Source organism: Rhinolophus hipposideros, assembly GCF_964194185.1.
Source record: "Rhinolophus hipposideros genome assembly, chromosome: 7".
Classification (NCBI taxonomy): domain Eukaryota; kingdom Metazoa; phylum Chordata; class Mammalia; order Chiroptera; family Rhinolophidae; genus Rhinolophus; species Rhinolophus hipposideros.
Window position 1 is genome coordinate 97,189,260 of NC_138053.1, and position 72,089 is coordinate 97,261,348.

The window sequence follows — 72,089 nt, forward strand, 5'->3', positions numbered from 1 at the left end:
TGTGATGTTTACTACAAAGGAAAACTTCAGATACCTAAGTTATATTTCTGTTTGCTCTTCTACCCTCACATTGATGGTTTCAGAAGGATTTTAGAATGTTAATGCATAAAACGCGTTTTTCATCTGAGTCAGACACCCTGGTGTGAAATTTAAAGTGATGAACCCAGACATAAAACATGTCAACGAAAATGTCCATCCGCATTGCCCTTGCCTTCCCCCGCCTCCTCCCTTTCACCTGGGTTGTTAGGGTCGTTCAGAGGGGCTCCCTTCCAGCCCACTCATTCTCCTAGCTTCTGCCAGATCCAGGACCTCAAAGCACCTATCTGACCACATGCGGGCCCGCCCCCAGGATGGGGATAGTGGCCTAATTCACAGTGGTTCTTCCCCAAACCCTTAGCTCAGAACTCCAGTCCTCATGCTCCCACCCATCCGACCTCTACACCCTCCCCCAGGGACTCAGCACTTCCTCCCATCTGGGAGTGTCCTCAGGCCCCTGGGAACCTGGGCCGGCACCTGGACGCTCACCTACCTCCTCCCCACCTCAATCCTGCTGTTTCCTGGAGAGGCACTGAGAAGGCCCAATGCCTTCTTCCATCCGCCTGCAGTGATGACAGTATGTGCCACCTGCCAGCTCCTTCTCCAGGGGACCCCATGGCTGTGCTGCTGGCTTCACTCAGCTTCTTCCCATCTGTCTATATCCTTTATATCTGTACCTACATCCTCCGTGTCTGTGTCACCTCTCGCTCCAGCTGTTTCATCTGTATCGATCTGCGTACATATGTGTGTATATATATATAAATATGTATTTTAAAGTTATTAAGCACAAAGTTCTGGACATTACACAGAGTGACCATATGCTATAAACTGAATTGTGTCCTCCCTAAATTTATGTATTGAAATCCTAACCTCCCCACTTCACATGTCAACGTATTTGCGGGTTGGGCTTTTAAGAGGTAATTAAGTTTAAATGAAGTCATAGGGTGGGGTCCTACTCCAATAGGACTGGTGGCCTTACAAGAAGAGGAAGAGAAAGCATTCTCTCTCTCTGTCTCTCTCTGTCTCTGTCTCTCTCTGTCTCTGTCTCTCTGTCTCTGTCTCTCTCTGTCTCTCCATGCATACAGCAAGGAAAGGCCATGTGAGGACATAGCAAGGAGGCAGCCATCTCCAAGCCAACAGCCCCCACCACACTCTTCCCTGCTGGCCCCCTAATCTTGGACTTTCCAGTCTCTGGAATTGTGAGAAATAAACGTCTGTGCTTTCAGACACCCAGTCAGTGGTATTTGTTGTGGCTGCCTGGGCTGACTGGTACACCATACATAGTAAAATCAGCTGACATTCATTCAATAAATAAGGACGCTATGTACTTGCAGACAAGTCATTTATTCCCATAATTCGATTGGAAAGGCAACAAAAACGCAGAGGTGCAGTTTCTGAATTTTCTGTTTTTCTTTACTACAGATTAGTTTGACCTTTACCCCTCACAGGCTCACAAATTGCTGCAAACCACAAGGTCTATGATGAAGCGGTGACAATAATTCAAAGGACTTATTTTTCTACCCCTGGCTCTATCTATCTGATTACATTGTAACCAATATTTGCTGTCATGCTTTTGATGACAAAAATTGTTCATAAACGAAAAGAGATTGCACAATTTTGGAAGAAATCAACTTGTTAAATGGGCCATGTTTCCCCCTAAGCAACGGAAAACTTGTAAAACACTTTGTTGTGCTTAAAAAAAGAGGAAAGAAAGGAAAAAAAAAAACAAACAAGGAAGAAGAAAGGAGAGGAACTTCCAGACACAGAAGAAACACTGTTGGAAATTCTAAGTGCTCAGATAATGTGACGTTTTCTTTGGCAGAGGGCTCATTTTAATATGGTGTGTGATGGTGTAATGCTCTTTCTCCCACTTGGGACACTTTTCAAAGATGCGTTAATTAATAAAAACAGCTCTGTCCGCAAAGGCACGCCCATGGGTCAGCTGGAATTGATCTATTCTGAAGGCAGGAAACTTGCCAATCACCACACATCCATCATCCCGGTGAGCGTTGTTCTCTGGCTGTGTTGCTTCCCCCGGGGCTTGAGCTGCGTCTCTCCACTGAAGACACAGACAGGTGCGCTGGCTCAGGTTGTCTTCCTGTGAAAGCGGAATGCAAAGTACTCTGGAATTTTTAAAGAAGAAATTGAATTGCCCTGCAACCGTGATCACCCAGCAAGGAGTAGGCCACCCCTGGGTCTCCACCAAGCACGTCCCCAGCCGCAGTTGTGCGGCCAGCTGAGACACCCTGTCACCTGGCGTGCTTCTGGGTCCTGTAAGGGAGTGGCACTTGTATATTAATTTCCAAGCCTGTCACGCGTCAGTGTTCCTCAGCCCTTGTCCACCTGTCCTGCTCTCACTCACTCTGAGAAGTTCTGTCTTGGATTAATGCCATCATCTGTCACACGTGGCCCATGGGCTTTGGGCGACTAAAGGAAGACACATACCAGGCTAGAAAATTTTACTTTTGTTTATTGGGACTCCATAGGAGCTGGGAAGTTGTCATCTCTGGTTTGACTCTAAAAAGAACCTCCTGAATAAAGAAAGAGAGCACACCCTTAAAATGCTGCAACACCCGCACCTCTGCTGCCCCCTCCCCGCTTCCCCCCCTCTGCTGCCCACCCCCCACCTCTGCTGCCCACCCCCCGCCTCTGCTGCCCACCCCCACCTCTGCTGCCCACCCCCCACCTCTGCTGCCCATCCCCACCTCTGCTGCCCACCCCCCATCACTGCTGCCCACCCCCCATCACTGCTGCCCACCCTCCCTCTGCTGCCCACCCCCCTCTGCTGCCCACCCCACCTCTGCTGCCTACCCCCCACCTCTGCTTCCCACCCCCCACCTCTGCTGCCCACCCCCACCTCTGCTGCCCACCCCCCACCTCTGCTGCCCACCCCCACCTCTGCTGCCCACCCCCCACCTCTGCTGCCCACCCCCCGCCTCTGCTGCCCACCCCCACCTCTGCTGCCCACCCCCCGCCTCTGCTGCCCACCCCCACCTCTGCTGCCCACCCCCCGCCTCTGCTGCCCACCCCCACCTCTGCTGCCCACCCCCCACCTCTGCTGCCCATCCCCACCTCTGCTGCCCACCCCCCATCACTGCTGCCCACCCTCCCTCTGCTGCCCACCCCCCTCTGCTGCCCACCCCCCTCTGCTGCCCACCCCCCACCTCTGCTGCCCACCCCCCACCTCTGCTTCCCACCCCCCACCTCTGCTGCCCACCCCCACCTCTGCTGCCCACCCCCACCTCTGCTGCCCACCCCCCACCTCTGCTGCCCATCCCCACCTCTGCTGCCCACCCCCCATCACTGCTGCCCACCCTCCCTCTGCTGCCCACCCCCCTCTGTTGCCCACCCCACCTCTGCTGCCCACCCCCCACCTTTGCTTCCCACCCCCCACCTCTGCTGCCCACCCCCACCTCTGCTGCCCACCCCCCACCTCTGCTGCCTACCCGCATTTCTACTTCCCACCCCCCACTTCTACTTCCTCCCAATGACATAACAGCCTACATCTGGTCACACTGGATCCAGGAAACACAGGGAGAGATGGGGGAGACCAGCTTGTACCTGGGAACTTCCCTCTTAACCATGAGGTGTGGGCTGGTGTGTCTTGGCATTTGTGGTTCTCTGCCCATGTGACCTGAGCATTCCTGACGTAACCAGGTATTTCCACAGTGACGCCATTGCTCGGTGCCCATCTCATGTCTACCAACAATGGCCAGGAAAATAGCATTGCTTAGATAATAAAAAACACTTAGGGGTAAAAGTGAAGCTAAGATATTCCTGACAAAAGTGAGTGCAGCTTATGCGTTAGATAGAAAAGGAAATATGAGTCTTGGAGGAAATAAGAAACAGGGACAACTTTAATACACACACACACACACACACACACACACACACACACACATCTTGGAGTCTGGAACAGTCGTACAATGTAAACGGAGGCATGGTTACCAAGACCTGCCTCCCCACTCCTGCGTCTGGGTGATCATGGGCCCTGGGCTGTGCTGAGGTAAGGAGGGCGAAGTGTGAAGGAGCCTGGAAGGTCCTCCCCAGACTACCTCTTGCTCCTAATGTCTCTTGGCCTGTGGGTGGAGAGCTTTGGGGAGCAAGGTTCATTTTTCTGTGCTCCCGTGGTTCTTCTCTCTTTTGAATCAGGTTTATTCCTGAGCTCCTAACAAGGCTGACAGACCACTGCTCTCTTGGGGGACCTTGGGAACTCTGGTGCAGAATGAGCTGCTGAGCTGGGTGAAGGGTGGGGACACAGGTCCTCAGACGGCATCTGTCACTCCCTCCCTCACGACATTAGAATTAAGAACTGCTCACAATCCCTCTGACCAACTAAATACGACTTGGAGCTCTTTGTGGCAAAAATACAAAACAATTAAAATGGCTTTTGAATTTACACAGGGCTTTCATTTCCTCTGAAGTTATTTCTTTTAGGCAGAAAATTATTTTGTTAGCATCTTGGGAGAAAGTACAGATGGAAGTGGCTAGATTAAAGCCCCCTCTATGAAAGCAAAAGAATTTATAGCAATATTGAAGTTGCTTTATTCTTTCTAAGAATGTGGGAGGAATAATCATGAGATTGTAAATATAGAACAATAATAGTATAGCTATGACTTCACCGCAGCAAACTGTCATTTATTGGGCTTGTGGAGACATGTAGCTTAGGACCTGGGGGAGGTGAGGGAAACGTAGCCCTCGGCAGTCCTTTGAGGGTTGTGGGGTTTTATGCTCAGGTCACAGAATGGATTCTCTAAGCTCCCAGGGAAAACTCCACATATAAATGTAAAAGTGCTAGTCTTGCATTTCCCCAAGTTTCACCATGAGTTGCTGTATATGGGTCACAATTGGAAGGGAAAAAGAATTCAAGGGCGCCAGGCTGGAGTTCTACACGCCTGTCAGGTGGCTCTCCACATAACAGACACTTTTTAATTTAAGACAGTGCCTGCCTAGGTCGCGGAGGTCTGGGTGAGCCCGTAACTGGGATTTCTGCGGGCTCCATCACACAGACGGTGCTAAGCCATTTCTCAGGCCATTTTATCAAACATAATCCCTTCCTGAGGGTTCAGAGGGCATTCGTTCTCATCAGCCAAAGTACTCTGCGTGGTTTCTTTATTTCAAATTGAACCGTCCACTCACCTCTCTGTTTCTTCATAAAATGTTCTCTTTATTTTTAACTGCATAGCAGCTCAGAGTTTTGAAGATCGCAGGCGAAGGGCTGGGCAATGGAAAGGAAAGGCGGGGGAGTAGCTGCCTGTCAGGGGCAGCCTTGCTGGGAATGTGAGTTGAGAGCACAGGGTGTGAAGATTTGGTTCACTCTCCTTGTCGCTGCTGCAGTAGGGACAAATTATGAAGGAATCAATTAGAGGGAAGTGTGGACTAAGAGGCGGTCCCACTGTGCCCATGGGGCCAGGGGTCTGTTTCTGGGTGGATGGAGGCAGCGGCAGCCAGCCTTCTTAAGGGAAGGTCTTTAGGTACCCTTTTACCCATCCTGAGGGGGACAAAGAGGTGGGGGGCAGATGTGATGTCACCTGTAGCAGCTGCAGGCTGTCTGTCTCAGGCTCAGACGATCTGCTGTCCCACCAGCCCTTGTCAAGTAGAATAAAACCCATGTCTTCCTGAACCCCGCTCTTCATTCGTGTTGGACATGAACATCCACCCTCAGACCTCAGACCTTGGTGCAGTTGTCTGTGAAATTCCCTCCCTTTCTCCCTGTAACTCTCCTACCATTAGCCTGGACTCTGGGGCTCCTTGCCTCAGGAATGGAGGGTGCAGATTTACGTCATTTATCTGTATTTCCATCCTTTGCCGAGCTTGGCGTTGCGCTCCAAAATGGTCTTGAGAGCTCTAGTTTTAGATCACAAGAGATCGTGAGGAGAGGGAAATATCTCATGTACTCACTCATTATGGCATTTTGGGTTTTAAATTGCAAATCTTAGTCTTTAGTATTAGGGGCACAGTCCAGAAGATTTATCATACTGGCTACACTGTAACTACATTGGGGCCGGCATGTGGAGGGTGCAAGAGCAGTTCCCACTCAAGGAGGGAGCAGAAGCCCCCCAGGGCTGAGGGGAGATTGGAGGGGACTAGGAAAAGGGAGTTGGGCTTGAATGAGGGCACCATGCTCTCACTTCCTCAAGGGGGTATCCCAGATGGAGAGGGGGCACAAGGAGCCCACAGAGAGCTGGAGGGGTCCCTCATCGATGGGGGGCAACCACCACTGAGCAGGCGGGTCTAAGCAGAGACAGATGATGTCACACCTTCCTCTGAACCCGGCTCTCAAGACCTCAGACAGGGCACAGAGGAGCATCTGCAAGTTCCCCCCGAGCATCCCCATCCCGGAGAGATGGAGGTGCTGATGGAGAGCGGTCCGTCAGGTGTGTGGGTCTCCCAACCAGAGGCTGTGGGGATGCTGAAGAGGGAGGACCAGTGGTCCTGGAAACAGCACGGGACACTCCTGCCACTGTTGCAGAAGGCACACGTGGGATCAGAACTCCACCACAGACCCCAGCACGACACAAAGGAGCCAAGTCGTCCCTTTTCCTTGATGCCATGATGTTATTACATCAGTTTCCCTGAGCCCAGGTGTCACTCACATGGGAAGGAAGATGTGGGTGGAAAGGGATGGAGAGAATGGGCTACATAAGTGGACTGGAAAAATGTAAATTCAAGTCCATCTTAGAGCTCGAACCATCCATTTGTGAGCTTCTAAGTTTGTGACCACACATTTTTAAACTTACCATGTTGCTAATTGTCACAACTATCTTATTTGCCATTGGACAAGATTTTCAATAAATCAGAGAGTCTTCCAACTGAGTATTGCAGAGCAATTCTTAACTAGCTGTGATTTATGACATATTGTGCATCAAGAGTACTTAATATGAACATTGATGGGGCTTGGCTTAAGGGAAAAAAAAACACATGTAGGGGAAAGTAACCCAAAACAGATTTCACCTTTTATCCAGTCCTCAATGGTTGTACAACATATCCAAACTGTATGCTACAGAAATGCACTGTACCTGGTATTACAGCCCGAAGTCTCGGGTACCGAAGGCGGAGGGGCTTTGGAAGTGGGGAGCGGGGACGTCCATGAGTCTTCTGGAAGCAGCCTGGCAGGGCTTGGCAGATGCCCACGTTGTCTTCAGGGCCCTGCTAACCATAGGGCCACATCCTTCTCTGTTTCTTTTTTTGAGAGGGTACATCCTTCTTGATTGAAGACAATGCCTTGCTTTCTGTCAGCCTTCCCGTCTCCTGGGGCCACTCTACCTGCTTCCCCCAGACTCCGTGGGCCCCTTCCCGTGGCCAGGCATATCGTCCAAGCCTCCCTTGTGGCTGCTGGCTGGGCTGGCAGGACCTCTGTGTCGGGGAGTTCCTCTGGCTCTCCTGCTCTTCATAATTGACTCAGTTCTTCTCTTCCCCTTTTCTGGCTTGCACGGCCCTGTCTGGTGTCAGAGACCTGCATCTGCTTTGCAGCCTGAACCCTGGTTCTGAGAATAATTCTGGCTCTGGGCCTGGAAAAAAGTCACCTAGTCAGAACAGCAAATTACAACTCAGAAGGCTGCTTAGTGAGCATAAAATTGGAGCAAGGAGAGCTGGATATTCTTAAGGGATGTTTCCAATGTGCTGTGGTAGCAAGATACAGTGTCCTTTTCAACTCTGGGGCTATTTCCAGAAAAAGACCTGGGAGGGGACATCTGAAATTGGGGCATCCATCCTCCCCGATGGGGCTGGAAGGGCATGAATGCACGCCTCCCTCTCCTCCTTCTTTAAAAATATTCCTGTCATTCACCAAAGGCTGCTGCCATTACAGCACCATGCATTACAGGTTTTAAGATTGCATCTCATCTTTTAATAGTTCCATTTGCATCACTTGCTTCCTGATGAGATTTGGAGGGGGTGCCTTAATCTCACCAGAGATGCCTTTACAGATCTTATCACCTGACAGATTGCATCTGGGAAGATTTTTGCTGATGAGTGAATCTGACCCCCTGAATTTCCCAATGGCAAGTGACACCTGCTGACCCCATTTCACAGCCTGGATGGGGTGAAGTCATCTGTTGTCTCTGGGGTCACAGGCCCCCCCTCCCCCGGCCCCTCTGCCTGTTAGCTGCCCAGGGAAGTGGAGCTTCCTCAGGGAGGTAGTCTCTGAGTCTTCTGACCTGGAAAGTCTCTCTGGTGTTGTCGCCCACGCATCAGAGAGGTCATTTTATCCATATTTGGGGTTTTATTTGATTAATGTGTATATTAATTTCCCAGGGCTGTCATAACAAAGTATCACCGGTGGCTACAGAAATGTATTGTCTCCTGGTTATGGAGGCCAGAAGTGTGAAATCAAGGTCTCAGCAGGGCTGCCCTCCCTCTGAAGGCACTAGGGGAGGATCTGTTCCAGGCCTCTCTCTTAGCTTCTAGAAGCTTCAGGTGTTCTGTGGGACTTGTAGATCTGTCACGCCACCCGCTGTCTTCACATGGCACTGCCTGTGTCTTCACATGGACTTCTTTGTATGCTTGTCTGTCTCTTGGTCCAATTTCCCCCTTTTTATAAAGACGCCAGTCATATTGAGTTAGGGCCTAAATCCAATGGATTTATTTTAACTTCATTACCACATTCTGAGGTACTGGGGGTTAGGATGTCAGCATATAAACTTTTAGAGGACACAAGTCCACTGATAGTGTGTCACCTCCATGAAGGCAGAGAACTTGTTTATTGTCACTTTTAGGGTAACCATCAAGCCTAGCGTGCTGCCTGTTCCAGAGGGATGGCCTAATGACTATTGTTGAATGAATGAATGAAAGTTGAGTATCTAAGATTAGTTTACCTTCTCATGCACATGTGACAACCTTTACAATGTTCTCAGTTTACCCTGTTCTCATGCACATGTGACAGCCTTTACAATAACAGCTGCTCACAGGTATATTGAGATGGCCCCAACCACACAAGAATCAAGCAGATCACCAGTCTGTCCTGCTTTTATTTTCTACTTCCAATGTTTGAGAATTCAAGTTTGTGGAAAAATGTAGTGAATTTGCTATTATCTTCCCTCCTCTCTGCCAGATTAATGAATAGTAGAGATAGGTGAGACAATAGAAAGAGCTTGGTCTTAGTAAACAGTAGGTTTGCAGATTTAGCAAATGAAAATACAGAAAGCCTAGCTAAATGTGAAGTTCCCAAATACCTCACGGGACATACTTACAACTATATATATATATATATATATATATATATATATATATATATATATATATATATATATATATATATATATGTATATACACACACACACATATATATATAGTTTATCTATATATATAAACTATTTATAATTTATATATATGAAACACAAACTTAACTGAGACTCTGTATTTTTTGTCTGGCAACCTGACTCTGGTGCACTAGATTACTGAAAGTTGCAGGCACATTTCTCTGGAGATTGACGAGCAGGGGACTCTGAGGAGAGGCGAGACCAGCTCCCGGTAGGGGTGCTGCAGCTATTTTCTGTCTTTCACTCTGCTCCTCTTACTTAGGTTCAGACAGATCCACTTGCCCCTATCCCTCTCCTTTTATACCATTTCCTCTCTTTCTGCCTCTCCTTTGCTTCCTGTAAGGCAGTAGTCTTCCTTAGACAGTAATTAGTGCATACGTACACAGTGCTTACACTAAATGCTGCCTTAAAAGTTGCAGCGTTTTCTGCTCCAACCTTTTTCTGCAGGTAACTGGCTTCACGTCCGAGGCCAGCTGTGACTCCCAAGGCATGTTTCCACTGTGACTGACCTCTCATTGTTTGTGGAAGACTGCAAATTCTCCAGACTCAAGGCCAATCAGGGTTTGAATGTCCTCTGTCTCTAGCTGGGTGACTAAGCCTATTGTAATTCTTACCTACAAAACGGCACTAGCAATAGGTGAACTTCATACATTGTAAGGATTAAATTTAATAAATTAACCAAGGTGCCATGAATACAGTATACAGTAGGCATTCAAATATGTTAGTGTAATTATCACATCTTCATCACCACCACCACCATCAATGGCATTGCCATCGTCACAGTCGTCACCGTTGTCTCCCGTCTCCACCATCATCATGATGGTCTCCATCACTATCATTGTCTTCACCATAACCATCATTATCACCAACGTCTCCATCATTTTATCGTCATTGTCAAAATCACCACCACCACCTTCATCATCTTTATCACCGTCATCATGACCATCATCATGTCCTCCCCTCCTCATCATCACCTTCACCTCCACGATCACTTTCACCGTCACCATTATCGTCATCATCACCATTGTTTCCATCATCATCACCAACATCTCCATCATTATCATCGCCATTGTCACAATCATGACGACCATCCTGACCATCACCATCATTTTGCCGAATATATCTGCTGGACTGTCTTGGCCCCTTAAAACCTGGATTGAGTTATTTACATCCTTATTTCACCCTTGTGGAAGTACAGTGCTTTCGCCAAAACTTTGATAAATTGTCTAGTGGTGTACATCTTCAGGGTTGCCTTTGGACCAGTAAGAACCTGCTTCTACTGACTTAGGTGAGCGTAGCAATTGTCTTACAAGTCAGTATGTGTGATCCTTAATCTGCATGGCTTTGACCCTGACATGGAATTTATCATTTATCCAAGCATTTAAATATGTAGAAGACTTTATGGGAACCTTTAGGGACATGATAGAGTTAATATTGTATCAATGCAAACTTAATTTTAGATAATGCTCGTCACAAAGACTCCCCTCCAGTTCTTCAACTCATTCGCCATCTTTCTACCATGTTGTCTCCAATCTTCACTTTTTCTTCTTTCTTCCCGTCATCCTCTTGCTCTGAGCCCCAACTTCCTGCTTATGTCTGCTGTATCCCCTAATGCCTTTTGTCCTCAAAGTCTTACATTTCTTCCAAGTACCTTATCAACATGTTTTCCTAAACACACTTTCATTTTTAAAAGAGTCTGGTGCAAGCTATTCAAATTATAAAATTTTTATTCAACTACAATTAATTCGAAAGGTACAGGGGGCAGGCTGACCTACTTTCCTTTAGAGCACCTGCTACTTTTTAGCATGAAATATCAAATCTATTCAACTTTTGCTTTCAATGTGTGGCATCAGGTGACTTTCATCTCAGAACGGCAGCGACCTCTTAAAAGAAGACTCCAAAAACATCTTTCCCTAATAGGCTCAGTTCGATTACCAACACTGTATCATCACTAATTATTAATTATTGCCATATATTTTTATTTACCCTTAATCAATAAAGAGTAACCATAGAAAAAAATTCTATATTAAAAAATCCTTTTTAAGATACAGTTGGGAAAATCAAAAGATTTTCGAAAGACATGTGTGCCTGGTGAGAAGCCAGACTGAAGCCAACCTCTGAGGATGGCCTGCCCTGCATAGAAACAGCAGCTGGAAATGCTGCCTGGAAGCTTTCCTGTGATTCAGTCCTGAGGCTTGGATGTCAGCGTTATTGTTGGAGATCGGGTTTGCTTCTAAGGGAGCAGTGAGGATTTGGGACCCTGGCGCTGAGCCTCATCGATCTGTTTGGATGATTTCAGCTTCCTGAAGCACAAGCTCCCTGAGCCATGTTCTTGAGGCTCCAACACTAAAATCGTTTATTTTAACACCTTGGAACCATCCCGCATTTTGCAGAAGTATGTCCAGGAAAAGGAATTGCATTTATGATGATGAGAGAATACACCTTTGGGTCAACAGAGGTTTCCAAACTTCATTATTTAATATTTTGACCTTGAAGAATAGGATTCTAACATTGTTCTTGGAGATAAGGCCAAAGGAATCCAGAAAAGTCAACAAAAGGCCCTTATGGGGTAAAATGCTTTAATTAGGGAAGTTGCGTCATTCCCCAACTTGGCTGCACAGTAGATAGAGTTATAGTGAAATTTTGCTCAGAGTGAAATCAACTCTGGCCCTGCATTTTCAGTAAATGCTGTTCAGCCTGTGTGACAGACACAGGTGAGACACAGGAAAGGTGAACCGCGCTGCCCAGGAAGCAAGATATGTCCTGCCTCCATGCTCTATTCTCTCTCGCTGGCTTCAGCTCTCCTCCTCTGCCCCAGTTGGATGAGTTTGGGGCAAATTTAGGGCCTGGGAGCTGTCTTTGGGAGAACAGTATTCAAGGAGGGTTCCAGAGGCTAAATTAAGAAATGGAAGAATTGGCTGGAATGTTCATGTGGAACTCGGCCCAGGAGAAGAGGGAAGCTGTCGGGGCTGGGGCTGAGGTCAGGGCTGGGATGACCCGCTTGAGCTGCACTGGAGGAGGGGTCTGAGAGCAGAATCAAGGCCAGGTAGAGTGGCTAGTGGTGAAGGGCCAGTGAGGATGTGCTGGAGGTCAGTGTAGACATGCAGAGCAGGCAGTGAATGGCATGTCCCTGTCTCTACTTCCAAGGGTCTTCATGGCCAGCTCTTGTTTGCCTTCACTTAAAGCACTGGTGTTTCTCAGGTGCAGTGAGTTAAATGTCGTCCCCCACCAAAAAAAAAAATCATGGCCAAATGGAACCTCAGAATGTGACTTTATTTGGCATAAAGGTCTTTGACAATGTCATTAAAATAAGAGTCTCATAATGAGATCATGTGAATTAGAATGGACCCTGACACGAATGACAGCATCCTCCTAAGAGAGAAGAGCCAGAGACACAGAGAGGGGATGAAGTCCACGTGAAGGTGGGTGCAGAGAATAAAGTGACAGACCCACAATGATTGCCACCGGAAGCTGGGAGGGAGGCCTGGGACTGATTCTCCCTGAGCAGGTCGGGGGCAGCTGTGTCCTCTCCACCCTAGATGCTTGAGAGTGAGCGGTGCCTTGATGGGGGACACGGAGCGTTTTAGCTGGGCTGGTGGTCTGAGCAGGTGCGTGTTCGCAGGGATGATATGCATCGTCTGAGCTGGATGGATGGAGGAGGGGGAAGCTGAGGGGCGGGGTGCACACACCTCGCGGGCCCCTGGCTCCCTCTTGTGCCCACCACCCATTCCTCCCTCCCAGGTTTTGCACCAGCTTGGGGCTGACCACCCAGTGACCAGCGCTGGGTGAAGAACACACCCATCTCTCCCCAAAGTATTATGGCGGAACGCCATGCAAAATTGCTTCTTCATTCACACATCGAGTGAACGAAATATCGAGAAGTGACTGAACAGCTGAACTCTCAGTGATACCTGCTGACTAAATCCAGACCCTTCTCAACTTATAAGCAAAGTCATATCCAAGCACACATTCACACACAGACATCGGAAGACTTGCAGGAAATAAGTTTCTTGAGGTGACCCACACCGAGGGGGCAGGGCTTCCAGATGGCAAGGTCATGGGTGGCATTCTCAGAGGGGTAGTTGAGAACTGACTCTCCTTCCCTGAGGCTTCTCCCTCTGGCTGCTCCTCCAGGGATTGGCATTTCCGTTCAAGAACCCAAGGGGAGCAGGAGAGCAGGAGAAATGCCACGCGTTATCAACAGGACACCCTTCACACTGAGTGCAACCCGAAAGCTCACAGCCCTTATTGGGATCTGACTCAGGGCAAACTGGGTGGAGGTTTGCCCCTCTCTCGTCCCCTCTCTAGGATGTCCCTTTCTTCTCCCTTCTTTCCATGAAGTGCCCGAGACCCCAGGACTCTTCTTACCCTGGCTGCTCTTCACATCCTCAGGAAAACTTGATGGTCCCATGCACATTCAGTAAAACATTATGTGTTTAGAATTATTGTTTGGGTTCCATTGTTAAGGTGTTGCTGGAAAAAAAAAAGACTTATTCTTCTTTGTAAAAAGAAGTCACTCATACTCAGAGTACGGCTGAGTGCCCACCGCATTCCTGTACATCATTTCATACCCCTCTTAGCATGCTGGAGGGTGGAACGATTTCTTTCCTGCTTTAGCATCTGCAGACCAGTGGGTATGTGTGTGGCTAAGACCCCCACTGAGGGGCTGGACCAGGATTTGCGCCCAGGTCGACAGAGACTGAATCCAGGGTAGTTGCCTTCTCCCTTCACATGGAGCAGTTAGTTCATTACCTCACATAGCCTTTTAGCAATAACTCTTTCTTGGTAAAAAAAATTATAATGCCCATTATTGAAAACTTGGAAAACATGCAAAGGTACATAAAAGAATGTAAACACCAACTATTTCCCACCTCTGAAATAATTATTGATAGATTGTTTCTCCTAAATGTCTTAGTATACCTTGCCAAAGGAGATCATTTCACATGAGTTTATTTTGTTTTCCATGTTCCCACTTAATTCATTACGAGCACTGTTAGCTTTTTCAATACTGTTTGAGAATACCATGGCTGCCTGACCCATCCTGAGGATAAATCGCAAGGCTTCACACCCAGCGTTATACATTCCAACTTTTCCTAATCTGTCCCTTTCATAAGCAATCCCATTGTAATCATCTTTGTACTAAATGTTTGTCTGCATTTTTGACTATTTTCTTGGCACAGAATCCTGGGAAAGCTTTTTTCCAAGTGTTTCTGGTCACCGTGTCAGTGCTCCAAGGGACATTTTGTTTTTCCAAACAGGATATTGGGAGACATCATGCCTTACGCTGCAGGTAGAAACTCCACTTAGGAGAAGGCATTGTTGGTGGAAAACATTTGTCTCTCTTTCCCGCCCCTCACCCATCAAATCCGGGGCCTCCTGCTTTGGGAGCTTACAGAGAGCCGCTGCGGCAGGCGTGTCTGTCAAGCCTTCCCACAAGCCTCTTGTCCTGGGAGGGGTTCACACTTCCTTGAACAGGTTGCTTCCAACGTTAGAGTGGCATTGATGTCCCCAGTCCCTCTCAGGCAAGTACCTGGAGGCTTCTAGAGACATGGTCACTGCCTACTGTGTGGCAAGGGCATGCTTCTCTGCAGGCAAGGAGAGCGTGGAGGGTCATGAGTGTTCCTTCACTCCCGTTAGTCGGTTTTCCTCATAAACGCTAGTTTCTACAGTGCCAAGTCATGCTATTGGTATGAGGTGGCAGCTCTTTTCTGTGACTAGGAGTGGTAACTTCGTGGAGACTTCTCAAATTATAATGCATAACGTTAGACGAGTGCTCCCCAGCATTACCTGGTCCTCTGGGGATCCCCTTTGTGTTGTGACCTCCTGGGGTTGGGAGAACAGCCCCTGGCTATGGGAGCATCCTGAAACTCACTGGGTCTCCTGGGGAGGAGTGACTGGCCGTGACTGACCAAGTGAACCTGCCACTCACTGACAATTCCTTCATTAACACTGAATGCCTTCTACCAAGGACCACATTAGAGATTTTATAGACACTGTTGCATTTGAATTTTAATAACAATGGTATTAAAAGTAGCATAATCATAATGAGACATTTAAAAGTATAAAGACTGGAAAAACAATACTTTCCTCACAGATTATGTGATCAGAGTGTGCATGAGTAGATTGTTGGAATTTATAATAAGGAAAGCCAGGTTGTTAAATTAACGTGTACAAATTAAAACCATTGCTGTATATATTGTGTATAAGCAACATCTAGGTAGAAAATTAAATTCAGAAATATTTTAAATAACTTAAAGCATCAAATAGCTAAGAATAAATAACACAAAACATGCAAAACTTTATGCAGAACACTATCCATGAGAGGAATTTAAAACTTAAGTGAAAGTGTGTATCATATTTATAGATGCAAAGTCTCAGTATTAAGGATGTCAGCTCTTCCAAACTGTTCTACAGGTTCGGTGCAATCCCGGTCAAAATGATAGTGTGTGTGTGTGTGTGTGTGTGTGTGTGTGTGTGTGTGTACCTGAAAAGCTGATTCTAAAATTAATACATAATGCTATGCCAAGACACTCATGAAAAAGAAGGTATGAACATTTATTTCCTTTTAATATTCAACTTTATATAAGCTTTGAGAAGGTCCTGAGGTACTGGCAATTTCTTAACCTCGATGGTGGTTCCATTGTTGTTCAATTTATGATGTTTTACTAAGGTTTTTATTTTCTTTTGCACACTCTCTTTAGGTATAATATACCATAAAAAGGATTTTTAAAAGAGATGACTTAAGATATCAAGCATGGCCACATTGCATTTTGAAAGCTCTAAATGTTCCTTGGCTCTTAAAAATGGGTCCTGTTTGTCACTTAAGAAAATGATGGCCTGATGAAGAAACAGAAATCACTGATACAGAACATTTCTGCGTTTCTATGAGACTGGCATGCTGCCCATTAAGCGGACTATTTTCTTGGATTGGGCTTTTGGAACTGCTGGCAATGAGCAGGATGAAACGATAGCTTCTCTCTCCTCCCCTCCTGCCCTCCCCCTGGACACCAGTGAGCTGGGATGGTCTAGTGCATGGCTCTGGGATGTGACGTGTGAGAGGAAGTGTTGATCTGAGTGTCATCCCGGGGTTAAGGTGTGCTTGCCAGTGGACTGCCGACATGGAAACGAGCATTAACGCAGCACCCAGGAACATTAGTCACAAACACGTCTGGCACACTCACCTAGCTGACGTCACCATCTTCACCTGGGCTTCCTCTCGTGGACATGGGTGCACATCGTCACAAGCAAGTAAGGCATCATGGCCGCTTTGGGGATTGTGAGGATTGATTTTAATTAAACTTATTTACTTTGAGTTCCTCTGAGGAGTGGCTTTAACTAATATGAAAGAGCAAGAGCAGTGCTCGCAATTGGGATAATATTAGTGAAAAGTAATGAAAGAATTTCAAGATTAGGTGGATAATAATTCCACAAAAAGGGTTTTTCTGTAACTACAGGGTAGTATTATCCTGGAAGTAGAACTTTTCTCTGAATTTTCTTGACTTTTAAATCTTTCAATTGTATTTAAACACATTATTTTATTGATGGTGACATGCTTTAACATAATAATTTTCTCTCCTAAAATAACCCATTATATGTACTGAGTTTTAAACATGAAAAGTATTTGCCAGATAATAACTCCTTTATATATTTTGAGCTTGTACCTTTGTAATATAATGTAAAGTACTTAATCCCCCAGGCTGCACAATTATTCTATAATATCCTTGGGGAATTCATAGTACTAAATTAGCTACAAGGGGGCTTTCAAAGTGTTCTCCAAATCCCATAAAAAGATTTTGAGAAATCGAGAAAGCTTTCTTGTAATTGAGAATTACAAGAAAAAAAATTCGCAATACCAGACAGTCTACTAAGATTCAAATGTGGTTCATTTATGTTAATTCTCTACTTATTTGGAATTTCCTGTGTGGAAGTACTGTACGTGATTTCACTACTCCAACCCCAAAGGCAGTTGTTCACGACTGCGGTTGCTTATCAGGAGTGCAGAGCTGACTGGCCCGTGGCACTTTGGGGAATTTGAATCCATCTCATCTGTTTCTCTGGCAAAGGCCAGACTGGCCACCCTTGCTGGGATGCTGGTCTATGAATTTCTGCTACACACAGTCTACAAACAATATCTGTGTTTCCTGACTGTGATAGGATTGTGGGAATTACAAGCTAAACACGCATGTTAGCCTGGTTATTAGTGTCCATTTGGGATTATCAAGAAGCTTGGTCCATTAGAAAATAAGTTGTCCATCATATTGATTTAAGAATAATTGATGTGTGGTGTATTGTCCCATTAGAAATATAAGGAAGAATTTTTTATATTTGTGTTTTAAATTTCTTCACCATGATCACTTGTTAACAATAAATTCAAAAGTAAGATGGTAGAAAACCCACCCAAAGCTGACAGTTTTTCTTTATTAAAATATAGTTGGCATAAATATTATATTAGTTTTAGGTGTATAACAGGAATTTGACAATTATATACATTACAATGCGATCACTTAATAAGTCTGGTCACTCATCTGCCACCATACAAAGCTATTATGATATTATTGACTATATTCCCTGTGCTGCACGTTACATCCCTATGGCTTATTTATTTTATAAATGGAAGTTTGTACCTCTTTTTCCTTTCATCTTTTTCACCCATCCACATATAAGTAAAATCATACAGTATTTGTATTTCTCTGTCTGACTTATTTCACTTAGTATAATACCATTTAAGCCCATCCATATTGTCACAAATGGCAATTCATTCTTTTTTTCTGAGTAATATTCAGAATATCTATCTATCATCTATCTATCTTATCTATCTATCTTTATCCATTCACCTATCAGTGGATACCTAGATTGCTTCCGTATCTTTGCTATTGTAAATAGTGCTGCATTGAACACAGGGGTGCAGATATCTTTTTGAATTAGTGTTTTCATTTTCTTTGGATAACTATCCAGAAGTAGGATTGCTGGGTCATATGGTAGTTCTATTTTTAGTTTTTTGAGAAACCTCCATACTGTTTTCTGTAGTGGCTGTACCTATTTACACTCCCAACAACAGAGAGTGAAGGTTTCCTTTTCTCCACATCCTCTCCAGCACTTGCTGTTTGTTTCTTTATTGGTGATAGCCATTCTGACAGGTGTGAGCTGATATCTCAGTGTGGTTTTGATGTGCATTTCCCTAACGGTTACCGATGTTGAGCATCTTTTCATATGTCCATTGACCATCTGTGTGTTTTCTTTGGAAGAAATGTGTATTGAGGGCCTCTGCCCATTTTTTAATTGGATTGTTTTTTGATGTTGTGTTGTGTGGATTCTTTGTATATTTTGGATAATAGCCCTTTATTGGGTATATAATTTGCAAGTATCTTCTCCCATTCAGTATGTTGTCTCTTCATTTGGTTTATGATTTTCTTAGCTGTGCAAAAGGTTTTCAGTTTGATGTAGTGCCATTTTTTTTTTTTATTGCTGTTGCCCAGGGAGACATATTCATCCCTTATCCCCTGCCCCCAAATGCTAAGAGCAATGTCAGAGTTTTCTGCCCAGGTTTTCTTTTAGGAGTTTTATGGTTTCAGGTCTTACATTTAAGCTGATAGACTTTTAAGACTCAGGGAGTTTTGAAAGATCCAGAACTCCTTCCTTTGTGAGGTTCAGGACCAAGGCCAGTTCTAGTGTGGCCCTCCATAAACTCCCCAGCTCTCCCTGCCCCTACGGCAAGTGAAGCAGATGGAGGTTGAAGGTTATTTAATAAAGGATGTTGATGAATGTCCGTGAAACATGCCTGCATTTTTTTTTCAGGGTTATCATTAGAAAAGAGCCCTGAATCTGACAGGATCTCAGGAAGGGCAGGGGCCAGGTTACAGAGAATACACTCATGTGTCTTATTGTTTGTAGTATTTCTGCTCACAAACTGAGAGGAAGTGATGGGACCATTTATGGACACCTGCTGAGAGGACAGCATGGAGTCTCAAATATTGAATTTGCGTCTGAACATTTTTTGAGGAGCCTGGTTCACAGTGTTGATAAATATTTGCTGAATAAATAATTAAATACATTGTCTAGCATTGTTCCTTTTGCTTTTTTCTTACCCTTTATTCACTTATAACCCTTTTCTTTTGAAGTATAATGTACACATAGAAAAGCACACAAGCACACATATAAAGTTTAATAAATTATACAGTGAAACATATCAATGAAACGTCATGTAACTGCCCATCAAATTCAGAAAGGGAACTGTCTTAGCTCACTCAGGCTGCTATAACAGAGTACCCTTTGGGTTACTTTTAAAAAAGATTTCTTTCTCACAGTTCTGGAAGTTAGAAGTCTGACATCAGAGTGCCAGCGTGATCAGGAGAGGGCCCTCTTCTGGGTGACAGATTTCTCTGTTCCCTCACCTGGTGGAAAGGGGGAGGGAGTTCTCGGGGGCCTCTTTTAGAAGGGAACTCATCTCATTCACGAGAGTACCACCCTCATGACCTAATTACATCCCAAAGGCCTTACCTCTTAATACCACTACCTTGACCATTAGGTTTTCCCTGTGCGAATTTGGGGGGATACAATCATGCAGACTGTGACAAGAACATTTTCAGCACTCTAGAAGCCCCCTAGGTCCCTCCCAGTCACTGTCCCCTTACAGGCCACCAGCATCCCAGCTTTCATAATGACCCCTCCCTGGCTGCTCTTTACAACTACACCTGGCAGGCACTAGCCCTAAACCAAGAGCTGGTTTGTGCAAATGGAACTACTCACTATGTTTCCTTTTAGGTCCAGCTTCTCTGTGTGTGATGTTCGCTTGCACTGTTGCATGTTGTTGTAGTTCTATAATTGTCTTGGCAGTTTAGTTCCATTGCATGAGGGTACAGCGCTTTATCTGACTGTTCTGCCATTAGTGGACATCTGGGCCGTGGACACGCTGATGAAGAAGCCTCCTGAGCATTACTGTACATGACCCCTTTTCACCTGTGCATGTGGCTCTGTGGGGAGGGACACCGAGGCTGTGCTGCGCCTGGGGCCGGCGGAGGGCCCTGCCTCGGGCTGTGCATACAGCAACAGACAAACACACATTTACTTAGGTATTTAGGGACACAGGGGCACCTGTTCCATTTAACACCTGTCACTTGCACGGACACAGCATGGCTCTTAACCCTTGGCCTCTTACCTTGTGGCTGACACTATTCAGGCCCCAAGACAAACTTCTCCACAGCTGCCCTGTGTTCCCACAGTGGAGGAGACAGCTCTGAATGCTGGGAGGGGTGCAGGTCACGTTGGACTTTACAGCGTGGGGGCTGCGAGGGGCAGAGGTGCTTGTGGAGTCTAGATGTGCTGACATGACATGAAGCATGATGCTTATTCTTCACATTGGCGTCTAGAAGGGTTTCAGCATGAAAACAGTGAATAGCTTTGTTTCTATACAAATGTTTAATTAGAGTAAATGATGGTTTTTCAAAAATTACTTAATACAGCTTTTTTATATCTTTGATTCAAAATTTTGAATATATTAATTATAATTTGTGTTTGACTTTTAGTTTTAAAAAGTAAGTTTCTTTTAGAAGAAAAATAACTTTTTAAAAGAAAATCATGAAAAGTATTTTTAAGTTGTCAATTTTAAATATTATTTTAATTTATATATTTATAGACTTCTATATTTCAGGTACGTAACTTATATTTTTGATAGAAACATATTCAAATTGATGCATTTCCAATGTTTCATTGTATGTTTTAATCTGCAATATATATTATACACTAAAGGACTGTTTTTAATCATGGAGAATAGACTTAAGTCAATTTTTTGGTAGAAATAGAAAATATGGAAGTGGAACTCATAAATGAAAAGCTGAAAAGGAAATAACACCATCTTCAAAGAGGGAGTTCTGCTTAAATTAAAAAATAATCTGGAAACAATGAAATTGAGCAGACTTCTGTCAAGTGTGAATAACATGAACTTTGCAAACAGGATATTATAAATTTCATAATTAGTCATATTTAATTACTGAAAAAATAATGACAATGTGCAAGAAAATTTTTCTCACCAAATGTAAAACGTAAACAGGTTAGATAAAAATCTCTTCATATTAATTACTAATGGAAGATTGAATTTTTGATAAAACAATAAGAATGGAAAGAATCGTTCTTATTAAACCCACAACAAGAAGCAACTGACACAGTTCCAGCCTGCTATTAGAAGATGAATGAAATGATATTCATGAAATTGGTAAATTGGGCAAGAAAGATGAAACCTCATCACATCATTTTGATAGTGTGGGTATGTTTCTAGCAAATGCACTCTGATTCAAATTGATGAGTCTGATTTTCTCTTGACAAACCCGACAGAAAATTTAGTATCTTACATCAAAATTATTTCAAGTGGAAAAAGATTATAGAAACCAACTTTCATATTTTAAGTTTAAAGGCAAAGTATTTTATAACTGTATTTTTCATATTTTATAACTTAGTTTTGGCTAAGATGGCATCTATGGCTGAAAACATCCAAGTACTTAATTGTCAGGACATAAAACATCCCTGGAACATAAAAATCACAAGTGTGTAACTAATACTGTGGGAAAAAGTCTGAATAAACAGCAAACAATCAATAGTGTTCAAGAAAGGCATATGAACAGGACAGCATGTTAATGTAATGTTTTCAAAGAGTGATATTATATGTCCAATATTTAGCAAGCAAGATGATGTGTAGTTTTTTGTGTGTGATGCCACTAGTACAATATTTAGAGAAAATAATAGAAATTTCCTAGTTTTGTAAAAATGAATTCAAAATTAGATGATAGAATGACTGAACTTGGAATATAGACAAAAAATAAAGCATATGAACATTACCAGGGACTGGATATTCAAATTAGATCCATATTTTAATGAATACTAAATAAATTATATTAAATATTTAAAAGTAAATAGTACCTATTCCTAGTGGATTGTACCAAGGACAAATATTGTGTTGAACAACTAACACTTATGATACGTAATGTTAACGACCAAAAGAAAGAACACAGGGACATCAAAATTAGTGGCTATATATCATTGGTTTTAAAATTTCTTGTAAAATGTATAGGTTTTGGCTTAAATAAAGATAGGATGGACAACTTTCAGATTTAGGTATCGATTTAAAAAATAGTTGAGAGTCCACCGTAAAGGGTAGTGACGGGAAGAGCGTATGAGCCAGAATTTTGGATGAAAATCCACTTGTTACTAAGAGTCACAACTCAATTATACCCATAGTGGTAACATTTTTGGAGCAATGAATGCAATAATTATATATGCTATTTTCTGGATCTTCCCAAAGATAGAATCTCTTATCAAGTTTGACCTTTAAACCATTGCCAAACACATGAAAGGGAGTATCAAATAGATGCTGTTAGAGAAATTAGATTTCAGTTAGACAGGATAAAAAATGTACTAGAAGAGGGAAGTAAATCAGCAGATGGTCCTCAAGTTAAAAGTTAATATGGTCTTTAGTATGCCAATGAAATAATGTTGAATTTGTACTATACACAATTATGGGGTCTGAACTACTGTATGCTAATGACGTAGCAAAAAACTTACAAAGAAACCAAATCTACTTGTAAGTCTGGGTATTTTGCTTTAGGATTCAAATAATTTTGAAATTTTTTTTAGAGAGAAGTGGGTGCTGCTCATGTGAAACTTGCATGGAAGGTGACATGCCAATCAAACTTGAAAACTTAGAACCAGGAAATGACAACGCTCGCATGACTATGTAGAAGATTGTGCATGAATGTTTGTGAAACTCCACATCCATTGTGAATCATGGCAGGGTCTCAACTGAAGGGGGATTTGACTAGATTGAGAAGCGTTCTGTCAGTTTTGGTTTTCTTTATAATGTTCCGGATTTGAACAAGTTAAAAGAAGAACTTAACAAATTCAGTTAAGAATTAAGTAAATTAAGCAAATGAAGAATTAAGGAATTCATTGATTGTCATTTTATAATTTATTTTTTTAAAATAAACTTGAATTGTGAAATAGTTTTAGATTTACAGAAAAGTTGTGAAGCTAATACAGAGAATTCCCATGTACCCCCACATGCAGTTTCCCTATTATTAACATCTTATGCTAATATGGTATATTTGTCATGATTAATGAATCAGTCTTGATGCATTATTATTAACAAGTGGCCATACTTTACTCAGATTGTCTTAGATTTGACCTAGTTTTTCTGTTCTAAGAGTCCATCTAGGATACCACATTACATTTAGTAATCATGTTTCCTTAGGCTCTGCTAGGCAGTGCTGCTTTTTCACACTTTCTTTGTTTTTCGTTTTTTCACACTTTCTGTGTTTTGATGACCTTGACAGTTTTGAGGAATGATGTTCAGGTATTTTGTAGGATATCCTTTGATTGGGATTTGTCTGATGTTTTTCTCATGATTATTCTGGGGTTATAGGTTTTGGGGAGAAAGACGACAGGTATAAAGTGCCTTTCTCATTATATCGCATCAAGGGTACACACCATCAACGTGACTTGCCACTGTGGATGGTAACCTGAAGCACAACACCTGTGTGAAGGCATGCCTGTCACTTTCTTTACTGTGCGTTCCCCCTCCCCTTTTTGTACCGTACTCCTTGGGAGGAAATCACCGTGCACAGCCCCTCACAAGGGTTACCAGCCTCGCCTATTTGCTTCCCTTTTGTAAGGATGGTGTCACCTTCAGTTTTCTTCTTTTCTAGGTTGATCTCCAGTGCCTTTAAAAGTTGTTTTTTCCCCATAGAGTTTGTAATTTTTATCATCTTGAGGGATAAATAGATATAAGCTTCTGTACCATTTCTGAATCGAGAAATACTTTTCTTAACAATTCATCTTACTTTGGATTTTAGGGGTTTGTGTATCTTTCGGCAATGTCCTTCATCAGTGTAATAAAGTTCCGAACCATTGTCTTGTCAAATATTGTGCTTTCTCCATTTCCTGTTATTCCAAACCCATCTGTGCACATCCGATTCTCTGTGGCTTCATAGCCATCAGAACCAACGTTACCACAGGACACATGCTAATTTACACTCTGGAACTTGTCAAGCGAGTTAGAATTTGCACTGTAGCAGCTGTATACCATACCCATGGGGTGAATAACAATGTAGTTTTGGTAAAATAACCTAATTCATAGTATTGAATTCAACAAAAATATATAACTAATAAATTAAAGCTAAAAATGACAATTTTTCAAATTTTTGAAAACCTTTATACATAAAGACACGTGTGCTCCAGTGTTCATTGCAGCTTTGTTTACGGTGGCCAAGACATGGAAACAACCAAAATGTCCTTCGATAGATGAATGGATAAAGAAGTTGTGGTATATATACACAATGGAATACTATTCGGCAGTAAGAAAAGATGATATAGGAACATTTGTGACAACATGGATGGATCTTGAGAGTATAATTCTAAGCGAAATAAGTCAGACAGAAAAAGCAGAGAACCCTATGATTTCACTGATATGTGGTATATAAACCAAAAACAACAAAAGAACAAGACAAACAAGTGAGAAACAAAAACTCATAGACACAGACAATAGTTTAGTGGTTACCAGAGGGTGAGGAGGGTGTGGGGGAGAGAGATGAGGGTAAGGGGGATCAAATATATGGTGATGGAAGGAGAACTGACTCTGGGTGGTGAACACACAGTGGGCTTTATAGATGATGTAATACAGAATTGTACACCTGAAATCTATGTAATTTCACTAACAATTGTCACCACAATAAATTAAAAATAAAATAAAATAAAACATTCAAAAAAAGATAATATTAAAAAATGACCATTTTTCAACTTATTTGTTTTATAGCTGTGTAAAAATTACAAGCATAAAGATTTCATATTTAGTTTTATTAATATGTTTGTACATGTTTAAGTATCATTAATTAAAAATGTTGCCTCCCATATTTAAGATTTTCTACTTAGTAGATTTTCTACGTAGTCCAGTATGGAAAAAAGATACACGTATACTTGCAATGTTTCCTTCTTAACACCCCCTGTCCCTTTCCCCCCATTCACTCTATTCCTTGCCCCATTCCGACACAGGTACAACAGCACAAAACCTTCTGAGAAGTTCTAAGGGCCAACCACTTTTTCAGTACAAAGAAGCAAAAAGTATAGCCTAGTGGTCAACAATGGAGAGAGTTGTCCATTTACACCAAATTTGGGCTACTTTTTACGCTGGATCTTAGGTGTGATGGAAATGAGGCCAGCCTGCTTGTCTCATGCTCCCATTCATCCTTGATATGAATCTCCCACTGGCTCACTTCTGCTTCGGGGACTGGGGCTTATCTGTTTCCTCTCTGTAGTCCCTTCTCCCTTGTAGCCTTTGGAAGGGTATGTAAAAGGCATTCTTAACTGTAGTTCCAGGGTACAAAGCTCATCCTTCCCTAATGTACTGAAGATGGAAAAAGGGAATGCATCAAAGAGGTCTTCCTGAGGGGCAGCCACAGGACTTGGTGACTGGGGAGTGGGATGAGGATTGGTGGGGCGGGGGCGATGTAAATAGAGGTAAGAGTCAGGATTTCACAATTTTAAGCTGGTTGACTGGGTGGGTTGATCATTGAATAAGTATGGTCCGAACATATTTCAAAAATGGATAGATCTTACCATGATGATGGAAAAATCACAAGGGCAGCTAAAACAGAAACTTTGCTGGATCGTCTCTGTGCTTTTGCGGTGGGAGCTTGGGAGGGCAGGAAAAGGACCCATCATGGTAGGTCACGGGGAGATATTTTAGGGGCAGGAAGATGCCAGGCTTCTCTTGTCCCACTTCTCCTTGGCAGAGAGCTAGAGTAGACAGCCTTGTGTTGCTGCCCTCTCAGCCTATTCCTGAGGCACATAAGGTGATGGAAAGAAACAGCGAGAATTGCTCATAGAACTCCTTTCAGTGCTTTGCTTCAAAAAGAAACTCAATAAAATCATCATTAAAAAAAAGTAGGCTTCTCTTATGAGAAATAAATGTTATTTTCTTTCTTTCTCTTTTTTTTTTTCCTGCACTAACAGGAAAAAGAATTACGTTGGAGTCTAGCTCCAAAAGCTGCTGTTACATATTGGGTTGTTCTCACCCTTGTGATCAAATATTGAAGGTGAATGTGGGGCCATCAATACCAAGGTGGAGGTGCAGAGTCATGGAAGAGCCCCGTGAATGGAACATTAAGTACCACACATCAAGAGCGGGTTTGAAATCCTGGCCCCATCGAGGCAGTGCTATTTGAACTCTATTTTGGAACTGTGAGAAATCAATATGGAAAAGTATATGCCAGGAACAACTTAAAAAACAATATCTCCACTGACTTAAAAAAGCAAGTCTCAGAAGGTTCACATCGGTTGATTCGTGGTCTGGGAGAAGTGCCCATGTCACAGAAGAGTGAAGATGCCCTAAATTGCAAGACAGACATCTTCCTTTCCGGATTCCCAAGTAGGGAGCTGCGGGTGAGCACTGTTGGTCCAGAATCTGCACTCACGGGAGCATGAAGGAGCAACATTCTGAAAACGTGAAGTTTAGACCTTTATAAAAGAATGCAGGTTTATTACTTTTTTATAGCTTTTTCTTTAGTTTTTAAATTAAAGTTTATTGGGGTGACAGTGGTTAGTAAAATTACATAGGTTTCAAGTGTACAGTTCTGTAACCCATCATCGGTATATCACATTGTGTGTTAAATACATGGGCGAACTGAAGCTGCTCATGAGAGGTGCTCCCATCGAATGCCTTGATTTCCTGAAGAATTCCCTCGAGCTGCTCACAGTTCAGTGACCCTGCTTCCGTTTGAGGTTAGTCAAGGTACAGCTAAAAGCAGCTCGTTTTCTTGAGTAGTAAACTCTTCTTCATACTCGGTATATATTTTAGCTTAGATACTGCTTTTTCACAAAACTCAAGGAAGTGCCATTTGGCAGCGGTACTTTGCCTATGGCTGCTGGCAGGTCCCATGCCCTGGACGGTGAGGACAGTGATGGTTGAGCACCACCACGCGCATCCCCGGGACGTTCGCCACCAGGCCCTCTGCAGGCTCTGTGCACAGACCTTGATTAACCAGACAGCCTTATCCAGCGCCAGAAGACCTCCTTCCTGAAGAATCCTACACAGAGGCTGCCCTGACTGAGGGCTGTGCAGATAGTATACACCTGTCCTTGGGCATCAGAGTCTAGCTGGTGGGGGGCCTTGTGCAGACAATGCAGAAGGGACCATGATAGGAGTAAGCACAGGGCGCATGTGGGGAGGGGGGCACAGAGAGGGAGTAGTTAATTCTGCCAGTGGTGGAAGTGGGGAATCAGAAAAGTTTTGCAAAAGTGACTTTGGTTCAAATTTTGAGAAAGAAGTCTGTTGAGAAAGAGAGTCCAAGATGAAGGGGTGATGAAGTACCAGCACAGTGGGAATGAAGTGTGTGCTGCCTTTGGGGGCTGTGAACAGCTTACTGTGGTTGGATAGTGATGGCATGGGAATGGACCTGTGTGAGGTGGAGGCCACCTTTCCTCAAGGACCATGACAGATGGGACGGACGAGTCGTGACAGGAGCTAAGATCATGAGGGATTTCAATGCCATGGCGAAGAATTTACAGTTTGTTTTAGTGACGATGGGAAGCTAGTTAATGGCCTTTTCATTTTCTTTTTTATGGTTTATTTTGAAATAATTTTAGATTTACAGAGGAGTTGCAAAGATAGCACAGACAGTTCCTGTATACCCTTCATCCAACTTCCTCCAACATTGACATATTACCATGGTGCGTTTGTCAAAACTAGGAAATTAATACTGGTATCATATTATTAGCTAAACTATAGACGATTAAGACTTCATATTTTCCCACTAATATCCTTTTCTGTTCCAGGATCCAATCCAGGTTCCACGATGCACTTCGTCCTCCTGTCTCCTTAGTGTGCCAATGTGTTCCTCCGTATTTCCTAAATCTTTCATTGCTCTGACAAGTGTGAAGACTACTGGTCAGATATTTTGTAAAATGCCCCTCAGTTTGGATTTCCATGATGATGTTTTCTCATGATCAAGTTTAGGTCATGAGTCTTTAGGGAGAGTACCACAGACACGGTACTCAGTGTGTGAAATCGGGGCACTCGGCTGCTGGTATTAACCTTTATCACTTGGTTAAGCTGTTTTCTGTGGGTTTTTCACGTTGTATCTTCCCCTTTATCATTTTGAGGGAAATACTTTGAGGCTATGTAAATGTTCTCTCTCTCTCTCTCTCTCTCTCTCTCTCTCTCTCTCTCTCTGCCCATGAATGTGGGCATTCATTGGCGGGCCTTGCCTACAAGAATTTATATTCTGCTTTTCTAATGGTGATTTCCTATTTCCCTCACTCCTTCTACACTTATTAGAATTTATCTGAAAGGAAGATTTACCACTTTAATTATTCAATCATTTATTTATATCAGTATGCACTCATGAATACTTATTTGATTCTTTGGGTTACAATACCATCATTATTATGGATTTTGTTGCTCAAATCCTTTCAACTTTGGTCACAGAGAGCTTTTAGGTTGGCGCTTGTGTCCTTTTGACCTTCCTTCGTTCCTTCCTTTTTTCTTTCCTTCCTTCCTTCCTTCCTTCCTTCCTTCCTTCCTTCCTTCCTTCCTTCCTTCCTTCCTTCCTTCCTCTTTCCCTTCTATTTTTGAGCCCTTCCTTATTTTGTGGCACCACAAAACGCTGCAGATCCATCTTGTATTTTCCTGCCCCTAGCTAACCTTGTTTTTAAACAGAAAGTGGCATGACAAGAGACATGTTTGGGAAAATCCACCTTGTGGAAGATGGATGGGTGTGTGTGTGGGGGGGGCTGCATGATCAAGCTGGAGATGCTGAAACAGAACCAAGGCCATGGCAGCAGGAGTGGAGAAAGGGGAGAACGGGAAGGTGGTTAAAGAAGGAGGGCCTAAAGGTGTTACTGCTGTTTGGACAACAACCTCCATGTGCAGGTTTCTGTGGTGACAGGTGGATGTGAAGTTCATGGGACTGAAAACACAGGAGGGGGCTTGGCTTCATTCAGCTTTTTTGGCTTCCAGCAACATTTTTATTGGACAAGCTTTCAGCTCTCTTCCTCTGGGTTGTTTGGTGGAGAGAAATCGGGTTTCTTCCTGTGCCATCTCCTTAGTTCTCCGGCTCCTCCTTTCCTATCAGGACTTAAGTCAGGGGTGTCCAAACTTTTTTCAACAGTTTTCATCAAGGGCCACATGTGGTAAAATACACAAACAGCCGAGCCACTCACTCGAGGTGAAGTACCTATTGCCTCACCTGGTTTATTTAAGTAAACTAAATGTATTTTTGGAATTTGCTGCAGGCCAATTAACAATGGATCGTGGGCCGCAGTTGGCCCGCAGGCCGCAGTTTGGACACCCCTGACTTAAGAGAATTACCTCACTTCTTGCACGTGGGGCACTGCTCGGGCAGCCCTTTATTTTGAGGAGGATGACGTTCTTTTGTGCTCTGCCAGGTGCCACTGTAGGAACTGGGGGATACATATCTCAGTTAAAGTAGCTACTGTCATGAAGCTGATAAGTGTAGGATACATAACAAACAAGTGAGTAAGTAAACAATCTCGATTATTCCAGTTAGTGGGGTAAGTGTGAGACAGGACATTCACTGTCGATGTGATGAAAAGGGACTGAGAATGGGGGACTGAGAATGGGGGAGCGAGCGAATTTGATTAAGTGAACAATGAACGTCCCATTAAAGGGGACATTTGAGCTAAGATCTGCCTGAAAGAGTCAGCCTTATAATGGTCCAAGGAATGACCATTCCAGACAAAAGACTGGAAAGTGCCTGATCCCCAAGAAGAGGCTGAACTTGGGTCCATGTTGCAGGAACAGAGAGAGAATTCACATGGCTGAAAATGGTGGCTTGAGAGGGAAAGAGGAGAAGGCGGGATTAAAGGGCACATTATATATGGACTGGTCAGTCGTAGGAGGAAGATGGATTATGTTTTGGTTGGAATGGGAAGTCATTAGGATTTTTACTTAGCGGACAAACAGGATCTGATTGATGATTTAAAACAAATCACTTTAACTTCTGTGGCCCTAGGATTGTAGGAAGGCAGTAGCAGAGGCAGGTGAGAGATGATGAGGGTTGGAATAGGGTGGTCAAGGGCTGTATGAAGAGAAGTGGGCATACATGGAAGGTATTTTGGAGGCATACGACAGGATTTGTTGATGAAATGGGGTGCTATAAAATGGTAGAAATCAAGTACGAGATCGAAGTTTTTGGCTTGATCCACCAAGAGTTGGGCACAGCTTACTGAGGAGGGAGAGGTGGGGGAGGGCCCAGTGTGCAGCGGCGGGTGGCGGGTTGATCTTGGATGTATTAACTTTGCAATGCTGATTAGAAATCCATGTAGAGATGTTGAGAGGCAGACCTGAGTTTCCCGCTCAGGTGAAATATTAATTTGACCATTGTCACTCTAAGGCTGGTGTTTAAAGCCTCGGGCTTGAAGGGATCACGGGGAAAATACAGATGGAGAGACGCTCTGGGTGTCTCAAGTTTTGTACCTTCCACAAGCCTTGATTGTGGCTTTGGGTTTTAGAGCCTTAAACTTAAATGAAGGCTTTACCTACACAAGGTGGTAAATTTTAAAGTACAAATAAAAAAATAGGGTCCTGATTATACAGAGAATATGCCATCTACCTGGGTGAAGATGGAGAAAAAAATGGAATAAAGTTATAGCGAAACCGAAGGCTGGGAAACTGCTGACATGCTCATAGTTCATTGTCTTGGGAATCAGGGAGCTACTACAGGGACATTTAACCCATTTTTAGACTTACAATCAGAACAGGAGCTGGTGGGACACAAGCAGGGGTCTGGGAGGTGGGATGGTGAAGCTGGAGAAGTGCCAACACCTTCAGGTATAAAAGGGAAAATGAGATGTACCCAGTCTAACTTCTCTTAAGGAAAATATTTAGAATAAGAAGGTTTCCTGGTTTTTGTCACATCAGTAAGGGTGAAACAGGACCAGAGAAATCTAACAGGGGGGTCTCAGAAAACAGGCCGGGGTGACTCCCCAGGTGGAAGTGGGGGTCTGGGTCACCATCTCTTTGAAAGCTGTGGGGGAGAACTCTTGCCTAACTCTTCCAGCTTCTGACAAGTTCAGCAGTCCTCGGGCTGTGGATGTACCATTCCAGTCTCTGCCTCTGTCATCACGTGGACTTCTCTCTGTGTCCCTTTTCTTCTTTTTATGGGGTCATCAGTCATACTGCATTAGAGCTCACCCTAATGATTTCAGGGTCACCTGGTTACGTCTACAAAGACCCTATTTCTAAATAAGGTCACATTCACAGATATCAGGGGTTAGAATTTTTGTTTTGGGGGGGTCGGGTTTGACTTAGTACAGCGTCACAATTGGAAATTTGAAAACAACAACAACCACCACCAGTCCATTAAGGTAAAATGCCTGACAAATCACAGTTACGTTGCCACTCTTAAAAATTATTATCCTTTAAAAGAGGTTCAGTGGCTTAACTTAAAGGAGTGGAATCCCACCAGTTCAGTTTCAGTAGACTTTCATGTCCCCGAGTACATGCCCTTATGGGCTGATCAACAAATCTGGCTTCTGCCAGATTTCAGCCCCCACTTGCCTAGAAACAGTGACCTTGGCAGGTCAGTCCCTTCTGGTGGCTCTGAGTTTCAGGTCCTATAAGGGGATTGAAGGTATTTAAGGGGAAGATGGTCTTGGGGTCTTTTCAGTAACCTTAAAGGTCCCAAGTTAGGAACCCAAGAGTAAGAGTCTTGGAATCTCCATCCTCGAGATAGCTCTCTTGCAGCAGGAACACCCAGCCTCATTTAGATTCAGATAAGTAATTTGCTGTCAGACTTGATTCCTTCTGCTTTGCACATCAAGTCACACTCAAAGAGACTAAAGTAAAACCAGAAAGTATTTTCATATTCCAAATAAAACGTATCAATAAGATTTCAAGGGAGGTCAAAATGACACCCTAATTGTTTAAACATAGAGCTAACACTATATATAAACACAGTTTGAGACAATCATTATCTTTGCCAGCTTTCAGGGAACTTCTGCTGTCAACTTCCTGTTTCCTCTATCTGAATGAGTGACATTTACAACCTTTAAACACGGGATGAAAGAGAAAGTGTACCTGCCTCCCTGGGAGATGTGAAGCTCCATGGAAATGCCAATCAGAAGTATTATTACTTCCATCCTCTGAATTTCATTATTTTAGCTTAACCTTCTATTTCCATTAAAAATATTCTCAAAAATGAATGTTAGATCAAAAATTATTTCATGTAGCTTCCATGCAGACGTACATTTTTCAACTACTTGTTAGAAAGAATTCATGCATTGCAATGAAATTGGATTAATCCATGTTCACATCAGACACTTTTTAAAAAGATTTGAAACAAAACAATAAAACATGTATGACCATGGCCATTTATACACAACCATAGAAATAATTATGAATGGTTAGAGTTGCCAGTCACCTTTGAGATCATTTTATTTGAGATTATTTCAAAGACGGAGCACTTAAGGACTTAAGAGGTTAAACAACCACTCACAACCTCATGACTATATTTTCATCCATTTCATGCAGCATTTCACATGCAACAGAGTCCTTTCTGGTGATGAAGATGGCATTTTGTGCTGTGCATGAAGGAAGCGATGGGGAAAAAACAGGAAGTGAGCCAGTCTAGGGGCCGGAGTTTCTCTGGCTCTAGCCAGTGGGGCCTGAGAGGAAACTGGGCTACTCCACTCTACCCAGGGTTTTGTTTTCTTTGCATTGTAGCATATTTCAATTCCAGATTCCCTCAACTAGAATGTCACAAACTATGCCGACCTCTCAGCCCATTTGTCCAGAGCCCCCTGCCCTGTTGTGTGGAAGGCTGCTTCTTTGGTGAGCATATGTGCACCTGAAACAGCTTTAAGCCATAGAAGTTATAGGGGAAGGTGGTGCGTCATTTATTTATGAGAGATAAGGCTTGGATTCTAGCGTTTGAGAGAAAACTGTCCATTCTCTTTAGTATGTGCTAATAAATGAGAATTTTAAGAAACAGTAAAATAATGGTTCTCATAAACATATAAAATTAATGTACATCAAAGCTTTTATTTATCTCTTTAATTAATGAGAGAATTAGTACGATGCTATAACTGGTTCAAAGGAAAATGAAAACACACACGCACACACATATAGACCATCAGGAATATAGGAATGTAGAAATGAATTTAAAAATAGGTACAAAAATTAATTAATGTCCACAAAGTAGTAATCAAGTGTGCCTCCACCAGACACACTTTGCTTTTCTACAGGCAAGAATCATTTGAATTCCGTCAGTATTCCACAACAGCCACACTTGTGTGGTAGTTCAAAGACAACGAAAGGCAGCGATTGCCTGGCAGCGTGCCCTAGACGGTAATTATATTTACTCATTTCAAAGTCTTCTGTACTTTTTCATGACACTGTATTTTGAATGCTGCCTCTGGACTCAGCTTTAACATCGCATATAAAGTTGGCCAATACAGTTAAAATGCTTACATTTTTTTTTCTCTATATCTGACTCATACGTAGTTAAGCGAGCTTAGCAGCAGAATGAATTTGATTTACACAAATATTTCTGTTGGCGAAATCATAATTTTCACTTTTTTAAATTGGATGTATTTAAAATTAATTTAAAAAATACATCTAGGCTAAGCTAATACACCACTTTAGAATTTGCTGCTCCAGTCTGCGTGGGGTATCCCAATAAAGTCACTAGTGGGGTTCGGCAGGAAGCCGAACCTGGGATAGAGATCATGGGATGTGTATTTTCCTTTCTGAATGGCTGCACAACCTTGAGAAAGCTTTTGAATTTCTCTGGACTTTGGCCTCTTCATCTGTAAAATAAGAGTGTTTTTTAACTTGTGATTCTGTAGCGTGAAATTCAGTGATTTTCTTTAACATCTCCACAGTGAGTACTGGATTCTGAGCATCTTTCTCAACAGACGTCAGCGAGTCTCTGTCCAGGACCATCAGAAATAGCCCAGGGGCCCGGCCCAATGGCTGTTGCCTTCACCAGATGCTCCTGAATCTTTATTTCTTCCACCAAGTTTTTGCCTTCACTATTAGATATAATTTTGAGAAAGACATAAACTTACTTATCAAGCTATTCCTCTTCCGAAACATTGAGAACAGAATAATCATGAGTGGACACTCTTTTTCCCCATTAAGTAAAAAATGTGAAATGCCAACTAACTCAGAAACAGGAAACAGAAACAGCCCACCAGTGTGCCCATCACACCTTCCAATCATCCTTCCAAGCAGCTCTCCAATGGGCAGATCCGATGTCTTTTAAATACGGGTTCTTGTCCAGGCTTTGTGTCACACACTTCACATCTGTTACCTATTTTAAACCCCTACGATTCAGTTGTCCCATTTTATAGAAGAGTAAACTGATTTTCTAGGCGTTTAAAAGACTTTCCAGGACTCAACTCACAGAGTCCGGATCAATCCTAGACTGAGATTTTGGGGACACAACATGGAGACGTTTGAGTCGCTGCTGCACATTATTCTCCAAAGCTCGATCACTTAATGAAGACAAAACATTGAAATCCAAAGTTAATTGAAGCTGGCACTTTTGGAGAGATACATTCCTCTCTCTCCCACTGTCTCTTGCCTATGAAGTGCTCCTCAGCTGGGGCAGGCAAGAGCGAATAAAAGGAAGGGCTCAAGAGCCCTGGCAAGCTGGACAAATATGCCATGACCGATAGGTGTGTTGCCAAATAATTTAATTAAAAAACCCCTTAGGTACCTAAAAATATTACCGCCTCCTCCCATTAAAATTTGTGATATAAGGAGTTGATTGATGACCATATCGATTACATGTTACAGGTCCTACATTGAATTATACAAGTTATTCGCTTTGCTAAGCTTTCCAAATGTCACTTATTGTTCCAAGAAAAGAAAGTAAATCTTGATCACTTCTCCCTGACCTCAAGCTTGGTCATCGATCGGGCAATCATACAAGGCAATAAAAATATTTTCACATTTGGATTTGGAAAAAGGATTTGAGCAGAATAACAAATATGTTTCTAATAAATTTTGAGGAGCAGGCTGTCTGCTTATAGAAAAAAAATCTCTGTGAAAGGAAGAAAGCATTATTGTGAAAGCATCAACGTGCTTAAAAGGGCATGTGTTGGTAGCTCTCGTTTTTCCATGATGACATCATCTAGACTGGAATTATACCAAAAAGTATTTTTTTCTCTGTGAAATTATGAAACTAAATTAGAAGTAATGTGTCAGGTTACTGACCTTTTAAAAATAAATTTGAAATAACAGAAGAGTTGTTAAGATGCTCTGTAGTTTGCTTGATTTCACGTGCTGTCTTGGCTATTTTTGCTGTGTGACCTTGGGCAAGTTACTTAGCACCTCTAAGTCTCCATTTTTTCATCTGAAAATGGCAATGACACTAGTTCCTGCCTCGTTTGTTTCCTTTGAGGAATATAAAAGTTAACATTAGCACATTACAAAGGTTCAGTAGATATTTTGGTGATAATTGTCATATTTTATGGTAGAGAATGAGAACAATCTTAGCTTCAGAAAAGAATTCTGGACAATGGCATTGAAGAGAAAACATGCTCAGTGTTTTTGTTTCTTAGCATAGTGTACAACTGGTAAACGAGGCTAATACAAAATCAGAGTCACACCAGTAGGTTTCTTGGACTATCTAAGTGGCTACTAATTGCCCCGGGTCCTTTTCTGAAGATTTCCTGGAGAGCAGGATGCAATTCCTGTGCTCAAGACCCACTGTGCCATCACCAATCCTGAACTGACATAGTATGCTTATTGGAGGTTAGAACGTTCACACACAGGACGAGCAGGGTGAAAACTGGGAGCCCACAGAGGCTGACAATTGTATGTGTGAAAACATGTAGCTTCCAAATAATGCCACTCTGAGCGCAGGCTGACAAAAATGTGGCCCGTCTCTTTCTTAGAGCTGAGCTTTCGAAGGGCAGCCTTCAGCCACTGCTGGCGTGAGAAAGGACCCCGGTGCACCCAGAATGACTACATGAAGGAAGCAGAAGTTGTTATAAATTATTTCTATCACTTGGGAGTTTCAAGTCTGACTTTTTTGTTGCTTGATGATCATTCATGAATAAAAGAATGTTGCTGACAAAAAATAATTTACAATGCACTGATTGCAAAACATATTTTAGACTAAAGTGGTTTTTCAACTATAGACACGAGTGACTAGTTTACATTTTCCTTGTAGAGAACGTCTTAATTTTTATCACCATTACTTTTTCTCCAGGCATTATTTACATTCCTTGAGAAATAACAATTTAGCTCCTGCTATATGCTTGTCCTTTGCTAGTGTTGGAAATACAACTGTGCCATTTTGGATCCTCTGAGAAGCAGATACTAAGGTAGAGTTAGACATGTGAGAGATTATTGGGGAAATTCCTCTGAAGGAGACAAGAGGGGAGCAGAGGGAGGCAGGGACGGCTTTCAGACTGTGAGACAGGTCTGCCACTTGTATACAGAGAGAAGGAAGGGTTGCCTAGAAAAGTTTCGTACCACAGTGCACGTCTCGGGAGGATTTGGACAGGCCGACGAGGCATCTGCTAGCCAAAGCTGCTCTGGAGAGTCCCAGGTTCAGCAGGAATGGTAGGCATGTATACCCGCCATGCTCAGGCACTGGCTGGAAGCGTCCAGGGGAGGCATGGCCTTGGAGTGAGTGCAGCCATGGGTCCAGAGGGACGGCCGTCGGGCCCGTCAGTCAGTACTGTTCCCCATAGCAGGACAGCAGAGCGTGCACCTTCCTGGTGGCCACAACCACCTCCACCAAGACCCAGTCTCCAATTTCAGGAAACTTGCAGCATGTGTGGGATGCAGAGTGTGAGAAGTCTCCATCGGGGCACCTCCAGAGTTCCTGTGTAGGTAAGCAGGAAACACACATTTGTATGACTTGTGGAACTAGTACTTGACCAGTAAAGAGACTGACTCGGTGCAATGGGACATGATGATTATTGAGAGGACCAAGTGCTTCAGTTTAGTTCAGCGTGTACTTGTTGAGGGCATACGGTGGCCCAGCACCAAGGGACGGGGTCAGGACATGAGTAAAAAGACTGATGTGGGGCCATCATTGCTGTCCTTCCCACACACAAACTCAAGTGCCGTTGGACCTATCCACTTTCAGCTTGGTCAAGACGGTGACAATGACATCATTTCTCTGTGTTTCCCGTGCATGGTAACCTGCAGGCACTTAGCAGACTTGTCATTGTCGCAGAGGAAATGTTGAGAAATTATAGTAATCCTTATCATTCTCGCCATCACAATTGGTCCCAAGCCCAATTTCCATCCTGTATCCTTTCTCCCTGGGAATCCTTTAGAGGGAAAAGAGAATCTGCCTGTTACACGTGAGGGTCGCTCTGAGCCCAGTGCACGCGTTCAGATGACGAGTGGCTGCTGATAATAGAATGAAGGATGGACCTTCTTCCTTCTCCTGGGTCTCCTTGCCCTGCTCTTACTGACTTGAGCCTTTCCCTTTGTCTGTGCCATTTGCCTGCAACCTTCTTCAGGTATGAAGGGTACTGACACCTACTCCCTTCTCCTCCAACAAAATCCCTGCTCTGGAAAGCATAGGACATCAGGCCACTTCCTGAATTCCAGTCTCTGTGCTTCCTCTCCCAGGTCTGCTTGCAGGAAATCTCCACAATCAAGGTCAGGGACAGGTGAACTACAATCAAAGCACACTCATATGAATTTCCTTGGAGCTGTCTTCTTTATAGTTCCAGTTCATCCCTTTCCCATGTTTTTAATTACAGATGTATTTAAAATTGACAGAAAAATAGGGAAAAAGATAAGAGACCACCATGAAGACTAGGCTACGTCAGATCTTAATATTTCACCATATTTGCTTCATTCCTTCACAGGCATAAGTATCACAGCTGAGTCTGTGGACCCCCATAAGCCCATCCACTGCTTACCTCTCCTGACAGACTTTTATATTTTACTGTAACACATGTTTCTCTATAAACAGGGAATAATATTGTTTTTCATGCTCTTGCACTTAAAATAAATGATATCATTTTGTTGGTGTCTATTGTGGGGGTACCTAGAATCAGCCCCGGGTTCAGTGATTCCCCAGGAGGACTTGCAGGGCTCGGCACACAGTTGGACACACACCTGTGATTTATTACAGTGAAGGCTGTAGAGCAGAACCAGTAAGGGGCACAGGCTCTTGGGGCAGAGTCAGATGGAAGCCAGGCACCCGCTTCCGGGAGCCCTTCCCCCTGGAGTCACACAGATTGCTCTTAGTCTCTCACAGGGGTAACAAGTTGGACACTATGGTCCACCCGAGTTCATGAGTGACTCAGGCCAGGGTTTTCAGTGGGGGCTGGTCACAAAGGCTCCCTCTCCCTGGTATGGCACCAACACTCCGGACTCCCAAGAGGAAAGCACGTGCTCAGCATAAACATAAACCACATTGCACAAATAGTTTAGTCACCTTGAGTTTCTTTCATCATTTAGGGAGTGATGGAAACCTTCCTGAAATCCAAGTTCAAAGGTGCCAGCCGAGGGCCACCTTGCGTGCGGGCCATTCTAATGATGGCAGGGTCATCCCTGCCAGGTTAACTCTTTTCTGCACAGTGTACATATTTCACCTTTGTACATGCAACATTATGATTTTAAAACTCATCCATCTGATACACGTAGCTCTGGTTCCTTTACTAGATTTTTGTGGTATTCTGTGGGTGAACGTTGAAGTGGCTCCCTCTTTTTCATGGTAGCACTACAACGACATTCTTCTGATGCCTTCTTGGAAGGACCCCCTGGTGTGTGCATAGCTTCCACTTTGCCAGGCAGAAGAAAGCGCTCTCCAAACTGTACCCACCTGACTGTGCCACCAGAAGTGTGAGTGCTCACTTCTTTACCTCTTTGCCAGTGCTCGGCACTGTTAGACTAATCTTTACTGATCCGATTAGGAAAAGGAGAGGCTTCCCTTAATTACACTTCTTTAGGTATGCTCACACCTGGGAAACAAGGGTGCTTACAGGGCTCGGGGCTGCTGGAAACAGTGCATACAGGCTCAGGGCCAGACAGAGAGACAGACGGGGACTGCTTGTCCTTAACCATGCAAGTCTCTGGTGAGGGCACGCCTAAATAGCTCTGAAGTAGCGTCAAAGGAAGCTGTAAACCATGACCTATAACACTGATTCATCATCAAATCCTGCCTGTGATTTAATCAAATTTCTTTCCCGTGACTCACATGCTACTCAGTAAACCCTGACTCAGTAGAACTCCAAAAAAAAACACACAAAAAAACCCCCCTAAATATCTGAGCGATCATTCTTAGCAGTACTTTTTCTTAGCTGAAGAACACCAGGAATTGGGCCAGGTGCAAAAGTGGATGTTGTGTAAATCTGAGCAAGGATTTCTAAAGGAGTTCTCTTCTCTGTGTTTCCTCTGACAGGAAGGTGGGGGTGTGGTGTCATGGAGCATGTGTCAGTGCTTCCTCCCTGGGGAGAGTCAGTTTAGTGGATAAGGTTCTCCCCGTCCAGGGGGGGAGGGTGGGCAAAGGACACCAAATCAGCAGTCCCCTGCTTGGGGACATGCGTAAGATACAGAGAAGGTGAAGGTGGCTCTGGTTTGCAGTTAAGTTAGAGGATCTTCTAAGTTAGAGGATCTTATTCAAAAAGCAGGATTTAATACAATATTGAGATGTGTTGATGGCTGAATTGTGTCACCCCACAATTCACATGTTGAAGTCCTAACCCCCAGCACCTCAGAATGTGACTGTAAGTGGAGGTAGGGTCTTTACAGAGGTAATTAATTTACAGTGAAGTCCTTAGGATGGGTCCTAACCCAATATGAATGGGGTCATATTGAAAAGGAGACTTGGACACAGAAAGGTCCAGAGGACAGGTGGCGTAAAGACACAGGGAGAAGATATTCATCTATAAGTCAAGGAGAAAGCCCTGAGAGGGAACCGACCCCACTGACACCTTGATCTTGGACTTCAGCTTCCAGAATAGTGAGAAAACAAATACATTTCTGTTGTTGAAGCGCCCAGACTGTGGTTCTTAGTTATGGCAGCTCTACGAAACGAGACCAGGTAGTGCCATGGAGACACGAAGATGAGAACGAGCTGGCCTCAGGAGAGTCACAGGCACCGGCGTGGGTATGGGAGGAGAAGGAGGAGAGTCTGCTGGTACCCAGCTCCTTCACTTCTCGCCCTCAGCCCCTTGCTACCCTTCTCTAGTCACACAGAGGAAACAGTCTTTGGAAAGCCCCAGGCTTTGCAGCTGGACCCTTAGTCACTCAGAGAAAACACTGACATCCTTGACCCGAATTAAGTTTTGAATTTCCTTAGGGCAGGTCTTGTGTTGGCTCACCTTGAGTGGTGGAGGTTAGAAAGGGCTGTGTGGGGGTAACCACACGAATGTGGAGGGGCCATTCTGGATGCAGGACAAGGCCCCGATGGAAAGGAAGCTGTGAGCAGATCACAACATGGTCTCCTGAGAGGTGGGGGTGACTTCCTAGATGGAGAGGCAGTCTAGAGGTGGGCTAAGGGAAGGCAGAAGGCGCTCATCATATGCTGTTCCCTGTGCCTGGAACATGAGATGCACCTGGGGAGTCGGGGTGGGATGGGAGGTGGAGAGACACCAGGCAGGGCCTGGGCACCCACGACCTGGTCTGAGTGTTTTATCTGTCTTTTCAGAGGATGATTGAAGGGCATCATCCCTTTTCAGAGGGATGATTGAAGTAGGAGAATCGTGAGTTCAAGGTCAGATCCCGGTTAGCTCCTTGGACCAACAGCTTCTGAATCAAACGTGGTGCTGGCTAAAAATCCAATTTATAGCCACATACAGCCTATAAATCAGACTTTCTGGGGTGGGATCTAGGAATGTAAACTTTTCACAAGCTCTCCAAGCCAGTCAGAGGCTCATGGGGGATTAGGAACTGCTGATTGAGTGTCTGCTCTTCTCTGCCCTGTCTTCCCCTCTGCCCTGCTCTTCCCCCTGCCCTGTTTCTTCTTCGCTGTTTGTTGCTTTTGGCCTTTTTCTAAGTAGAACAATAACTCGGTTGTTTCACAGGGCAGGATTATATGCCATAGCTCTAGTATATGTGTGTGTGCGAGCGTGCATAAGACCATTTCTTATGAAACCCTTGAGCATCTGATTCATGAAAACAACACTGTTTCACAGGGGGAGAAAAATGAAAGAAAAAAAAACAACCCACCTCAAATAAAATAAGAATAGCAGAGCAGTTTGGATTAACAAGACATTTCGGCAAGGCTAATTTGTAGTCTTCTAACATTAAAATCAGGCACTCAGGACACATTTCAGAGCCCTTTCCTAATTTCTATAAGAGGTAGAGAAGTGGCTCTCTCATGGCGAGGGTCTGTGTTCAGGTGGAATGAGGACACTTGACCTGACCTTGCTGGGCGGTAGCGCTCCGTGTCAGGTCCCCTGTGTTTATTACGATGTTTGCATGAGGGCTGTGGAGGGTTCAGAACGCCATTCACAACGCACAGCATGTGATGTGTTGCTTGGCAATAGTTTCCGGGTCCCGACTCTGCTTCCTCTCACAGATACAAGGCCCTGCATCTGTAATGTATGTTTTATCAGGGGCCATCTATAAAGGGGCTGTGATTAGGACTTGGACGATGACATAAGGAGGGTCCTGGCAGTGACATCTGGATGATATAGGACACACGAGCACGCAAATGCAGGTGAGGCTATGTGGAGAAGAAGCTATTGCCATTCTCTGGATTGGCTCTAATCCATCTTTGGAGCGTAGTGTCATCTTTCACAGAACCATAAAACTCTTTCAGTTCATTCTCTGCTTGTCTGAGGCTGTGTTGAGCATATGTCAGTTCAGTGCATTCCTTGGGCCATTTCTACTCTTTATCCAACCAGTATTGCAAATATATTAGAGGGTAGGGCTGTGTCAGCTCTGCCTGGTGGCTGTGCCTTTGCTCAGATAACAGCACCCGGTAATGGCTGAAAAATATCTTGGGGACTCTACAGCTCTGGAATAACACCAGTAGTAATTATTATTACTATCAATTTAACTGATTCTGGCCATCGAGGAATTTTGTCAGAAGCTGTTGGTATCAGAACCACAAGCTCCTCTTCATAAAGAGAAGGCTCACCTGCACCAAAATGTCAACCTCCCAAGCTGCCCCAGTCCTGTAGGGTTAGCAAGAGTTCTTGGGTTCAGGTGATTGATTCCCTAGGAAAATATATTACCAATAAGAAGACATTCATTCAAGAATCAGTCATTGAGATAGATACTGTGCTGGGCTTTGGATGTAACGATGAGCAGATTGGGGGTGGTCCTTGCCATCTTGGAGCTCACACCTTGGTGAGGAGACAGTCCTTAACAAGAATCTCATGGAAGAACATATTAGATATGTTCCTTGAAGAAGCAGAAGACACTGCACTGAAAACATGTAGCACAGAACTGGGATTCCCTGGGACCAGGGTCAAATCCACCTGTTGAGATGTCTCCACTGTGGACATGGATTGACCTGGGAGGTTACAGTGGATTCAGAAAGACCAATTAGGTGAAAGATAAGGCTCTCATGGACCAGTGTGGGTGTGTGGCAATGGTGAGGAGTGCATTCATTCAAGAGATGTTCAGGAGGTGAGACCGACAGGAGTTGGTGCTAAGTTGACAGAGGGAGAGGAGAGCGAGATGCAAGGATCATGCCGACGCTATGACTTGTGCAGTGAGGTGGATGGTGGTGCCAGCTCCTGAGGAGGGGAGCATTTGGGGACCACATTTGTGGTAGGAGTGGTGTGGGTGGAGATGAGTTCAGCGTCTGACGTGTAGAGCTCGAGATTGTGTTGAGACAGCCAAGTGAAGACACTGAGTAAGCACTTGGATCTGAGGGTCTAAAGCTCTGTAGGAGGTCTGCACCTAAAAATACACCTGGAGACCTTTGGGGGATGGCACTGCCGTTTATCAACACCATATTAATGTTTTTAGCTACCAGTGCTATTGGACCCAGAATTTATGTGAATTTGTGTGAATGAGAGCCTAAGGGGAAGAGTGAAAAGGTGAATTTGCGTCTCTTAAAGGTCACTATGACTGCTATGCAGTGAGTGGGTCAGAGAGCGTGCCATTGGAGCGAGGAGACTGGATATGATACAAGTGAAAACCCAGGTGATATATGGGGTAGTTTGGGACCCTTGGCAAAAGTGGCAATTGTGAGAAGAGCATGGCTTTGGGTTATGTTTTGCAGGTGGAACAAATGGGATTTGCTAAAGTATTGGACGTGGGATGTGACAAAAAGATAGAAATCAAGAATGATTCTTAGATGATTTTGTCTGAGCAGCTGGGACTCCAGGGCTCCAATGCACAAAGTGGCGGCGGGGGGGGATGGTGGTGACTGGAGGAACAGCAAGCTTTGGGGAGGGGTGTGCCATGTTTGAGATTCCCTAGGACAGGAGACGCCCCTCTCGACCTCCAGTGGAGATGTCAAGGAGAGGCTGGCTGTCCGTCTGTTCCTGAGGTGAGAGGTGGAGTCTGTGGGCAGCCTGGGAAACAGAGGACATCTGAAGGAAGGAGAGGGTGCCAAAACTCGAATGTCGTTGCTGAAGTCACCTTCATTTACTCTTCCTTTGGGGCACAAGAGGACATCGCGGATTGCAGTTTGCATGTCTGTCTCCGTCCTTCCTGGCTGCACCCACACATAATTATTCAGGTAACTGAGGTTGAAATGAATGCAAAGGAGTCCCAGATGTGTCTATTAATTCTGTTGGTTCCTCCGTCTTTTGTCCTTCCAATGCATGTGCGAGTGAGGAGATGACTGGTCTTGCCATACACATCAGCACACAAGGGAGTAAAAAGTTCCTGCTAGAGATCTGTGTCCCAGCCCTGCCTCCCAGTGGTTTTGCCTAACTGCCAAAGAGGCTGTTAGATCTTTGGGAAATACTGAAGCTGGCTGGATGTAGCCCAAAGGACTCTCTTTTCATGCCATCAATATTCTGCCATTGGCTGCCATGACCACCTGCTTCTCCAAAGAGCCTTTTTGCCATTATCTCAGGAAATACTCTACTCTCTGGATGGACCGCCCAACTCGGTCCATATTGTCCTAACACTGTCTGATTCTGTGTGGAGACCTCTGGGTTTTACCACAGGACCTGCGAGGGAAGGGAGGCTCGGGAAAATTCTTAGAGGAAGCCAGTATTTTCCCTAAGCTGCCTCTCTTCTATTTTCATTGCACACGTGTACATGTATCCCCCATATAGCATGGTTGGTAGAGTCATAAAATGCCATGTTATGCGAATCCGTGTTATACAAAACAAAGGACTATTACAAAAAAGGTGGTTAGGTTCCAAAAATTAAAAAAAAATACTATTATAGTTTTATAATTAAGAGAAATATCTTTATTAAAGCAATTTTCATCAAAAAGTATAACATATTAATTTGTATTAAATACTGTTTTCTTCATCATCACTACTAAGCTTTTATTATGTTCTGTGTTGTTTGGGGATTTCCCTAATTTCAAATGAGATATCGTTTGCTCTAATTCTTAGACCATGTTAGAATGAAGCCGTGTTCTTGGATGCCGTGTTGTACGAGGGATTTCCCCCCAATTCTCGAACTGTGTTAGAGCGAAACTGTGTTATAGAAGTGCCGTGTTATACGGGGGTTACCTGTAGTTACTTATATAACTGCAATCCATATTTATTGTAAAACACCTCTTAGCTCTCAGGACAACCGAGATGGCAGGAGCGGCCTGTGACTTCCCTGATCAGCAGTTGGCCACGTTTTAATGGCTGGGTTCCTGGATGTCAGATTTCCCTCCTGCTGTGATGTAACCATTGATCCTCCCTCCGGGAGCCAAGCTGGGCTCCTTGTACATTACACAAACACATACTAGATTGTGGATCCCAGCAGATGGCTGCCAATTTCCGGCTCTGTAACCTTGTCGGGTGTGATGAGCCCACATTCAGTGTCTCCCTTTAAAAAGAATGGAACAGCAATCATGAGACTGGCACCTACAACCTACCAGAGTCTTCTTTGTGTGCCTGGGCCAGGGGCCCCATTATTCAGGTGTGTCTGGTGCAGGGACTCTGGGGCAGATTTGTAGTTTAGGTGCCAAGGTGAGTTGCCCGTCCCTCCAGGGCCAGAGGAGCCTGCAGCCTCGAGTCTCTGGGCTGGGTGCTCTCTGATCACCTCTGGGTGGAGACCCCTCTCTCTGTCTCTGGCTCTGCAGTGTGTGTGTCTGGCAGCCCAAGGTCACTGCAGGTGGGGACAGTGAGTCAGTAGCTCTGCTGTTGGCGCAGGTGGCCAGGGTCCTCCTTTGCAGCTTCTGGGCTGAGGGTTGTTATGTACAAATCAGGATGAATATTTCTGCCAGTTTCCAGTCCTGACCGAAACCCAATTTCCAAGTCACTGGAGATTATTTTTAACCATTTTTTGGGGGAGGGGAGAGACAAATTCAATCATTTCACTCCTTCTTTTCCCCCCTCCTCCTCCTTCTTCTGTAGAATCATTTACCTCTTTTCTCTAGCCACTAATTCACTTATAGAATCTTTGAAATAAGGTCTCGTGGTATTTAGATTATCATGAGGCTGGGTAACATAAATCATACCAAATCAGTCTTGATTTTCTGCTTTTTATTTTGGGAACTTTATTCCTGTAGTCTTGCCTCTTATCGATTGGAGACAAATAGAGCTATCTTTAATTTGCCAGTTCCCTACTTCAGCATTACTTCACTGATTGAATACCCCATGATGTAACATTCCTCCTGAGAAGAATTTCCCTAAAGATCATTAACACAATGTTACCAAAAGTCATTTTAGAAATCAAATTTATTTTGGTTGCTATAAATCTTCATTTCGATCCCCACAAGAGCTTCCTGGAAATCTTGTACGGTCTGTTTCAAATTCGATTCTATAAGATTTGACATATTTTTCAAAGGTCCTAGAATGACAGGGCCAAAGCTTTGTTAGGTTTTGTTGCCACTAAAGTACCTGCGTGTCCCAATAGAATTATTCCTTACATTATACTCATTTACTTTCTGGATTAATTTTATGGTAGAAGAAACTGACTGCTGATTTCTTCTGGGAAACACATAAGGAGTCCAGATCTTAATATATGCTTTCACTCTGCCAAGAAAACTTCACAAAGTCTCAGCTTTGTGAATATATATAACCCAGATTGCAGAATTCATTTGTGGAGAAGTCTAAATTCAATCCATTAGAGCAAACCCTGAAGTCCCTGTGTATGCAAAACTCTCACTGGAGTTTAAATTAATTGGTAAGTGGTTGCATCTTTATGCTTCAAATTATTTCAGAAGGTGCATGGTTCGGCTGTAATTTCTAAGGTAGTCAGGGATGAATGGCTATTTTTAACACAGACGTTTGCATCAATCATAAAATCTTTAGCTTTTCTCTTGGTTAAGAGTAAAATGGATGCTAATAAAACCACCAGACAGACAGATGACCCAAACCTTGTAAGAGCTAAAGAAATGACAATTTAGCTGCTAGAGGTTGCAGGGAGCAATTCAACCCGTTGCTGGAAGGCCCAATTCTTTAATAGAGAACCCAAAGTCCAGTGTAGCCATCGCCTGCTCGGTCATGAGTGTCCCCAGGGAGTCTCTCTTGGGACGTTCTGCCCCCGCTACTTTAGGGAGTCCCCTTCCTCTGAATGGGCTGATTCTGTATAACCTTAAGCACTATGTGGTACGTTTCTATGCTCTTGGTTTTGATGTGAACCAATCCTTTTGTTGTTTTCTCATTAAATATACTATCGGGTTTCCCGTTTGCTAAACAATAAGAGAAAAATCACAACAGGGAGCACTGGAGACATCATTTCCCAGGCCCCATGTAGCCAGGTGTTGCCTGTGACTTAGCTGGCGCTGCTGGGAAGGGCGTGGAAGTGATGCCCGAACCTCCGAGTTAAGTCCTGAACTCTGAAACCCCACCATCACGTGCCCCAGACTCAGTCCTGTCCCTTCTCACCGACTGGAATGCAGCTGGTGGAGCCATAGATGGAAAGAGCCTGGGTTCCTGCATCAGCTTGTGGAGCAGAGTGATTCTTCCTGCCTAGGACTGAACCCAATGTGAGTGGTTAATATGAAACTTGTTTTCAAACGGACTGTATTTTTGGGTTTCTCAGGTTAGAGCTTAATAACACGTACTCTAATGAACACACTGAATTAGTTCTGAAGGTTTTTGTAACAAAGTAACACAAAATGGGTGGCTTAAACAGAGTCTTATTATCTCATAGTTCTAGAGGTGAAAAATCTGAAACCAAGGTGCCAGCATGGCCATGACCTTCTGCAACCTGTAGGGGACCATTTCTTGCCTCTTTGCAGGTTCTGGTGGTCTGCTGGCAATCTCTGGAGCTGTCTCTATGTCTTCACATTGTCTTCTCTCTATACAGGTCTGCCTCTGTGTCCACAGTTCCCCTTTTTATATGGACACTAGTCATACTGATTTGGAACCCACCCTAATGACCTCATCTTAATTTGATTACCTCTGTAAAGACCTTATTTCCAAATGAGGTTACGTTCTGAGGTGCTGGAGGTTGAGACTTAAATATCTGTTTTTGGGAGACACAATTCAACCCGTAACACACACCAGTGTTTCCTGAGGGCTTACTGTACTCCAGTTTTCTTTCCAAGCACTTACATAGATTACCTTATGTAATTATCACCATGGTTTTATGAAGGAGGTACTGTTGCTGTCTCTTCCTAGGGTGATGAAGAAATAGGAGGGGACTTGCTCCAGACCAGACATGTGTTATGAGTGAGCCAGATGTACAAGTCTGAATCCAGACCTGCAACTTGCCGTCTTTTCCATCTCTCAGAAAAGCCCTCCCTATTGGGAAGAAGAGGAACACATGAATGAGGCTGTCTCTGGAAGATCTTAGCCACGCCAAATACTCCCCAGATGACTTATGACATGGAACTGCTTAGCCCTGGAAGGCCACAGGGAGATTCCAACATCAGGATGCTAACAGAGGTGGGTGAACCAGGACTTCATGGGTCAGTCTTTTGGGAGCCTCAGACAGGTCACAGCGAAGTTTTTGGTCTTCAGAGTGGCTGCTTCCTGTGACTGTGGGATTTACTTTGTGAGTGTTGGACTCTTGTGTAAAATTCTGGCCCCTCCTTGTGGCTGCCTTGGTTTCTCTGGGGACATCATTTTCTGTTCCTGCATCGTGTCTACATGTTACTACAAGGCCAGAGTTCAGCTTCTGTGTAGGAATCAGGCTCTTCTAGGTTGGTAGTGAAACCATTTTATTTGGAGGTGAGAGTACCATATGGGGCATAGTGGGAGGTTATGGCTGCAGAGTACTGTTGGAGCTGGATGACAAAGAACCAAATATGAATGGGTGGCTACAGGCCATTTTGGGGCAAGACCCTGACCCCATGTTCTTTTTTTTCTTTTTTTTTTTTAAGAAATGTACATTTTATTACATCAAGTTACCTTGAAATGAAATCATGTAACAATATCAATGTAACAACATCTTGGTTTCTGTAGGTTCTCTGCCATGTGGACTCTCAACAGCAGACAAGGGCAAAGGTTTTTAAGGCCTCAGATCTTTATTATACTATCACCAGTCTATAACAAAAACACTACAAATGTTGTCATCTTTGAGATTTTAATAATTTCATATTTATGTTCAGAGAAGAACCAAACCCAAAGAAAGAAAATAGTATATGACATAGAATTACAAGGTCTTATTACCAGTGGCTACTGGTTGAGCTGTGTCCCCCCCAACAAAAATATGTTGAAGTCATAACCATCAGGACCTCAGGATATCTGACCCCATGTTCTTGAAGCTGCTTGGTATACTGGAGATGTTTAGAGTCAACCTGTCCCAAAGACCCACTATAATGCATCTGATTAAAGTCCAAGGAAAGCACAGTTCCAGCCTTGTTTGGACCAATGGTATTCTACCATATTCTAAGACCCTGAGAGCCAGCTTCAAATGGCCCAATGCCCCACACACTATCTTTCAGCCCATAAGCTTTCAAAGGCAATTTCAATTACAAGTGACATCAGCTCTAAATCAGGATCTGAGGAAGCAGCGTCCTTTTAATCAATCACTCAAGTTCACTGCTTTGTGTGCCTACTGGCAAAAAATAGATTCAGTCCATTTAATAAGATGGCCCAGCCAAAGCATCAGGATGACCTGTGAGTTCCTCACCCAGAGAGCAGCTGGGAGGGCCTTGGGGATAGCCGGCCGGCACCTGCAGTGGGACTGGGAGTTCCTGGGGCTTCTCGGCAGTACCCTTTGTGACCACGGGTTTCTGACTGACATTTCTCATTTACAAGGTGACCCTGAGCACAGAACCTTTTAATTAGCCCACAGATCCAGGGAGCTTTGTGTGGGTGACTGTCAGTTTCTTTGCTTTCTGGGGCCTTCTGTTGCCATGGTGACACTCTCCTAACAATGGATTAGGCTGCAGGAAGGAGAGAAGCAGAGAGGCAGGCAGCCTGTGCCAGCTTCCTGCCAGATAGTAAATATTCATGATAAGACCATGAGGTTAGAAACTGCATTGTCAATGAGTTTTATTATTCACAGGCAGCATTACGCTGTGCGGGGTAGAGAAGAAAAGCTTATTTATCTTAAGGCTAAAACTGGAGCAAAAGTACCAAACTCTAGAAAAATTCCCCGGGAAGTGCGAACACTCCTCACCGTTGTGTTTTGACTTCATCAGCATTAACCTTCCCCTGGAAGTAGAAGGAATATAGGATATCTTTTCTAATAGGTCATATTGCCTTGCCCAACCCATTTGTTTAGTAATACTGGGTCACAAAGCAATGTGATTAAAAACCCGAGACCCATCAACATGTAATAAATACTCTTCTCAGTAGTGTTGGCCATAGTAGTCTTATGAACACGCTTACACCTTCCTGGGAGGACATTTCAGGATGAACCCATCTGAGGGTAGACACTCTGGCCGTGAAAAAGGCACCTGACACCCATTCTTCAGATAGTTCCAGAAGAGGAGAAATGGGTGCTGGCCTCAGGAAAATTCACGTACAACTTGAATGTGGTCTTGAGCACTTTGTCCCAGGAGCCTGAGCCCAGAAGCCTGAAGCCCCAGAAGCCAGCAAGATGGTTGCTAAAGATACCACCTCTTCTGGTATTTGTCTTTCGTTCTTTTCTTTTCACCAGTCCGACTGAGCCTGAGACGGGTCCTCTTCAGGGTCCTGTGTGTTCACCTGCTGGTCATGTTTCTATAGAGAGCAACATCGCTCTGGTTTTGGCACCTTTCTCTCTCTCTTCAGGTCACTTGGGTCTTGGGTCCCCAGAGTTCTATCAGGTGCTGGTTGGCAGGGCTGGACTTGTGCCAACACATAGTGAAGTCTGGGCCAGCGTGAGAGACGGGGCTCCTCTTCACCTAATGAATTAGTCCCACGAGGGGACCATAGATGGCCATTTGGATCCCTAGGTCTTCCTGCGAAAGTCATCCCATAGTAATGGGGCTACTTCAAGGTAGAGGGAAGGCTTGCTACATCGGTACTTATGAGAATATTTATTAAGTATTAAATAACTACTGTAATTGTGTTACCTGCAGCTCACTTGATTATTTAATTCAGCCTGTTGTGGAATTAATTACTATTTAATCAGTGCTGTCATTTAGAGGACAGGCGTAATCACCGAGGTTCTGAGATGGTAATGACACACTACCGTTCTTTCTCGCAGCCTGATGTGGTCTAACAGCTGGAGGCTGCCTTCCCATCAGCCTGTCGGATCCTCCAAATCCAGATGAATGTGGGCTGGGTGTCAGCAGAGCATCTGCAGGAAGCACTCTTACCGAGCATCTGTTGGTCCTGAGGACACTGCCAGTCTGGGTGCCATCTCCACTAGAGTCCCTGGACGTAAGGGGCAGGAGCATCTTTGACAGTGATTGTCACAGTTGAAGCCCTCAGTTGGTCAAGACTGTAGAAAGTGGAAAACCAAAGCCATATTTTACAATTTCCAGTGGGCCAGTATTGCTTGAAGGGGAGGGCTGATAAATTTTCAAACTTCTGTTCTGTGAAAGAAACTGTCAAGAGAATGAGAAGACAAGCTACACAGCAGGAGAAAACACTTGTAGAAGACACATCTGATAAAGGACTACTTTCCAAAATATACAAAGAACTCTTATAGTTCAACACTGAGAAAATGAACAGCTCCATTAAAAAATGGGCAAAACACCTGAACAGACACAGCACCAAAGAAGATACACAGATGGCTAACAAGCATGTGAAAAAATGCTCCACATCATACGTCACCAGGAAAATGTAAACTGAAACAACCATGAGATACCACGACACCCTATCAGAAAGGGCCAAATCCAGAGCACTGCCAGCACCACGAGGTGACAAGGTTGCAGGGCAGCAGGAGCTCGCGCTCGTCGCCGGTGGGAATGCAGCCACGGTTTGCAATTTCTTACAAAGCAAACCATGCTCTTAACATACATTCCAGCACTCATGGCCCTTGGTATCCAGCCAAAAAAGGTGAAAATGTGTGTCCCCATAAAAACCTGCACACAGATGTTTATAGCAGTTTTATTCCTAATTGCCAAAAGTTGGAAGCAGCTGAAATGTCCTTCAGTAGGTGAATGAATAACTAAACTGTGGTCCATCCAGACAATAGCATATTATTCAGCACTAAAAATAAACAAGCTCTCAAGCTATGAAAAGACATGGAGGAAACTTAGATGCATATTGCTAAGTGAAAGAAGTCAATCTGAAAAGGCTACAGACTGTATGATTCCAACTATACGACATTGTGGAAAAGGTGAAATTATGGAGACAGTAAAATCAGTGGTTCCCAGGTGTCGAGGGTGGGGAGAGAGGAATAGGGAGCATAGAGGAGTTTTTGGGCAGTGAGACTATTCTGTGGACGCTATGATGGCGGATCCCTGTCATTAGACGTTTGTCCAAGCCCATGGAATGTCCAACACCAAGAGTGAACCATGTGTAAACCATGGACTCTGGTGTTACTGACGCAGTCTTTGTAGGTTCCTTATTGTAACAACTGTACCCTCTGGTGGGGGTTTGTTAACGGGGGTGGCTGTGCACATGTCGGGGCAGGGATGTATGGGAGCTCTCCCTGCATCCCACACAATTTTGTTGTGAACCTCAAATTGCTCTTAACAACTAAGTTTGTTTATTAAAAGGATAATCTAGATGAGAAAAGGCATGCAAACGAGCAAAAGTACAGTGGACATTTTGAGACTCATTCCCTTTAATCGCCTATAGCTGCACATTTGTGGCTGTTTGCATAGAGCCAACTGAGGCTTTGCCCACTGTGTGAGATGGATGGACATGCGGGTGGGGACTGAACTGGGCAGCCAGCTTCTCTTACCCTGTTGTGAGGCTGCTGGACGAATTAGAATGCTGGCCGTGTGCTCTGGTCAGAGCATGATGCAGTGTTCTTCGGTTGGTGCGCAGGATTTTGAAGAAAGATGACTGTGAAATCTCAAACTCTAAGAAGGGAGTGCATCTGGGGAATCTTCTCTCGATGGGGAGTGAATGGTTTCTCCTGTGATTGCTATGAGTGGCTGACATTAAACCACGTGACATCCAGAAAGTGCATAGAAAGATTTTTCTGTGCAGACTTCCATTACATGTAATATAGAGCATTCTCAATTAACCTTATTATAGTGGCTGTTGTGGAAGCCTCCTGTTTGCAGGAGACTTAGTTTTATAACAACTCTGTGGGAAAGTACCATCCTCACTCTTACAAATGCGTTTGTAATTTGTAATGCACTCTACAGTGCGTTTTCTGTAGTTTTCACGCTGTTTGGACTCAGCACGGGGAAATATCAGCCCAGACTCCCAGCATTCAGTAGCAGATTTCATTGACCATCTTCCAGAAGGGCCTGCTTGAGCAATTAGAAGTCTGTGCAGTGATGACACAGTGGGGATGGAGCCAAATGTTGAAGTCAATTCCCTTTTTCTTTCACCTAAGAGACGCCATTTGTTGCCAGTGGATATTCCTGCTCCATTTCTTGGTACATCCAACTTTGTAAACCAATGTCTGATTCAGGCCATCTTGGGATCCCTACCACCCCCGCAGTGCTTGTCAACATTCAGAAGTTCCTGAAACTCATACCAAACATGGGGATGCTATCACCCAGCCTCCACTCCACACATCTGAAGCTAGAGGACCCAATTCTGCCTTCAACAGCTCTAGGGTCAGCAGTTCTCAGCATGAGGAAGCTCCTTCCATGGCCAGCTGACCCTGTCCTGCCTGTAATTGCCTCTTGTCAATGGCTGTTTGGCTTTTATAATCACACAGAATAACCCCACTCCCCATTACGTAACAGCTGGGCAGATTTTAGTGACAGGGTTTGAGACCCCTTCCTCAGGCGTTCTCCTCCATTGCTCATCAACTGGACTGAACAGACAGACCACCATCCCAATGAAGCGTGAATTCAGAAAATTTTGGTGAACATGGACAAGACTGAGTAGCCTTTGTATACATTTGTTTGGAGTCCTGTCATTTCAATTTATGGTAAGAGCAGGAGAGTACAGATTCAAGAGGACAAAGCCAAATTCAAGGTCATCTTCAAACCAAGAAGTAAAAAGTCATATCCTGGCCTCCCCTGCTGGCCCGTCCCTTGGCGCAGACCCTCCGAAGTTCCACGACTGTTTCACTTCTTACTTTCTAGCTCTGTTCTTTGCATCCCACTGGGGAAGATGTCACAATCTCAACCTTGACAGGAAGTAAGTGTACAGAGTCACTTGATCATGAGTTAATGGTGTAGGCATTAGCAAGGACGTATAAGCACCTAGTCCTCAATTTCACAATTTTAAGGGAATTCAACGAATGAAATGGTATTTTCACTACAATATCAAGGTCCAGAAATGCTCTGTGCCTATTGCCTCAGGAATTAAATAAATTAAGCTTTTTCCATTTTCTCTCGTACTACCCTTTTATCTCTAAACTGTGAGGAAATATAAAATAACTATTTTCTTTGACAGGGAATTCATTGTTTTTTACATATTTTTATTTCATTTCTCAAAGTATGCTCTGGAAGATAGGAAAGTCCCAAGCGCTTTAGATCCCTCATTAATATAGAGTGTTTGTAACTTGATTGGGAATTTCTTTGTAGGCACAATAATACGTTTAAAGATTTAATTCACCTTTTCTTTCTGTGGGTGATAGCTAGTATTTGAATATCACTTCTTATTTGGATGGATAGCTGGTACGTGGACATCTCTTCTTACTTGGATGTAAGAAATAGCCATTTCTTTAACAAACAAAATAAACAGTTGACTCATTCCTCACCTCTAATTCTTATTCATTGAAATACTGGTATTTATGTCACCTGACATCTTTTTTTCACTGCTTACCTATAAGATGAATGAGACCACTGCTGCCTTTGTACCTTAGAAGACTTATTAGGCCTGAATTCCAAAACAGATGACAGATCTGTGCAGATTATCATAAGTGAAGTCATACGTGCTCTGGAGACGATCTTAAAGGTGCGGAATTTGTGGTGTTGATTTTACACAATTTAATTTCAAGATTCAGATACTGGCATTTTCTGAAAAGTTCAGATGAAGAGGACTGCTGCAGCAGGAACTGTGAGATGCGTATGTTAGCAGGGAAAGTGCACAGACGGGATCATTTTGTATGTATGATAACCTGTATTTCAGCATTTATAGTTGTCTCGTACAAATGAAGGGCAATTTTAGTTCTGCCATCACTGCAAGAAAAGCTGACATGTTTTGGCATCTTCATTTAAAATGGTGCATGCTGTGTTCAACTGGATTTTTCTACGCTAGATTTGTTAATGTATCATAATGAGAATCTATAATGCAATGGGAGTTTCGGGTATTTGTAGCCAGGCAGAGGTGCAATAAATTTGAGACTATGTTGTTTTTGTTTTCCTGACACAGAGCACAAGTTATGATTTCCATACTAGGCTGCAGCTCCCTGAAAAATGCTTCCTATCTGTTGAAAGTGAATATTAAGTCGTTAACGGTGTATTTCTCTGCATTTCTCAAATTATTATTCTATGGCAAGAAATAGAATATGAATTGCAATTATAAAGCCTTTACACTAAACATCAGTTCAACATAGTTTGCTGTGACAAGGTGTGGATTAATGGGTGGCAACAGTGTGGACCCAGCAATCCCAAAGCCCAAAATTCAGACAACCTCTGGGATGCAGACTTTGGGTGAGGCCATTAGCCTATGACATACTCGGTGAACCTGCATCAGGGGACTCTGCACCCACCTGATGGCCATGTCCTGTGTAAATGCAATTGAACTCTGTGTGACACTTGAGGGAGGGGTGTGTGTGTGTGTGTGTGTGTGTGCGAGCGCGCGCGCCCATATGCTGTGTATGACAAGCTTGTGATTCATGTTTAATTTGACATTGTATTTTCCATGACTCTCTTGTGATGCTGTCATCTCTGTGTGGGGATGAGCTGCATCTGCTACTGTCACTCGTCTGAACCTTAGAACATACATCCCAGCTGCACCGACGTGCAGCTGTGAACATGACGGGGGGTGGGTGGGGGGTGAACTGCAGTGAGTCCAGGAAGAAGGAGAGTGACCAGATGGCTGGGGGACCCCCAAGAGTACAACGGAGGGTACCGTTAGAGATACCTGATAACTTTTTTCGTGCACGAGGCCTGTCCAAGCCCCTTGACATTGGATAGAGACGTGGCTTAGTTGCCTGTGGCAGACATTCAAAGTAAAACAAATTTGATGGCTTAACACCACAGAAATTTGTTGTCCCAAATTCTGGAGGCTAGAAGTCCAAAATTAAGGAGTCAGCGGGGCCAAGCTTCCTCTGAGGCTCTTCTCTCTGTGTGTTTGAGTGTCCAAATTTCTTATAAGAACAATAGTCATTGAATTAGGACCTCCTCTATTCCACTATGACCTTATCTTACCTTGATTACAGTGACACTCCCCTCCCATTGATTCATCTGCTAACACTCTCTGCTCCTACCCCTGCTGTAGGTTGCAATGTTAGGATTCCAAGCAAACAAACAAACAAATAAATAAATACAATTTTATTGAGTATAAATGACAGACAAAAAACTGCACATATGTAATGTACACCATTTGATGAGTTAGGACATATGTAAATAATACCCGTGTTACAAGTCAAGGTAATAAACATACCCATCACCTCCAAAATTTTTCTTGTGTGTTCCCCTTTCTTGAGACGGTAGGTGCGACGTTGTACATCAGGACTCTAGAGCTTACTGTGTAACTGAAACTGGACCTGTTGAACAGCTCCCCGTTTCCCTCACACCCAACCTCTCATAATTAATGTTATGTTCTTTGACTATTTCATATACCTCATATAAGTGAAATCATGCAGTACTTGTCTTGTGACTGGCTTATTTCACTTAGCATAATATCCTCTAGTTCCATCCATGTTGTCACAAATAACAGGACTTCATTTTTTAAGGCTGAATAATATCCCATTGTATATATATATACCACATTTTCTTTATCCATTCATTTGTCCATGGACATTTGGGTTGTTTTTGTATCTTGATTATTCCGAATAATACTACCATTGACTTGAGAGTGCAGATATCTCTTTGAGATCCTAATTTCAATTCTTTTGGGTATGTGTTCAGAAGACAAACAGAGCAGAATAGAGAACCCAGAACTAAACCCCACACATATGCAGTCACCTTATTTTCAAGGGTGCTAAGAACATACAATGAGGAAACGACAGAGTGTTCTCAAAAAGTGCTGCTGGGAAGATTAGATATCCACACGTAAAAGAATGAAATTAGACCCTTATCTTTAAACCATACCCAAAACAACTCAAAATGGATTAAAGATTTAAATGTAAGGCCTGAAATTGTAAAATTCTTAGAAGAAAATGTAGGAAAAAGCCTCATGATGTTGGGCTTGGCATTGATTTCTTGAATAAACACTTGTCTGAATAAGACATACACTAGGCCAATGGGTATATGAAAAGGTGTTCAACAGCATTAATTATCAGGGAAATGGAAATCATAATAAGATATCACCTCAGACCTGTTGGGATAGCTATTACTAAAAAAAAAAAGATAACAAATATTAATGACGAAAATGACAAATATAATGAGAATTATAACCCTTGTACACTGTTGGTGGGAATGTAAATTGGTGCAACTAGTATGGAAAACAGTATAGAGATTTCTCAAAAAATTAAAAATTGGACTACCATGTGATCCAAGCAAAATTGGGCAAAGGATTCTCTAAACTTGTCCACTTTCACCAAAATTGTAAATAGGCCAAGACCCCATTTCCAAATAACATTGAATTCACAGGTTCCAGGAGGACACAAATTTTGAGGGGCTGCTATTCTACCCAGTAGTGCAGGCCACATCTCTAGTTCTTTCTACTAGGCTGAGGTGGAATTAATGTGTCATTTCTGGGCTGCAGCCCCTGATAGTTGACCTTCCAGTGTCCTTTCCTGCTGAGTCCACTATGAAGAGTGCATGTTCCAGGCAGGGCAGTTATAAAATGGTGCAGCCTCCCTTCATTGGGATCCGTGAGCTTCTGTGCAGAAGAGAGGTGTACTGGATGGTCGCCTGGACTTGCAGTGGACATTGTAAAATGAGTGAAAAATGAACCTGTGCTGTGCTCAGGCACCCAGGGGCAAGGGAGCAACTCCTTAGGTTGGTTGATGAATGTGAGGACCTATGGAGCAGGTGTGGCCCATCCCCTTCTTTCAGATCCCATGCCTGAGGACCTATGTCCTCTCCTCTCTCAACCACGAGCCAAGTTCACATTCATGCTCATAGCAGCATGATTCACAGTAGTCAAGATATGGAAAAAACCCAAATGTCCATGGACAGGTTCTATCCTTGCCAGATTGCTCTGTGTGGTCCAGCCCTGCGAGTGATGGTAACTAGCTAATTGGTGATGGTAACTAGTGATAATATATCTGGCTAACTCGAAGGCTAGGATTGATAAGTCCACTGGGCAGACTGAGCAAGGATTTTCAATGTCAACTTAATGATAATAAAAACACATTTTTTTAAAAAAAATTAAATTTGTTGGGGTGACATTGGTTAATAAAATTATATAGGCTTCAAGTATACAATTTTATAATACATCATCAGTATATTGCATTGTGTGTTCACCACTCAGAGTCAAATCTCTTTCAGTCACCATATATTTGACCTCCTTTACCCTTTTCTACCTTCCCCTTCCCCTTTTACTCCTGGTAACAACTAAACTGTTGTCTGTATCTATGAGTTTTTGTTTGTTTGTTGCTTTTGTTTCATATCCCACATATGAGTGAAATCATATAGTTCTTGACCTTTCCTGTCGTATTTCTCCATTGTATGTTTTTGGTTCCTCTGTTGAAAATTATTTGCCCATATATATGTGGGATTATTTCCAGGTTCTCAACTCTGTTCCATTTGTCTGTATGTCTGTTTTTCTGCTAATACCATGCAGTTTTGATAATTGTCGCTTTGTAGCATAATTTGAAGTCAGTGTGTGTGATACCTCCGGCTTTGTTCTCATTTCTCAGTATTGCTTTGGTTATTCAGGGTTGGTTTTTTTTGTGATCTCATACAAATCTTTTTGTTCTATTTCTTTAAAAAATGCCATTGGGATTTTGATGGGGATTGCGTTAAATCTGTGTATTGTTTTGGGTAATATGGCCATTTTAACTATGCTGCTTCTTCCAATTCATGAACATGGACTATCTTTCCATTTCTTTGTGTCTTCTTCAATTTCTTTTAATAATGTCTTATAGTTTTCAGTGTATAGGTCCTTCACATCATTTGTTAAGTTTATTCCTAGGTATTTTATTCTTTCTGATGCAATTGCAAAAATAATTTTCATATCAATTGTTTCTCCTTATGTTCTCTCCCAGGTGGTTTAAAATGTGGGTGGTGGAAAAAGGGTGACATTCATTAGTGCCTTCAAATCCTAATAGTAACATTATAGAGATAAAACAAAAACTTTGGCATAAGAATACCCAGAATAGTAAATAGCTATTAGAGTATAAAATAACATTAATAAATAATAATAACAATGCTAATATTTACATAGTGTTTACTATGTTCCAGGCATAGTTCCAAGTGCATTATGTCTGTCGGTCTGTTTTGCTCCCTTCTCATTTAATACCTGTGACGACCTTCTGGGGTAGATACAGTTTCTCTCCTCATTTTTTAATGATGAGGAAACTGAGTCACAAGGAGGGTAGGAAAGACTTTTCTGCTTTACAGAGGAGGAGGAGGGTGACATGATGTGGGACAGCTCTCAGGTCCCTAAGAGATGTGTTTTCAAATATTTTATTTCCCAGTACTCTAATCTTACAACACAATCATAGCGGCATTCCATGCAAACTTGTCGAATTAAAAAAAAACACACATTGTTTTGGATAATTATTAATAGAAAAAAGAGATACAAGGACTAAAAATGTCTTAAAGCAATCCTGCCTAATTGTAAAACATCTATGCGCTAAGAACTCTCCAGTTCACTAGTAACTGTACTTTTACTTAGATTGACGAAAAATATCATACCCGTGTGGCAAGAAATGACACTTCAGACCATGTGAAATGGAGATGTAACTTCTTGGTCATTCCTTTTATTTCCATGTATTAGAATAGTGGAATATTAATATTTTCCTCATCTCTTAGAAGTTTTCAAAGTAAAGCAGTTCTTGACAGTGCTTCGTTTGTGAAAAATTTGGCTCTGGTTTAATATTGTCAACCCCAGAAGGAGTGATTGGGGACTATGTGTGGAGGTGGGAGCCAGAAAAGGAAGGCAGGAGAGGGGGCGGGTTATCTGGGGCTGAGCATCCTGGGGAGGGAGGGAGACGGCGCTGTGTGTTCTGGAGCTGTTCCACAGCAGTAACCACCCCTCACCCTCACTGCAGGAACCCCAGACACTGGATTCCCACACTTTCCAATGAGTTCCCATCCCCAATATAGTATGGAAGCCCCAACAAACACAAGTCTCAAGTTATGGTTCAGACAGGGACAAAGGACGTCCTGAGGGTAACCAGTGTGGACCGGTGGCCAATAACCAAAGAGACCACCTAAAGCCTTGGCCTAGGATTGCTTCCTGGATCAGGATGGGGATGGAACCCAGTGACGATTAGGATGGAACATCCTGTGCCCCCCTGAGATGACGGCCTAGAGTTGGAAGTAGCAAGATTTAAGAGATCTTTAAACAAGTTTTGTCTTAAGCTCTTGAGATGGTGGACTAAGATTAATACCTGTTGCCCCTGAAACTTATCACCTCTTGGCATATCTCATAATAAGAACATCAGATGCTGAGGCCTCCACAAGAAAACTAAAGGAGAACAGTATCTATGCCCTGAGAATCTACATACCTCATGGCCACCTGAAGTATGGAAGCACACATGCATTGGACAGCAGGTCACATAACAAGCACGTCAAGAATTCCCAGTCTACTTCGAGCAGCCAAGGACGTGACATGCACTGTGGGTGTGTTGTTCACCTGTGTTCTTTGCAGGTGCTAGGGCACAGCACATTTTCACAGTCTAAAAATTAGCAGGACAGTATCTTGATTGGAAGGTGATTTTTAGTTTTTTTCTAACCTACATAAATAGGGTTAACCTACTTGAATTGCTTTCTGGGAGAAAAAGCAATACTCTCACAGTGTATGATTTTCCATATACAGTCATATTAATGTGGCTGTTAATATATTTGTCTATTCTGCATAGATATTCTCCTGAGTCTACTATGGCACATATACAAATGTAATTGTAAAACACGTTTTCCCCCCACAAAGCCCTCTTCAGCTCCTGGGCAAACTTTAAAGTCCAAGTGGGATCCACGAGGATGAGGGAGAGGTGGGCAGCGCGATCCTGTGAAGGAGCATCTATAGACCAGCCAGCAGATAACGGTTATCTAGTCATGCCTTGGGGCTGAAGACACGGCCTTGTTTGTTAGGACTGAGGCCGTCTCTGCAGACAAGGGAGGCGAGATGGGGGCTTCTCCTGACCAGGCCAGCCGTCTGAGCAACGAGTCTGCCAGCAAGTCCCCACGTTCTATCTCGGGTCTGCGAGCATATCATGTGTCTGTGAGGAGCTCAGTGAGAGGTCGCCAGCATTAGGTCAGGTCACGTTCTATATAAAGTGATTTCTGAGCTTTTAAACAATAAAAAGAAACCACCTGAATGTCCCTTTATTTCACCTCTAACACTTTGATTATCTCAACTAAAATGCAGAACTGAGGTAAGAGACAAAATCAAGATGGAAAAATTCTTTATTGAAAAATCAGCTAAAGAAGAGTCTCTCAAGCTGATTGGATACATGGAAGTGAGAACCAGCATCTGTACTACAGCTGCTCAAGCCAGGGCGAGGGGGAGGGGTCGCACAGCATCCCCAGGAGCCCTTGGGCCTCCTGGGCATAGGGCCTCTGTTGCTGTCCATCACAGCTGGCCGGCCTGGTGCTACCCAGGAGTTCGGGATCCTCTGCCACATACCCCACTGAATGCCAGCCTCTGGCTCCCACACCTCATCTCTGCTTACCTGTTGCTCTCATTCCTGGCCCTCTCTGTGCATTTCATAATCTGCTTGTTTGTATTTCTGTTTTTCTTTTTCCATCTTTTTAAGTTCATACAGGTGTTGTTTCCTGATGACAGCTGATGAACAGGAAATGGAATTAAATGCATATGACTGAGAGTTTCAGAGGTGACCAATGGAAGAACCAGAGATCACTCTGTAGAATGACATTGTAAGAATGCTGTGTGGCTTCATCCTCCAGCTTTGGCACTTTCTGCCATGTGATTTCCAGAAAATTGCTCAGCCCCCCTCAGTCTAAGTTTTCTCATTTGGAAACTGAAATTAGAAAGGTATCTTTTTAATCAGAATTAATCGATCTTTAGGCTTAGAACAGTGCCTGGACATAATGATGCCCAATAAATGTTAGCAAATGATGGTGATGGTGGTGACGATGGTGGTGATGATGGTGGTGATGGTGATGATGATGGTGGTGATGATGGTGGTGATGATGATGATGGTGATGATGGTGGTAATGATGGTGGTGGTGATGGTGATGATGGTGGTGATGATTGCTGGTGTTAATTATCTTTCAAACATTGGGAGGAGACACTCTTTGGAGCTCTCCTTGTGCACTCACCAACATCCATGTTCCCCTTTTTCTAGGTCCACAACTAGACAATGTTTTCCTGGTCTTATATCTAAGAGGGGCCACAGGAATTGTACCAGTGGGATGTGAGACAAAACGACATGTGAAACACCCAGCTTGAGGCTATGAAATGTGAGTGTGCCTTCTCCACCTGCTTACGTTTCCCTTTCACCAGGTGAATGCAGGGGAGGATGAGGCCCTAGGAGTTGGTGGAAGTGGCTATAGGGGGTTTTAGGTGACATATTTCATCTTGATTGTGTTTTAGTAGTTTGTGGTTTTGAGGAATTGCTCTATTTCTTCTAAGTTGTTCAATTTACAAGCATAAAATTGTTTATAGTATTCCCTTGTTATTTTGTTAATGGCTGTAGGATCTATAGTGATATCCCCTATTTTATTCTTTATATTACTGATTGCATTTTAAACAGTTTTCAAGTCATACTACTGCTTAAAAAAGTGTAATGTCTTCTATTACCTACAAGGTAGACTCCAACTCTGCGCATGCTGTCCAGGGCACTTCCCAAGCTCACTGCCGCCTGTCTTGCTGGCCTCACCTTTCATCTCTCTCCCTCACCTTTGCCACCATCCTGGAAACACTTGCAGTTCTGAGCCTCTAACAAGCCCCTTCCTCTGCATGCCAACATTCATCTCCACATTTTTCCTCTTTGCTTCAGTTCCTTGAGGGTTCATGCTGCTGCTGCTTCCTTTAAAAAGTCTGGAGTCAGAGACCAGGAGAGAATGTGAGACAGGATCAGGCAACGGCTCATGAGCATAGTATCCAGCGTCAGGCGTCATCACCCGCCTTTCAAATCGCGTCCTGCAACATTTCACCGATGGCATTTTCTTCTTCTTTGAGGCTGTAAATGACAACAACATCAACAAAAGCATTTAATGATGAATTACTACATGCTCACATCCTGTTTAAGCGTTGTTTTTAAACATAATGTAACCTTAGCCCTATAGAGCAGGCATTACCATCATTCTTATTTTATACAGGGAATCTTACTTTCTCACAGGGAATGCGCTGGTCTCTTCCATTGGCTTCTCTGCATCCTCACTCCTGGTCCCTGCTCTCTGCCCTCAGCTCCCATTTGGGGTTGCCCAATAAGAAGCTTTGACAGGAGGTAAAGACATCCTTCCGGTGTCCTCTCCCGGAGACCCCTCTGGGCTGGCTGCTCTCAAGGTAACCAAATCGACAGGATTCTCCTTCTGCAGCTGGGTTCCTGCTTATCCTTCCTCTCATCTTTTCAGGCCCTGACTTGGCAACTCCTCTTCTGTTACCGACTCTGGTTTCCTGAGCCCTGCCCTGTGGTTCTCCTGTCCAAACCTTTGTAAGAAACCCCATCTATTCCTGCTGGAAGATGACAGAACAGAGCAAATGGAAGAACTGGGAATTCCACCCCCTGACCAGGGTTTCTAGGACCCAGGCTCCTGACCCCTGCACTCTGCCACGTCCCACACACCTGTCCCAGGTTCCAGTCACAGATATAGACGTCTGCTCCATGTGCAGCCTGCGCTGGTCACTGAGACATTCCACGGACTCCAAATTCTTTCTGGATGAAGAGGTAAATGTCCCCAAACCAAAACAAATAGTACTATCCCGAATTCATATTCCTCCTTGGTGTGTTTTCATTAGGACTTAAAGGCCTAAAGATGAAGGCAAACAAGATGTTTAATTGAAAATCTAAAGCAAAGGGAGTCAACTTTGCAGCTAATTTCTGGGAGAACCAAAAGCCGCTCAGATACAGAATACTCAGACATCAAATGTGTGCTGTGAGCGAGGTGATGACCAGCAGGGCTTTGTCCTGTGGACTCACACGGCACGTGCAGAGAAAAGACTGCATTCAAAGATTAACCATAGTGTGTGTTCCTGGGAATCACTCTGAGGGGCTGGTAAGGTCAGCACACGCTGGACCCAGCCTGCTCAGGCTCAGTAGCTCTTTGAAGAAATGGACATTTTCCTTATTCGGTAACTCCTGTATGTTTCTGCACCCCATCCATCATATGTTTTCAGATGCTTCATCTTACTTAACCTAAAGGACGATGCTCAGAGGCAGGTGTGATCGCACTTATTTGTAGAAGAACAAACAATGGAGAGAGGTGAGCTGACTCATGCAGGAGCTGGGAGCTAGTGAGGGGATGAACATTTTCTAATCCAGTTTCCTGAGAGTGTCTCTTACCTAGCCAGAGACACAAGAATATTAGTTCCAGGAGAAATAAAGATTCAAGGAAACTCATTATGAGACAGATAGCAATTACATTGTTTTGCCATGGAGCACATACCATCCTGAAAAATAAAAACTGTAAACAACTGATCAACATATAGTTCATATCAAAGTTGTTGGTAACCCTGCATCCAACCACAGGAAGCCCCACTGGACATCGGAACAAAAGGGACCTTAAAGCTGTCCACTCATGAATGTGCTAATTTTCTGGCCACTTCCTGTTGCATGAGTCACACATTTGGAACTAGTGGCTGCACGTTCATGCATAATAATATGTGGTGCTTATCCAAAGAAGCAGGAGTTTTGCTTTGCTTTGTAGTTTAGAAGCAATTATGTAGGACGAATGCTTCCTGGAGAAACACTCAATTGTTCCTGAGAAAAACTGTAGATACTTATGCACAGTGCATTTTTGTAATTTTGGTAGCTTCTTATTCTCCTCTGTCACCAATGCATTCTTTCTTACCCATCAGTCCTTTTAATAGGTCTCTCCATCTTAGTACCCCGTCAGCCTGTGGACTTAAGTACCTATTTCATCTTCTCTGTAATTTCCCTTGTGCGCGTTCTAACGGCTGAAGTTTGGGCTTGTAATGACCCTTTCTCTCTTCTGCGTCAGTATCTCCTCATCCCCATCAGCTAAAACCCATACTGGGCTTAGTCTGATCTTAAAGAAAAACAAAAGATACAACATAAACCTCCTGGATCCCGTGTCCCCTTTTCCTCTGTATTTCTTACTTCTCTTTTCCAGCAAACGCCTCCTCTTGCCCTTGGTAGTGTTTTTGACCTTCTGCCCTGTGTTTTCTTTAAGTCTCTTGACTTGGCCCTCCTCGTTTAGCCCCATGGCTCACTCCTTGGATTGTTTTCTTATCAATCCTCATTCCTATGTGCTCTCACCCAACACCTTTGCTTTAAATATCATTACATACTGGTGACTCCCCGAATGGCTCCCCTACCCCATTTCCCGCCATGAACTCCACAGCCAAAAGTGACTGTTTACCTGCCATCTCCGTCTGTATGCCTGAGACATGTTTTGCTGTAATGTGTCCTAAAAGTCTCCAACTACCTCCCACTCCACACCAGTTCTTCTCTCCATCTTCCTTGACTCCCCTGGTGGCCAGAGCTCAACATCAAGACCCTGCATTTATATCTCATTCTCCTTCTCTCCCTCCCCACCTCCAATCCGTCATGAGGTCTTCCAGCCGTGGCTTCAAAATAGACACAAACCTGAACATATCTTGCTCCTCTCAGCACATCTACTCTGACACAATTCACTGGCATCTCTCACTAGGTTACCATGATAACCTCCCAGCTGTCTGCCTGCTTCCACCCATCCTTTCCCATGATAACTTCTTACAGTGTCCAAAGTGGTGCCTTAAAGGCTGCTCAGGGTCTCCAATGCCTTCTCACTAACTTCAGAATAAAATTCAAATTCATTGCCATGGTCTACAAGACTTGATATAAGCAGGGCTCTGCCAAAGGCCACCAACCTGCTCACCTCACTCTGCTCCTGCCCTCTGTCCACACTGACTTGAAACACAATGGGTATTCACGTGCTCTTCTTACATGCCTGGTCCTGTTCTGGGCTTGGAGACAGGAGTTTAGATTTGAGTAGGGAGACAAGCAGACTTACCTATACCTAAGGACAGCTGGGAGTGTCTGCTGTGAAGGAAGCAGCAGAAGACAAGGACCCAGAGGGATGGGCGAAGGCAGCTCAGGTAAGAAGGGGACATCAGGTCACAGACTGTCTGCGTACATCGGGGAGCCCTGAGAAGGTATCGGGGAAGAGCCAACCCATCTGGGTCTGTGGACCAGGCAGTTCTCTTCCTGATGGGCAGGTGGCAACAAGGCTGTCCCTTTTGGATTTTGTAAAGCCCCTGGAACTGGGACAAAGTATAGGTGAGGGAAGAAGACCTTCAGAGAAGGAAATGCTAGGTTATAGCTAGTTTTTCAGGCAACAGGGCAGACACATAAACGGAACATGACTTCATCCCTTCACCAATGATGCTGTGTTATTTTAGGAAGAGAGTAGAGCATCCTAAATCCACAGAACTCACAATAACTAGGGATGATGGCTCCTCCAAGAGTAGGAATCTTTATTTAAAAAAAAAAACAACTGGCAGTTCTGATCATGTAATCTTCACATATTTTTCAGGTATCCTACCAGTTAATAGCTTTTGAAAAAAAAGTGTTATTTAGTTCCATCCCTGACTCATGGGTTTGATTGCTTATTGTTAATCACAGCCCCATTTCATTCTCAACTGAACATCAAAAACAAAATAAATAGAATGGCTTTATTTGTTCCACTTCTGCCTTGCTCCCGTGAAATTAAACAATACATTGGGAGCCAATCTATTTTCAAAGAAACTCTTCCAAATGAATAATACTTTGGGACATATTTTTCCTTTTAAAATAATTTATTAAACAAACAACCACTCCAAGCTTTATATGTTTTATTTACAGGTGTTTTATTTTTTAAAAACATTTTATAATAGAGATTATCAACTTTGATACACAATTATGATTTCTATCCATATCTGGGACATTTTTTATCTGAATTTTAATAGATTTAAACTTTATTTTTTGTGATTTAGGGAGAGTAAGTGAAAAAGAAAGGTTTATAAAATGCACAAGTCTGTGATATTAACTGCATTCACTCAACAATATTACTAACTATTCCTGTGTTCCAATCACTGTTATAAATAGAAATCCCTGCTTACGCAAAGCTTATAATTTTTCCTGCAAAACAATCCATTCATTTCTTGCACAGAAAGGTAATAGATAGCTTAGACACATAGATAGGTAAATGTATATGTGTATGTATGTATGCATGTATAAATGGATGGGTTGGTGGATGGATGTATGGATAAGTAGATAGATAGACAGACAGACAGACAGATAGATAAATAGATAGACAGAGATAGATAAATAGATAGAGATAGATAGATAGATTGACAACGCCAATATATTCTTTTTACTCTCCACTATTTTCAGCATCCATATATTGATTCTTAACCCAAGGAAAAATTCTGTACATTACGCTGAGATGCACAAAGACATAGGGATTCAACTCACTATGTAATTCGAGGGCCCGCACAGGTCTCCAGAGCTGAATAAGACCCATTGTCCCCCTGGGGGCTTCTGTTGTTCATGCTCTGATCACATTGGACAAGTGTGGGAGTGAATGTGAAACAAAGTGGGTCAGAGAAGAGCCCCCAGAGAGCTGGGCATGAGTTCAAAGAAGTGCATGTTGCTGCACCTGAATTTGGTGCCATGGGGCAAATAGAGTGAATGTGAAAATCTCTCTTTCGGCTGTAAGCATTTGTGGTGGGTTGAATAGTGACCCCCAAAACTAAGGTCAACCTGGAACCTCAGAATGTGACCTAACTGGAAATAGGTCTTTGCAGACATAAGTTAAGGATCTTGAGATAAGATCATCCTGAATTTAGGGGGGCCCTAAATCCGATGACGGTGTCCGTATAACAGAAGAGGACACACAGAGAGGCCGAGAAGACAGCGGAAGATGGAGCAGAGTTTGGGCTGACCTGTTGCAGCTCAGAATGTCAGGGATTTCCTGGAACTGCTTGAAAGTTGAAAGAGGCAGGAATGGATTCTCTCCTGGAGCCTTTTCAGGGAGGTTGGCCCTGCCGACACCTTGGCTCCTGGTCCCTAGAACTGCTATTGTCTTAAGCTACCAGTTTGTGTTAATTTGTTATGGCAGCCCCAGGGAAATAATTCAGCATTACAAAAAAGTAAGAGCTTCTCTCTCTCTCTCTCTCTCTCTCTCTCTCTCTCTCTCTCTCTCTCTCCCTCTCTCTCTCTCCCTCTCTCTCTCTCTGATTGAGCATGGATAGATATAATTGGAATAGATCTTGATAACGGAAAACTGGGTGAAATAGGGTCTGTATTAATTTCTTGACAATAGATAAGTACAACCTCCCTATAGAACCTTTCTGGTCTCAGAAGTTATATGACCTCGCTGCATCTCAATTTCCTCTGATTCAAGAGAATGATAGTAGTACCCACCTCATAGGATCTGCCTCCCGAGCCCACACGCCTAACCAGAGTGCTGTGTCCTGCCCCCCCTCTGATTGTTTCCAGCAGAGCCACGAGGAGGTGGGGATCAGTTTGCCAAAAGAAGAGGGGTGCTGTTCCCAAAAAGAGACAAGCAGAACAGTAGATGTTAACTGAATGCCATTGATATCAGCTTTTTGATCGATGACATAATTTAAAATGTATATTTAGAATATCTAGACAAGGTAACGGCATAGGTAAATGACTAATAATTATGTTTGAGAGAACACACATGTGAATAATTTATGAGAATACATAAATTCTAATTATTTATGGCTTTAAAAAATTGTCTACTAAACATAAATTCTTCTTAACTATATGTCTATGTATTATGTCACAGATATTCAAGTTGCCTAGGTTGAAAGCAGGAGTTTGGGTAAATCCAGGATGGGCTAAAGCTTTTGGTGACTATGGGGCAGTGACCAGAGGCAATGAGAGGTAGTGATGAGAGGTGGGCAAGTGACCTTGCCCTCAGAAGTAAATCTGAAAGAAGGCAGCACAAAGTGAGTGTAAGGGTGGGATTGAAACTGTGATGTAAGGAAAAAGATCAGGTTGCCCAGTGTTTACTGACAGGACATTGTGTGTTCTTGGCAGGTTTCGTCCTCTCCAGTGGGTCAGTGGGCGAACATGTGGTACCCTTATCTGGCATCAATAAGGCACTCAGTGTTTTGTTTTGTTTTGTTTTGTTTGTTTCTATTGCTTGAAAGGTAGGAATGATCTGAAATACAAGGAATTGTATATTTCCACTAAAGTGGGAAAAGCATGGTGTTCCAGTGTCTCCATACTGACCACAGGCGAAAACCTGTTTAGCAGTCAAGTGGCCACATCCGTTTCTGCGGACCAGAAAGTTTGCTGCCAACACATCTGCTCTTGTTATAGGAAGCAGAGCTTGAGTCTGCTGCCTGAGGGATGCCAATAAATAATAAAAAACATCTCTCTTCTGCTTCTTTTTTCTTATCATATTAAACAGACGTCATGGACTTCCCTAGAATCTGAGCTTGCCTTTGTTTTGTTTTTCTTCTCCCTTTTTTAAAATATGTTTTGATTTTGCTAAATAATTCTGAGCAGTCCCTGACCCAGGTGACCACAGTCCAGAGAGATGCTGGGATTTCCACTGATGTTTCAGGTGGCTTTCTTTTTAAAGGATCCACCTCCATCAGTGCAGAGGGTTTGTCTCAACTCGAGTCTGCTCTCAAACAGTTATAAATAATCCGTGTGTTGGCCATAGACACTGCACCATTTATTGATGAGCTTTGCTAGATGTTCAGGTGGAGTGAATAGAGGAGTGTGAGTGGTGAATGACTCAAGGGCCATCATTCTGAATAAAAGAGAGAGCGAGACCTAACGATGGGGTGAGGAGAGGGTTGACTCTACAGCTCTCACTGGCCACGTGCAGGCATTGTCCAAACAAAGCACTAGCCAGGGGCACAGATCAGGATGCTGGGTGCTAAGTACCTACGAGTACTTAGACCAGGGCTGGTGTGAGCCATTTCCCCAGAAACACCCAGCCACATGAATTCCTGAACACAGCCAGGTTCTGTTAGGAATCCAGAATCAGGTGGAATGGGCCCCAGATGCTGGATACAAAGCCAAAGGCACCTGCTGAAGGCTCCTTGTTATATTTGTCGTATATGGTGTTTCTAGAGTATAGAAGTTAAATTGTTTAGACATAGCTCTCTCATTTTCCTTTGTGGTTTCCAGTTCTAGTGTCAGACACTGTTCTCAATGCCTAAATACCCAAATACTTATTACTTGTATTTTATTTTAGTGCTAATGTGGTCTAAATTTTTATAAGTAAATCTGGAGTTCATGTAGATGTAAGGTAAGAGATAGGGGTCTGTGCCTGTTAGGATCCCTAGCAAAGAACCAGAGAGGTGGGGCCAGTGTAGACAACCGCACCTGCTGTGGGGGTCCCTAATGAGGAACCACAGCTGGAGCCGTTCTCAGCCATGACTCCATTTCCGTGATGGATGGAGCAGAATAATGTGGCGAAGGAATGCCTGGGCCTTTCTCTCTACCTCGTCCCGCATTTGTCCGTGACTCCCTGGCTGGAGCCAATCTCAAGGCTGAAGTCAAGACGCCTTGATAATGCAGTCCCAGGTTGTCACCCTCAGGGTACAGAGCTGGCCAGAGGAGGGGTCCACGGTGGAGAGGTGGTGCAGAATAAGCATACGGAGTTCCCCCAATGCTTGTGCACTTGTCCCCCACACCACCTCTGTCCTTTACAATACATTCTGATGCCCATGTAGTGTCTGTCTGTATGTTCCACTAAAATGATCAGAGTTAGACTATCTGATTAAAATGTGAAGAGTGTGAGAATTTGGGTTCTTAAATGAGTTTCTGGAAAACCATTTTAAAGGTTGAGAGAAGGGATGGTGGAAAATCCTATTGTTCTAAAGATAGCACACTTGTGTCCATTCATTAATTCATCCATTTATCAACATGCCTTGATTTCTTCCATGTTCAGTTGGCCAGCGAGACAGGCGGCAAGCACACATCTCTGCAGCAGGCACTGCCCCTGCCCATAGAGCAGGGGTGGGATGTGCTGTGTTCCATGCTATGGTCTCAGTGAGGCACTGGCCAGGTGGGGGCCCGAGGAGGCTCCGGCCTGGGCAGGGAGTTTATGGGCACATTCCTTATCCTGGAAATGTTGACCACCAGGATGATGGGAAACAAGTGCCATCGGCACCTTGGAGCCACTCGCAGCTCTTATGCTCTGAGCTCAGACTCCCTCAGCAGATGCGTCTAAGTTACGCTGCTGTGTCTGCATCCAGGGCACTTTCTGGAATGAGGGAGTACGGGTTTCCTGAGGCTGGAGGGGCCAGAGCCGGGCTCTGGAAGGCACCATGGGAGTGACAGGACTGCTGTGGGATCGCTACCCCAGTCATCACTTGGAAAGAAACACGGGGCAACATAACAACGGGCTGAATGCAAGAGCCAGCGGCCATGCCACTCACACGGATCAATAACCTCAGATTCTATAGCTGAGAATGGATATTATCTTACGCCCTCTTTATGTCATTTTAGCATAAATGAGCGCTCACTCATTTTACTTAAAGAACAATCTCTAAATGCAAAATGAATGTTTTGGTAGCATCTAGTTTAGAAATACGCATTTGTGAGTGGCTTAGAGCAAAAGAGCTGATGAAGAAATGAATGAGAATGAGTGAATGCTGCCTTCCATCCCAGCACAGACTGAAATTTAGCAGTCATACCTTTTCCTCCATCTTGCTTTTTCAAAACCATAAAACATTTATTCAAAATATGTAACTTTTAGTTTTGGCATTAATTGCATTAATCTAAGAAACTGTGTTTGAGTTGGAAAAGATTACTTAGAAATGTTTTGAGATGTATTCCCCAGAAAGATAAGTTTAGGAAATAATTTTAAAAGCTAGCACTTTTGTTGTGTTTGGAGTCATCATTCAACTGATTTTTAGTTAGTGGGTTAGAGTCATTTGAAAAACAGATAATTCATGCACTAAATAAATTCCATCCTTCTTTCTTGAGGATGCTAA